At 40.1% G+C, this 51374-nt stretch overlaps 1 protein-coding gene across 1 annotated transcript; it reads left to right on the top strand.

Moving 5' to 3' along the window:
* The first annotated feature begins 4905 nt into the window (after window positions 1–4905).
* Window positions 4906–50612, top strand: PTAR1 (protein prenyltransferase alpha subunit repeat containing 1). Its single transcript, XM_074811634.1, has 7 exons — window positions 4906–5029; window positions 12167–12336; window positions 22454–22520; window positions 30092–30196; window positions 33885–34098; window positions 40607–40923; window positions 41430–50612. Exons 1-7 carry the CDS (start codon window positions 4944–4946, stop codon window positions 41776–41778), a joined length of 1308 nt encoding a protein of 435 aa, XP_074667735.1. The 5' UTR covers window positions 4906–4943; the 3' UTR covers window positions 41779–50612.
* Window positions 50613–51374: the final 762 nt, after the last annotated feature.

Genomic DNA, 51374 nt, shown 5'->3' with positions numbered 1-51374 from the left:
GTTAACTCAGTCAGAGTGGGTGCACCAGTCTCAAACAGACAGTGATAATCTTTCTATTTGCTACCCTGAAAAACAAATCTATGCAGAACTACTAAGTATAAAACTATATATGCACACACCATATTTTTGATATTAAAGAAACATCACTGAAAAATCTGAAGACTGATGCTTTCTGCTTTATGAAAAAATATGCTGTGCCTTCCTGCATTTGTACCACAGCTGTCAAATTGCCAAACAATCTTTGTAATAAATAGCAAAGCAAGGATAGTGGTGATGCAATTCTCTTCCTGTTGGCCACGCATTGTGGCCTGTTTAGAAAAATCTTAGGCAATGGAAAATCACTAAGATTGATGTGGCCATTTTTCCGTGCACTTGTTTCCACCCTCCCAAAGCAGAGGACAATTAGTATCAACGGTAAGGGGTTTTCATGTAAAATATGCTACTTAAATCAATAGCATTAAAGTCAATCAGACTTGTCTATAAAGCTGTAACAAATTACAATAGTTGAAGGGCACAGAAACAAACCAAGATCATCACGCATATTTTGCAAAGGTAGCTATGAAGACATTAACAATTGCATTTCACACCTGGTGAATTGGATCTAAATTGAAAGATTCTACCCTTTTAGCTATTTATTAAGGCAAGCTTAATGTAATAGAAGTTTGTTATATTACTTTAGACAGCTACAAGGATATATTATTCTGTACTCATCACAGAGGAACTACCTCAGTCAAATTGTTTCCAAGATTTTTAGTACCTCCCCAGATTTCATAGGACTGGATTACCCAGGGAAATTTCTTTTCTGTGGGTAACAGATATATAATTCTTATATTATTTAATTATGGTGTATTTTCTACAGTTTATTCTTATGCCTTATGTAAAATTTAACATCTTTATTGATGATCTTGATAAGGACATAGAGTATATCATCAGTAAGTTCACAGATGACACCAAGTTAAGCGGGAGTGTCGATCTGCATGAGGATAGGGAGGCTCTGCAGAGAGACTTGGATAGATTGGATCGGTGGGCCAACGTTAACGGGATGAGCTTCAACAAGGCCAAGTGCCAGGTCCTGCCCTTGGGCCACAACAACCCCCTGCATGGCTACAGGCTTGGGGAGGTGTGGCTGGAGCTGTCTGGAAGAGAAGGATCTGGGGGTTCTAATTGACAAGCAGCTGAACATGAGCCAGCAGTGTGCCCGGGTGGCCAAGAAAGGCAACGGCATCCTGGCTTGTATCAGCAATGGTGCGACCAGCAGAAGTAGGGAGGTGACAGTCCCCCTGTACTCTGCACTGGTGAGGCCACACCTGGAGTATTGTGTCCAGTTTTGGGCACCTCAATACAAGAGAGATATCGAGGTGCTGGAGTGAGTGCAGAGGAGGGCAACGAAGCTGGTGAAGGGCCTGGAGAACAGATCCTATGAGGAGTGATTGAAGGAGCTGGGACTGTTTAGCTTGAGGAGGAGAAGGCTGAGGGGAGACCTCGTCACGCTCTACAACTACCTGAAAGGACATTGTAGAGAGGTTGGTGCTGGTCTCTTCTCACAGGTAATTAGTGACAGAACAAGAGGGAACGGCTTTAAACTGCAACAGGGGAGGTTCAGACTGGACATTAGGAAAAAATTTTTCACAGACAGAGTGGTCAGACAGTGGAATAGGCTGCCCAGGGAGGGGGTGGAGTCACCTTCCCCGGATGTGTTTAAGGGTCGTTTAGATGAGATGCTGGGGGATATGGTGTAGGGGAGAACTTTGTAGAGTAGGGCTGATGGTTGGACTCGATGATCCCAAGGGTCTTTTCCAACCTGAATGATTCTGTGATTCAACAAAAGAATATTTTCTGAAATAATTTATTATAATTACCCCCAAATTATAGCAAGTAAGCTTGACTGACAACTCAGTAATCACTCCCAAAAGCTACTGTACACTATCATGTGCAGTATTAATACCAATGTCTGCCTTATAAGCTTTGACAATGTGTGTCAGTTCCTAAGGTATACAATTTAAATACATTTCATTATGTTATTTAAGTAAGAATAGCAATTTATTACTCAGTCCTCTTCAAAAGGCATGCATGAAGTTATACACAGTATATTGTCAGTTAATTGCACTATTCTAAATAACTACTTTTGCAACTTGTAAGTACATTATTAGTTTTGTAACAATTTTCAGTACTTTCAGAACAGCACTTCGCATTGTTATGACTGATTTTCACTTGTACCCAATACTAAAATAAAAAAAAAAACCAAACAACAAAAAACAAACCAAAAATTAGACTTTTAATCCACTGAGTAATTTGGCATGATTAATGGTTTTAAAGGTGTTCCTTTTAGGTCTAACTTGCTCAAGCCTCTTTACGGAATTCTAACTTCATATGTGGCTGGAAATATTTCATTCAAATCTGAAACAAACCTGTACTGTGAATAAATTGCACAGGACAAAGTGAGAAGGCAGTGAGCCTGAAAAGGTATGCTGTCAACTGCATAAAGCTGGCTTATCTCTTTTGAGCAAGGCAAATAAGCATAAATTAAAATTTCTGGGTTATGCTGAACATAACAATCAAAGTTATTTTGAAAAAACAATTTGAATTTTTCAGCTAAAAATATCTTCCGGTGTCCACCAAGAGTTGTAATACCTTTCCTCATATTTATATTTTTGCTTATTTGACATCCAGAATGCATCAGCTTGCTTCAATAATTTCAGACACCTTAGATCATAAAACAGCATCTATACAGTCTATAAGGTGGATGAAAACCTGTGACAGCACAGCCATGTAACCCAGTTACTCAAAACGTGCATTATTTAGTCTAAATTTTTCCACTGAATATATGGGCTGTTAAGAAGGCCCCATAAAGTCTCCATATCTAATTTGTTTTCTAATTTAGAGTTCAACACACTGAACCTTCAGATAAATCTGTGGAGGCCTAGATTTGTGAAAGACTACAATCTTTTAATATAACAATCATATTTCAAGTGCCATATGACTATAGACTCTTGTTGTCTCCTTATTTATACAAAAAAATTTACTGAGTTGAAGTCCAAACCAGAATTAAAGCATCATTCATTTTCTCAACACATACAGTAGAGCAGACCAATTCTTCAGTACTGTGAAGATGGTATTTTAGACCTATCTTATGCTATTACATACTCTTTTTTTCTGGGCATGGAGTAAAAAGAACTGCTGAAAGGAAAAAAAAACCCTACATGAATTCAACATTTATGTAGTTATTGTAACAAATGACTTTCCCAGGTTCATAAAAAAGTCTGGGGAAGCACGCTGCCCTGAAGCTGCTAACACAATGTACGCTGCATATCTTTTGCTTGCAAAGGTATTCAGTTCAGAATTCTGCAATGATGGTGGCTTGCCATCTGACAGTGCCAAGAGATACTCACTGAGGCTACTTACATAAATTAGTCTTACAAAAAAGTAGCCAGTCTACAGTTCATTAGGTAATATTATAGTGGTGAAAAAAAGAAAGTCACAGGAATTGGGAATGCAGGAAATCCTGGATTCTAGTTACAGGGTATGTGCTCTACATAACCTCTGATCAGAGCAATATGATTCTAAGCTTGCATTTCTAGTAAGTGAAAACAAAAATAAAGAGTGCATATAGAAAAATATAGCAGCAAGATTAACACCTAAAAATATTATTTCAGGGAATATATGGAAAACAACTTAAAAAGCAAGAAGTTATCTTTTAGCATTTGCTGCTGAAAAGGTTTTTGACGCAGCCTCTTCAGCTTTTAACACCAAGCTTCCATCAGCATCTTGTTTCACTTGGGATTCCTTGCAGGCATCACCTTCATGTTTCTATTTGTCATATCTAAACAAGTACAAAATTTAACTACCAAAAAGGGAAAAGCCAACATGAAACACACCTCTGCTTTAAGGTTAGTTTGCTTATAAATCCAGCAAAAAAATGGGTAAGGGACACCCACCTTTCTATCTGTTCTTTTATATATATCTTCGCCTGAGCCCTTCTTCCCTCCAGACTTTCTCCTCCTATTTTTTGTCTGAAGGAGAATATACAGGGGGTCCACCAGGCCTTCTCGGTGGTGGTGAAGGTAAGAATGAAGCAGATGATGATGACAATGACATCACAAGCTTTAAAATGAGAGACAATTATGCATAGTTAATGCTTTGTAAAATAATGTGTTTTGAAATAATACATTAATTTCTAAATGACAACCAAATACAGCAGTTATGGTTCAGAATTATAATTGTCTCTTCACATTCAGCCTGCAGATAAGCCTACCTAGCTCTCTTCAAGGTCAGGGGAAGCCTAACACGCATATTCATCTCTTAAAGCTATGTGGTTTAACATCTAATGTGAATATTAAAATAGTAAAGGTATAAACTACCAGTTTTCCATATAAATTAACTATTACTGCTGCTTTTGCTTGTTTCCCTGTCAAATAAATGAAAGGCGGACAGAATAGAAGTGCAACTTGAGTGTGAGAACACCCAACGCAGGGGGTGCTCGCCCTCAGCCGGCTTTAACTGTGTTGGCGGCACTTCGGGCCCTCCCAGCCCCGCCCCGGTCCCCCTGAACTGCACCCGGAGGCGACCCGCCCGGACAGGCGGGACCCCGAAGGAGACTCGGCCCCAGCTGGCGAGGAGGCGGTGCAGGGGCTGCGCGCTCCTCCGTGCGGCTGCCGGCCCTCAGCTCCCGCCGGCCGCGCTTCAGAACGGGTTGCACCCCCGGGAGGGAAACCCCTCCACTTGGGGAAGCGGCCGGGGCCATTTTACAACGGCCGGCCACTCTCCCGGGGCCTGGCCGTACCCCTTCCGAGGGAGACAGCGGGTCAGTGGGAGGGGGCTGAGGCCGGGCCGCGCCCGCCCCGCCGCCCGCGCGTTACCCGCGGCTCCCCGCGGGCTGCTGACCCGGAAGCGCTCTGCCCGCCCGGCGCCGCGCGGCGCGGCAGGGCCGGCTGCGGAGGGGGAAGATGGCCGAGTCGCCGGAGGAGGTGGCGGTGCTGGTGCAGCGGGTGGTGAAGGACATCCGCAACGCCTTCCAGAGGAACCCCCACATGTGAGTGGGGCGCGGGCCGGCCGGGGCCGGGCCGGGAGCGCTGCCCGCCCTCGGCCCCGTGCGTGCTCCTCGGCCGCCGGCGGCGCCGCTCCCTCGCCGGCGGGAGGGGCTGTGGGCTCCCCGGTGGGGCTGTGGGCTCCCTGGCGGGGGCGCGGTGGGCCGCCCGCCGCGCAGCGGTGCCTGTCGAGGCCGGGGGCCGGGCCCAAGGTCACGCCGTGAGGGGCCGCGGGTGTCGGCCGGGCTTCCCCACCCGGTGCAGGGGCTTCGGCGCGGCACCTCCCCGGGGCGTGCCAGCCTGCGAGCCGGGGGGCGGCGGGGGGCGGCTTCCCCGGCACCTGCGCTTCATCGGGGCGGGTGGCTGGTGCCACACGTCTTCTGTGCTCTCCTGCTGCCTCGTCGTCTTCTGGATAAGGCCAGGTCCCTGCTCCGGAAGTTGGGGTCACTCCTGGGGACCCGTGTGGGCCACCGGGCGCAGGCTGCGGCAGCACCCCCGCCGCTGCGGAGCCGCTTCGTCAGCCCGACGACAAACACGGCCTCGTCAGTAAAAAGCACTGAGTTACGGAAAGGGGCAAGGGCTCTGAAATCCGGAAGCGATGAGTACCTTTTTGAAGACGAGTTCTTAAGCGAACTCTACTTGAATTTGAGGCTTGGGAATGTTAAACGCATATAGTAGTCGAGATGGGCTTGGCCTTTGCCTGCGGGGGGTCAGGCGTGCCCAGCCCTGCTGAGAGTGAGGCAGAACGTGAGCACTGGTGGAAGCCAGTCTCGGGACTGAAGCCTGCTGAATTGCACCCTTGCACAAACAGTGCAGTTTGATGAATGCCACCTTCAAACCTGGCTTGGTTAATAGAGATGCCAGTGCTTTTCATGGTGTGTTGTTTTGAAGAAGACAAACAGAATGACTGTCTAAATACAAACTACAGTTATTGCTATCTTGTGTGAATCAGGTTTATCTAACAATCTGGGGGTCAGATGGTCTGCGTTTTATTTTCAGTTCCACTGATGACCAGCTCTGAGACCTTGATTTAGGAACCTCCTGTACTTCTGTTTCCTTCCCCATCTTTGATGTTTTAAGACACAAACCATTTAGGGAAGCATCATCCTATCTATTTATGGAAACTCCATTATTGGTTATGGCAGATGAGGTAGCACATAATGGATAAGAACTTCATAATGTAAGTACGATGTATTTGTGTTGGTTGGAAAAGCTGCTGTCTCTGAGGTGGTGGCCTATTAATCTGTTCCAGAAAATGGTATGCTGAGCAACTACATAGGAAAATTTTACAGGCACTTAATTTATCCCTTTGCTGAGAAGATTAGAGCAAATACCCTCATGTTTCTATAAATGTAGTAAGCAGCTTGGGTGGGTGGCCAGGTTTTAAAATGCAGCATATGGATGCTGTCTAAAAAAGAACTGCATTTTGCCATGAAGCTTCGTTTTTAGGTTGTGAGGCATAATGTGCTGTAAACAGTCGTTATTTATGAATGAATGTTCTGATCTTCTTAGTTCCTACTCCTTCACCAGAATTGTTTATCATTAGCAAACTTTGAGCTTGTGTTTTTGAAGAGTATGCTGCTGTTGCCATTTTCTTATCTCAGAGATGAAAGTCGGCTGCAAGAGTGGTGTGTTCTGAGACTGCTACATTGTGTCGTGCATTGAGTGAGGAAGCATGAGCTACTGCTGGTTTATCCCTACAGTAGAAAAAGCAGCAATTCTGTCTGCTAGGTTTCTGAACTGCAGTACTTGAAATGGGACTATGCATGGCCAGTGTAGACTGCAGGCCCTTTGCTACGATGCCTCTCTCCCTCTAGAGCACCAGGTTATAACCATGCTGGCCAGATGTTTTCATGTATCTTGAAGACATCTTGTCTTCCTGCTGGTGTCCCAGACAGTTGCAGCCAGCTGCAGTCCCTGACAGATGTTACCCTCTTGAATTGAGTGACCTGTTTATGTTACATATCTAGGTTTGAATTATTTTACATGGCATCTGCCTGGCTCCACTGAACATAAGGGATCTGCCACATGCATGGTGTTCTTATTCACATCTCATACTTTTATTCCCTACTCATCTCTCTTCCAGCATTTGTTGTCCCTTGTCTTTGACTGTTCAGTTGCCCCCTTTGCATCTGTCAGAATAGTTGTTTTGTTCTTGCAGGTTGATGGTTTTGTAGGTTTTAAAGGGGGTGTTGTCTCTGGTCATCCCTAAAAAGCATGTAAAAATACAGTTTTAGACTAAGTAGAACGTTGGATTGTTGTTTCTCTCTTTTTTTTTTTTCTTTAAATTTCCAGCAAGACCGTGCATCTTTTTAAGATGAGCTTACTTCTAACTAAATAGACAACACAAATTCCTTTTGCCTTGTCTCTCTGATAGCTCCATTTTCTTCAGTCAGATAACTGTGTCAGCATGCTAGTTTTCAATTCTATAAGGCTATGAAATTTACTGGAAGATATTTTTACCCAGTCCTACAAGCACTGGTGCTGATAAAGACATATATGTGAGCTATCCCATTGGAACTGAATGGATCACCAGCGGTGAGCAGATCAAGGTATACTTTCTTTTTGAACTTTGCTGTTCTTTTGCACATGAAGTTGAACAGAAATAGACTCACTTGTCAAAAAATAATTTGGTGGGCATAATTGGAAAGATGAACTCTTAGATGGTAGCCCAGCGTTTGTGTACAAAATATATTATGGTTTGCTAAGGATCATTTATGTCACTGTAGCTCAGATAATTTTTTCTGTCTCAATTAATCATGTGCTTAATGTAGTAAAAATACCACACTTCATTTTGCTAGATTTGAAACTCTGAATCAAGATTTCTCCTGGTGTGATTGCAAATTTCTCTGCAGGGAATTCAGAAAGAAACATACTTCCTTAAGTCTTTGCTGTAGCTGAGCATGAAATTTGTCTTGCCAGTGTTCTTTTCATTTAATATCTTTGTGCAGCATTGATACTTCCAAATATACCAATAGTAAGTAAAAATAATTTGCCTGTAATACTTAGTGACAGGGGTCATCAGTGCAGAACTTTGTTATAGCAGCAGAAGTTTCCAGTCAGTGGAGCTGAATGGGAGAACAAACAAAGAAAGGAAACTCCTAGAGAGTGAAAGTGTCATATTAATAGCTTTTTTTAGAAGCAAATACTGGCTAGAAGTACTTTGAATTTCAGTAATATATTACTGTTCTTTCATTTATGAAAGATTTTGATTGTACCACTAAGATAATGACTAATATTATTATTTGAAATTCTAAGAGAATCGTGTATATGATGCACTGCACAATAAAGAAGAAAAAAGTTTCAACTCTTGGATTTAGGTCCTTTCTTCCCTACCTTTCAAATGTTGTAAAGTCATTAGCCATATAGTCATTTCATGAGACTTATTTTAGTGTAAAAATATAGATCTTTCAAGTGTCCATGCTCTGGATTGTCTTCCAGTATTAAATGCTTCTTATAATTGCAGAAATATTCAACCACTTAGGTCTAGTCTTTATTGTCAGTAGAATCGTAGTTGCAGCATATCCACTGATTGTATCTCACTCAGGTCTCCCAGCCGTTCTTTAATAGCCTTTGCCTAATTCTGTAAGCAGAGGTTGGGTTATTTTAAAGATCGTCTTCCAGAAAAAAATCAGAGAAGGTTCCTTCACAGGGGGTACTTAAAGCTGAAGACCCGTCTTGGTAGCATCACAAGAAATGCCTTCTTCCCTAGCAGTACTGTGGTATTGCAGCTTTGTGAAATTTTTTGTATCATCATGGTTTTGAAAGTTTAAAGTAGGTTGGCTAGGGTTTATTTTGGGGAGGGCCATTGAATGGCTGAGTCAACAGACTGGAGCTCTTGAAGGAGGTCTTGCAACGGCTTGTCAGTAGTGTTCTGCTGCGGCTGAGGTTTGCACTATGGACCAGGTCTGGATTGTGCAGCTTCACGGTCTCCTGGGTCTTCTCATCTTGCACATCTTCTCTGGTCTCAGCACAGGTTGAAGAAACTCTGTTATGGCTGCAGACTTCGTGACAACCTATCTAAAATCTTCCACGAAGTCCTGGCTGTTTCCATGGTGTATTTTTGGAATGTGAACTAGCGTGGTATCCTGTAAATACAGAGATAATTCATGCAGTTTTTGAAATGTGACTGTGGTGCTTGCTTTGAGGAAAATAAATGTAAAAAAATTCAAGAGACAATATCAGAAAACTGGGAAATCCAGGGAGAGGAATTAAATCTTAGTTTCATGGTGGCTGGTGCTTCTAATAGTACACAGTACTGACAGGCAGCAGCCCTCAAGTGGTGCGTCCTTTGGTGTTGTCAGCAGCTTGTGCCTGTCACTTGACCTAAATACAGGCATCCTCCATCCAGCAGTGAGTTTGGGCGATCCTGTCATATGAACAGGCATGTCTTGTGTCGCACGGCCAGGGGCAGTTTGTGCAAGATGAAGCTACTTCGGTCAGTTCAGTTTGCAGGCACTAATACAGTGGTGCCTTCATGCAAGTCCTGCTGCAGATATTTACTTCAGGTACATGATGTAGCTGAGGCTGCAGGTGTTCTCAAGTAGTGTCTCCTAGGCTGACAGACCTGTCCTGTTACTTGCTCCTTCTGCAGATCTGAGGGACCTTCAGGAGCAGAAATAGGTGGTGGTTTGAATTGTTTTGGCCATGAGATAGGCACCCCACCTTAGATAAATCTGCCCTCCTGATATTTTGCATCGTGAATTCTGTTCCTTCTCAGGAACTGGATGCAACATAGATTTCTGAACCACATGGATCACCAAAAAGAATACCAAGGTGTTGGGGACAACATTTCTACCAAATGACAAGTCCCAGTTTACATCTTAGCAAAAACTGAGTAGTTACCACATAAACCATTTTTTGTGTTGCACTGTATCTTGGTGAATTGCATTATGCAGTGGTCTAGTCCTTTGCTGATTTTGGCTAGCTAAGTGCATTCTGGAGTTGGAGTGTTTCAGGCTGACTTACTTGTCAGCTCTGTGCAAACCCTACCTGTCTGTCATTTTGGCATGTTTAAAGCAGTGTTGTGAAACTTAGCTCACCTGAGTCAGACTTGTTGTTTTTGGTAAGAAGTGAAAGTGTGGATTTGTGGGTTTTGTTGTGGTTTTTTTTTTTTCCCTCTCCTTGCTCTTTACCTTTAGTGTACTGTTTGTAAGCAACAGCTGGTAAATTCTTGTGTTAATTCATGGAGTTAATTAGCAAAGGTATGAGTGACTGCATCTTCATTGCAGGTGGGGACCTGCATGCAAGGCCCCTGTACGCAAGGCCAGACAAAGTTTGGCCAAGGGCTGGGTTTAACATTCATAAAAGAAAGGAGCCAGCAGTAAGTACACACTTCAGGCTGTAAGGTACCATGTTGAAAGAAGCAGACTGGCATATCATTTTTGGTCTAATCTGACTAGTTTCCTGAAGAGGTTAATTTGTGCTGAGTGGAGCAGCAGAGATGAGGATCTTGTTTTGATGCCCCACCAATTGCAAGCAATGGGTAGGAGAATGCTGGTTTTCCTCTCTCTGTTCTCAGATGGCCAGGGGAGATGGGTAAGGGACCCAGGTGTGTGTTTGGAGACAGAGCCAACTGATTTACAAATATCTTACCTTGAGTTACTTGTGCTCTTTGTGGCTTGTGGTGTATTTTTTGATGTATGGAAGATTAAATCTGTTTTCTGAATAAGCAAATATATTCTTAAACAAGCACGTGGTATCTCTTTTGATTACTTTAGTAATAATCCGGTGAGGCCACAGAACTAAATTGGACATTCAGATTGTACAGTTACAAAATTAGTTTGATAATTGAGTTGAGGTTGTGGGGTTGACACTTGGAGTGTATCTGTAGACATTGTATTGAGAAGATTTAAGGTGGAGAATGTGCTTTCTGTCTGAGATCACAAGAGATTATTTTTTTTTCCTGCCTGAGATCTGAGGATCTCCTTCCTTAGCAATGAAATTTTCCACTAAACAGGAGTTGGTGGAGAAATCATGCATAATGGAAAGTATAAAATAATACTGCTTTCTGTCCAAATGAGTCTGAATTCTTGACAACCTGTGTTTGTTTTCAAGAAGCTGTTAAAGCTGCTCTTCCAGCATCCCCACACGCTAGAGAAAGCTGAGGAAAAAGCAAAATATGGTATTGAAACTAAACAGCTGAGTCTCTTCTGCTTTGTTTGCTCATATGAATTTTTGAAGCCATCACTATTTTTTTTTAAAGGTTTGAGTAAAGCCTGTCATACAAAGTTGCTGTTTAATCAGACTGGTCTCCATGTCTCAAATCTTTCTACTGTTCAGTGGGCTGCCTCACACAGCAGAAGGAAAAATGGGACCTATGGAAGTGTACATGTGGACACCTGCACATTGCTGTCTGTGATTTTCTTTTGCATGATCTTTGGTTTCAGAGCACGTGGTCACACTGCTGCAGGGCACATGTGGGTAGCATTGGGTCAGTCGGGTGCCTGTAGTGGTTAATGTGTTTTGTTTCCCTTGCAGTAGCAGTTATTACAGCTCCATCACAAAGCCAGGGGTACTTGTGTTAATTCAGCTGCTTAGGTGATAATCTAAAAATACAAAAAAAGGGACCTTCCTCAGTTAGGGTCTTTGGGAAAATCTAATAAACCTTTTCTGATTATTTTAAGGTGAGAAGAGCCAGAGTCACCGAAAGGAATCTTCCTAGAGAACATTTAAAGGATTTTTAATTCTGACTCATCTAATCATGGCTATTACTTCCAGAGTCTTCAGCAATTTTAAAAATATTTCTGGTTTTCTATCACTACAGCATTGGGGAATTAATGCAAAATTTTTGTAGTGGCTTTTATATTGTGTCTGAATGAATTGTACAGAGGTAAAATACACTTCCTTTTTTTGCTCAACTTAAATTTTTATTCATGCCTTAAAACACGTTTGAATCATTTATTTGCCAAGTTAATATACTGCATGAGTTTTGCAGAGGCTGACTTTCTGAAAATGCATTTTATCATACCTGCAGTCTGGCAAGAATCAAGAAGGTGAATTGATGAATACATTTTTCAGTAAAAACAAGGAAAAAGATGATGAACTGATTGTGTGGGAAGCATTGCCAGTCTACTCTATTGAGAAAAATAATTGGTATCTACTGGAAATAAGTTTAATTTTATTTCTTTCTGTTTTTTAAGAGATGAAATTGGATTAATACCCTGCCCTGAAGCCAGGTATAACCGGAGCCCTATTGTCCTGATAGAAAACAAGCTTGGTGTGGAGAGCTGGTGTGTCAAGTTTCTTTTGCCATATGTCCACAATAAACTTCTCCTCTACAGACAAAGAAAACAGTGGCTGAACAAAGATGGTAAGTTACGCAGTTAGAGAATAGTATCTTATGTGATTCTTAATGCACATTTTTTATTTATCATAGAATCATTTAGGTTGGTAAAGACCTTTAAGATCATGGAGTCCAATCATAAACCTAACACGGCCAAGTCCACCACTAAACGATGTCCCTAAGTGCCATGTCTACATATCTCTTAACCGTCTCCAGGGATAGTGACTCAACCACTGCCCAGGGCAGCTGATTTCAATGCTTGACAAAAACAAAAAGAATCTTTTTGGTGAAGAAATTTTTGGTAATATCCAATCTAAACCTGCCCTGGTGCAGCTTGAGGCCATTTCCTCTTGTCCTATCACTTGTTACTTGGGAGAAGAGACTGACATCGATCTCTACAACCACCTTCTGGGTAGTTGTAGAGAGCAGTAAGGTCTCCCCTGAGCTTCCTTTCCTCCAGACTAAACAACCCCAGTTCCCTCAGCTGCTCCACATAAGACTTGTGCTCTAGACCCTTCACCAGCTTTGTTGTCCTTTGATGCGCTACAGCACCTCAGTGTCTTTCTTGTAGTGAGGGGCCCAAAACTGAACACAGTAATCGAGGTGCGGCCTCACCAGTGCCGAGTACAGGGGCAAGATCACTTCCCTGTCCCTGCTGGCCACACTATTTCTCATACAAGCCAGGATACCATTGGCCTTCTTGGCCACACTGCTGGCTCATATCCAGCTGGCTGTTGACCAACACCCCCAGGTCCTTTTCCGCTGGGCAACTTTTCAATCAGTTCCGCAAGCCTGTAGTGTTGCCTGGGGTTGTTGTGACCCAGGTGCAGCACCCGACAGTCAGCCTTGTTGAAAATTTAAATCCTTTCTCTCTTGCCCAAGCTGGAAGAGTTAGAGGGAGATGAGTTATTTCAGTGAGTGATTTAGGGAAGTGATGTTAATTTTTACAGAACGAATTTTACCCTGCTTTTCCTGAGTCAGAAGGAGAACTGTGGAGATGTAAGAAACAAGTGCAGCGTTTTTCAGATGTAGGGGTACCACAAATCCTTACTCCATACCGTAATTGTAAAGCATTACTTTCTTTTTCATCTTTTTGTTTTGGATTCTAGTTTGTTTTACTTGCATGAAAAATGCTGTAGTATATGTTGTCTATTTTGAATTATTTTGAAGAATTATAAACAGGTGTGACATGGGAGATATTTGACTGCTTACAAAGTGACCTGCTCTGAGTAAGAATGGAAAAGGGTAGCTGTAGTTTAAGAAACTTAATTTTTTTTGTTCGTGATTTCAGGTCTCTTCTAAATTGCAGTCAGCATAGAGAATGTTCTTACTCTAGACTTATTGCAGTGTCTTATTTCTGGTGCTTATTCATATTCTTTTTGAGGCTTCTTTTTAGTATCTTCTGCCTGCTATGGCATTTTTCACATTTTTGTGTCCCAGAAAGAGGGATATCTCTTCTGTTGAACACCCCATGACCACTTAAAGAATTCAGATCTTTATCTCATACGCACCTGGGTTTCAGTTTGTGACTGTTACGATGTTTTAATTTTTTTCTGTTTGCATGAAACTAGCCTAATCCATAAACTACTGACTGTGTCCATTGTGCTTTAAAATTACTGTCTAGGACTATCTTCCCCTCCTGGAACATACCCAGTAGCCACCATCCATTGGGTTGTGTTGGTTGCAGCTGTAGCAAAGGCAGTCTCCCTGGTTGCTTGATGAGCTACTGAGTTAAATAACTGTTTTAAATAGTGGGATGCTAGTAGATATCTGATGCAGACTCTAGCATCTAGTCATCATATATATAGTATATGCATATATACAGTATGCTGTACTGTCTTGAACAGATAGGTTTTGAGAGTAGGTCTTGCAGATTAGGAAAAGAGGTCAGGTTAGTAACATCTCTTTCTCAATATAATTGCCATTTGCTTTTCTCTTCTTTAATTTTTTATTACTATAGCCTGTTTCACTTTAAGTAGTTGAAGCCAGCTGTGCATTTACCCTCATTAAAGTATAGAATAGGAGATGGTAGATGGTGTTAGTCAAGTCTGTAAATGTGTATTTGAGCTTCTTTTACATTCAGGGATGATATGGAGAAATAAGATTGGGGTCTTTACTGAATTTTGGCAAGGGGACATTCTTGTTGCCTACTTTTGTTTGCCTGAGGGTGGGATCTAGAGTTATTAACCAGACTTTAATTCCTTATTACAAATGTGGATATATAACACAAGCATTTTGAAAAGAGTAGCATTAAATGGCAGAAAAGGTTCATAATGTGAGCATGAATGTGCTTGCCTTCTAGTGGATGGGGAGAGGTCATACATAGAAACTTTTTCCCCTCTTTGCAGGCCAGATCATGATAAAGAGGAGCCCATTCCACTGGCAATATACAGTCTTGCAGTGCTGGCTGTGTACCTTGAGTGGTGTTAGAGTAACAGAGCACTGGATTGATACTTGGAGTCAATTCCCCATTCAAAAGAGTAATTTAAGAAAGTTGAAGTGCTTTAATGTATTGTTGGATATGACTGACCTGTTGATTGTCTGTATTTTATTTCTGTCTAACAGATTTCTGTGTGTGTTCCCTTCCCACCATCAACAGAGGGTTGATGTCGTATCATTATGTGATTATCTAGGAGAAGTGGCTTGTGGACTTTATAAATCTTGCATTGCCCTTTATTTTTTTTTATTTTCACGTCATTTATTTTCTTGAATATTCTTTCTCATTACAGACATCTTTAAAAGACTTTTATTCCTAGGCGATATGTATTTCTAACCTAAGTAACTTCCATTTCTTTCTGTGTGGTTTATAGTTGGACTTAGTAAGAACTGGATCTTTTGATAGCTGCCACCAAGCTTCTGCTGATGCATTCAGTTCTGATAGAAACCAATGATTGTGATCTGATTGCAAATTCAGAATTTATAATGCAGATGATTATAAAATTCAATAAAAAGAGCTTTCACATAAGGAATATAAATAATGTTGACTCTGACATGTAGCCAGAAACAAGTTTTAGCATTTAAAGAGATGAACCTGCTAGCACAGGCAGCCTTAGTAAGACTAATGGTTCTCATTGCAGTGCTTTTTGCAGGTCTGAGGATTTTGTAACGTGTATTTTGGTTAGGCTGCAGATCTTCAGAAGACAGACTTTTCTTTTCATCTCAGTCCCAAGTGTTGCACAAAAGTCCTCCCCTTGAAATTGCCATGCAGACAAAAACTTGTTTCAAGCAAAAATACAAACCACTGAGATGTGTCACTCTTGCATTGGGAGGCTGGAGACCACTGATAGCTGTTACCTAAAGGACAATTGGGTACTGATGTGCTGGCACCCTGCTCCATCCACACTGGTCCAGGTGCCTTGTTGTGGTGGCACTGTGGCATGTGCCTATTCCGCCAGGATGGTACATTGTGCTAACCGCTTGGCATGTCTCTGCTTCCCTCCCAGATGAAGCCTTGTAGAACCATTCCTCTCAAAATGCAGATCATAAAACTGTGTCAGTAAATACTGCAGTGGCATGAAGTTAGATTACTGCCTGTTTGTTGAGACTTGTTTGGTTTTCTTCTTTTGAAAACCAAACTCCATTCTCCTTTGTTTCTTCAATTACAAAAGTTAGTTTAAAATGTGTAAGAAGAGGTGATCTACAGTGTTTTCATGTCTGTTGAGGTTTTGTCACTACTGTAAAATGTGATCAGGACTTCCATCCATGTTAATAACCTGTTTGTAAAGCAAAGTACAGCTTACAGAGTTTAGTATATTTTAACATAATTGAGTTTCACATTTTATATGAGATTTTAGCAGAAACTGGTTTGCAGTGGTGGAGGGAATGAAGGTGGTAGTCTTTCCCAGGTGGACTTCCAGAATTGTCTCTAATGGGGTGTAAGTAGGCATACTCTAAGAGACATTACGTTTTCTGTACATTTAAAATACACTCAAGGATTTTCCGCCAAAGTTCTTTTTGTAGATAAAAGTACATGCTTAAAATTTGTCAAGGTAGTTGTTTTCTTCTGAATGTAGTGAAGGGATAGATTTGTTTATTACTGCTGCAAAACTCAATTACATTTTCTATTGATGCTTGTGATAAGCGGTGATTGCAAATGTAGTCTCTCATTACCTCTTGTGTTGTTCGAATTACTGTAAGCCATTTAAAATAGAGAAGAAAAACAGGGTGCTGATTCAAGTGTCTGGTTTCAGATGTGGTGGCTGATATTTTTCTGGCAGGATCCTGGAAAAAGGAAGTGCTTTATAGTCAGTCATTGACAGCTGACTGTAACAGATGTTTAATTTAGTTCTCTTCTTGCTATTGTTCCAGTTTAGAAATCCTAATTTTACCATATGTTTTTATCCTTTCTCCAATATTTTTTAAATTTATGCATGCATATTATTTGTATTATCACAAGATGGTTTTCTGAAATTGCTATACACTTCTCTTTTTATGCAAAGTATTGTGCATCCTCCCAGAATATCCTTACTTCCCATAAATCTCTGTTTCCACTTTTACAACACTCTTCTGGAAAGCACATCTTAGTGTGATACACTTCCAAAAATAAAAACCTGGATATGGCCTTATTGTCCTGGTTTGAGTGAGTGGCAGGGGTTTTTGGTGGCAGGGAGGGGGCTACAGCAGTGATCCCTGGGAGAAGCTTCTCAGAGCTCCTCCGGCTCCAAGTTGGACCCACCTCTGGCCAAGGCCGAGCCAATTAGTGATGGTGGCTGCACCTCTGTGATAACTTATTTAAGAAGGGGAACCTGGGAGGAGTGGTGGGAGTTGCAAGGAGAACATCTGTGTGAACACCGAGGTCAGTGGAAGAACGGAGGAGAAGGGGGGGAGGTGCGCCAGAGCAGAGACTCCCCTGTATCCCGTGGTGAGATGCCAGGGCCGCCCCTCTGCCACCCATGGGGGTCTGTGGTGGAGCAGATGCTGATTTGCAGCCTGTGAGGAGCCTCACACCAGGACAGGTGACTGCACCCGAAGAAGGCCGGGACCCTGTGGGAAGAAGCCCCTGCTGTTGTAGTTCAGTGCTGGGAGGATTGCAACACGTGGGGGTGACCCACACGCCCGTGGGAGTGACTCATGTTGGAGTTGGTTTGTGGAGGACTGTCTCCTGTGAGGGGGGGACTGCGCTGGAACAGGGAAGGAATGCCAGGAGTTCCCCCTGCTGAGGTGGAAGAAGCGGCAGGACTGACTGCACTCCCCATTCCCTGCCCTCTGTGCTGCTGGTGGGGAGGAGGTAGAAATATGGGGAGAAAAGCTGAGCCCGGGAAGAAGGGAAGGATGGGGGAAGGTGTTTTCAAGATGTGGTAATGCTTCTCATGGTCCTACTCTGTTAAGTGGTGCTGATGTTAGTGTCTGTATTAAATTTTATGATTTGTTTTTTTTTTCTTCCCCTAATGAGTCTGTCTTTTGCCTGTGCCATAATGGATGAGGTCATCCTTCTCTGTCTTTACCTCAAGTTCCTGGGTCTTTTGCCTCCCTCCTTCTCAGTGCTGCGGGGAGGAATGGGGGAGTGAGCAGCTGCGTGGTGCTCAGTTGCCCTCAACTTAAAGCAGGACACATACTTAAAAAGAAAATTAGCTAAAAGTATATTGTCATATTTGTCCTTTTGCAGGTACAGAGGCTTGGGTGTACAAAAGGACACGTACGTTGTGAGCACCTATAATGTGATAGTTTGCTTAAGTTGTATCCAGCAGACAGTACTTTTAAATTGTAAATGAAAGACATTAGTTTTTGTTACTGACACACAGGGAACTAGCTGGCAACTACTGTCATTGTGTGCCAGATCTGTCATAAGACTTTCTATTGAGAAGTAGCTCAGAAGTTACTAAAATTGTGCCATTTGACATGTCTGACTCAGAAGCCACACTTCATGAAATCTTCATCTGTTATTTGTTGCACAAAGCATCAAAGAACATGAGAGAATTGGTTACTGCTTTGAGATTTTTCTTTTGTCTGCTGCTTTCTTTTGATAATAATGTTCAGGTTACAGTGAACCGCTGTAAAGGGAAAATGGACAAAATGGTAGACAAGCTTCTGTTTAAGTTGGGCTCAATTTGGTGCTGTTCCAGACTTTTGACATTACCAGAATAGTCATGTTAACTGGAAATCATGATTTAGAACAATGGCGTTTGTTTATCCTACTAAGTGGAGTCATGTTGACTATGAAAACTGTTTCTAAAAAGTAGTCAGAGGACTGAACTAGGCACTAATAACCTTTTGCTTAACATGTCTTGTTGACCACAGCATATATAGTGGTAGTACCTAATAATTACTAAAACCATTATTATATTTAGAAAATCCAACACTCAAGATTTCGGAATTTTTTATGACTTAATTCAGAACTGCCTTTAATCCTGTTCTTTGTTGAAGCACTTTGCTGAATCTCTACTTTTCCTCTTGTGCTGCACTGCACAGTTTCATTTATCTTTCCCTTCTGTAGCAAACACCTTTCCCTCCTGTAACAAACGAAAAAGTCCTGCAGACATCTCCTTTATTGCACACTCCTGTTGCATCGATACTTACCATTTTTGAGCATTGGAGCCTTTGGGGGTAGCCCACTGACTTCCTGACAAAGTGATAAGCGGCTGAAAATAAAGTTCACCAAGGGAAGTGTCAATCAACCTAGATTTGGTGCACTGAACTCTTCATAATATGTTTCAAAAATTACACTAAGTCAGCAATTAGCTGCCAGTCTAGATTAAATATAATTTAAAGCAAGTCTAGAGAAGAAGCTAGTATTAAAGTTTTTTGTGTTTGGTTTTTTTTGGGGTTTGTTGGGTTTCTTTGTTGTTTGCTTTTTTTTTGTTTTTGTAAATAATCACCAGTTGGAGAGAAAGTTGTCTGGGTTGGGTAAAAATGCAGTTAAGCAAATAAAGGTATTTAGCCTTGCTTTGGGTTAGCAACAGAGCTTGTAATCTCAGATTTTTTTTTTCTAATTTTTATTTTTTCCCGTGAAGAAACTCAGTTGCTAGGTAGTAGGTACTGTGAATTTGATGTACATAAATCTTATGTTACCTTGGAAGAGTTATTATTAGCTCTTGACCTATTGCATTCTGAAAGGCAATTTGTGTGTATTGTTTATGACACAAGGTACTAATAGCAGAATAAGTAGAGCATTTAATTAAGTATAATTGTAACATGTAAAATGGAGATATTTTAAAAATAACTACTAATATTTTGAGAAGATAAAATGGAAGATCTACATGAAACAGTGACAGCTCACACTTTTAACTATGGATCCTTATAAAACTGGGCTTTTGTTAAATGTTGCCAGTGAAGTTTTTGAATGTAAAATTGAAACAATAGCCAGCAAAACGCTTAGTAGGTGTTTAATTTTACATATGTGAGTAATCCTGAATATTTCAATTGGGCAATTCATCTGTCTAAAATTAAATAGGTGTTGAAGTACTGTGCTAGTTCAGGGATTGGGTAAGTCAAAGAAAAAGCTTTTTACATTTATGTAGCAAATTGGGAAGAAGCTCTGCACATATGACAAATATTAATTCCCTGGCAACAAAGAGGTGTTTAAAAGGAAATCTTTCATTAAAGGGAAAAACCAACCCAGCCTTAACTAAAACTCCTGAAAATAGAAAGTTAAGTTACTTCCTTGAGGTAATTGCTTAATGAAAAATCGACAGAGTGGACTAAAGAATTTTTTTTCCCCCTGCATTATATGATGGCATAAGATGTTCCATAAGCTGGAACATCATGGGAAACACAAAATTACTTTGTTGGACATAAATGAACAAGCAGTCATACAGTAATATACAAAGGTATTCCACTTTTTGACCCACTTAAATCTTAATTTCTCTCAAAGTCTTGGTTCAAAGATAAATGAAGTCATGGTCCTTTGCATTTTAAACTAATATGCTCCATTATTGGTGCATTTCATAAGTGACTTCTTAAAATTGAATTTTACAGTCATATTAACCACACTAACTAATGATCTAGTCCCATGAGATACCATCTTTTTCCTTTTTTTCCTTAAAAAGTAATAAAGTGCCTCTTACTTGCTGGAAATTACCTGGAGTACAACCTATTTAGTTTGTTAAATGCAGAGTTATTAGGAGAGAGTGTAGCCAAACTTTCTTGGCAGTTACGTTCAGTTTTGATGCAAGATTATTCTTCTTACTCAGTTGTAAAATTACCATGTAAATTTAAGAATTGTAATTGCAGGACAGGTTGACTGATCCAATGCTGTGTCTCCTGAGAGCAGAGGTTAAGGGAGCCACACTCCTTAGTATCTCAAGTTTAAGTGGAGATGCCTCATGAATCCCCACTGTTACCCTGGTGGGTCTCAAAACTGCCCAAGTGGTGCAGTGGAGTGTAAAGGGAAAAGGAAAGGCTAGGTTACAATGAAATTACTCTTCCATTCTTCTATCTTGGTTTTATGACATTGTTAAAAATGTGTAATACGTAAATCTGCAGTCTGTGCAGTGCTTAAACACAGGGATGAAAACAAATGTTCTGTTTGTTCTTTTTTCAGTGAATCAGTCTTGAAACCTCAGTCTGAAACAAGGCTGGCTGTGCTAGGTTTGTGTGGCGGGGGGGGAGTGTGGTAGGGGGGAAGTGGGCTACAGCGGTGGCCCCTGGGAGAACCTGCTGAAAGCTCCCCTGGCTCCAAGTTCGACCTGCCTCTGCCAAGGCTGGGCCAATTAGTGATGGTGACTGCACCTCTGTGATAACGTATTTAAGAAGGGGAACTGGGAGGAGGAGTTGGAGTTGTGAGGAGGGGTTGTGAACACCAAAGTCAGTGGAAGAACAGAGGAGGAGGAAGTGGGGGAGGTGTGCCAGAGCGGAGAACCCCCTTGTATTTCATGGTGAGACAGCAGGGCCATGCCACGCCACCCATGGAGGTCACCAGTGGAACAGAGTCGCCTGCGGCTTGTGGAGGACCCCGGAACTTTATGGGAAGAAGCAGCCACCACTGTTGTAGTTTGGTGCTGAGAGGACTGCAACATGTGGGGGTGATCCACACCAGAGCATATTGAGAAGAATGCACCCTGTGGGGAGGACTCACAACAGACAAAGTTTGTGGAGGACTGTCTCTCATGAGAAGAGGGACACCACGTGGAGCAGGGGGAAGAATGCAGGAGAGTGCTTGTCCCCCACTCCTTGCAGAAGAAGCATCGGACTGACTGCACCTCTATCCCTTGCCCCCTGCACCACTGAGCAGAGTAGGTAGAGATATCAGGAACAAAACTGAGCCCAGGAAAAAGGGAAGGGTGGGGGAGGTGTTTTTTTAGCATATGGTAACACTCCTCACTGGCCTATCTTGTCTGTTAAGTGGTGATGGTGTTAGTGTTTTGAGTTAGTGATGTTCTTTTTTCTTCCCCTAATGAGCTTGTCTTTTGCCTATGACCATAATGGGTGAGCCAACCACTCCCTGTCCTTATGTGGACTCCTGAGCCTTTTGTTTAATTTTTTTGTCCTTCCCAGCGCTGAGTGGGGAAGGGGTGAGTGAACCGCTGTGTGGTGCTCAGTTGCCCTCTGGGCTCAAACCATGACAACATATTTAAAATGTTTTCTGTTCAGTTAGATTGTGGCATTATTTTGTGATCCTAATTCATGGTTATGGTGTTTCATTTTCCTAGCTACAGGTTTTTTTATAGTATGAGTATTTTTTGTAACGGTATGGTATATGGCAGCCACCTGCAGCTCAGACTTGTACTGAAGTAGTAGGGTATATTTTTGGTACTATCTTATTTAAAAATTGTTGGATTTTCTTTGAAGAATTCTCTGTTCATGATGTATACAGTGTGTCTGCAATTTAAATCACTGAATACTCCAGGATTTTATGTAATGGCTGTCCCTTGCTGAGGGCATGCTGTATGTTTGATTATAGCAGTACAAACAGAGGTCAGAAATTTCCAGGTGCAGACTTCTTAGATGTGAGTTGTTAGCAAGACAGAAATCCATTATTTTAAATAATGAAAAGAGAGGATATGACAGATTTTGCTCCTTCGTAAATTAAGCTAGCATTTCTTCTGGAATGAGACGAAGTAGTGTTTTGCAGAGGTGGGCATCCATAGCTACAGCACCCTGCGGAGGAGAAACTTTGAGGAAGGACAAGGGAGTAAGGGAGTGCAGAGAGAGAACACTGCTGTGTGAATTGTTACTAATCTTTGTGTCTCTTATTCACTTGTTTTAGAACTGATAGATATCACATGTACCCTGCTGCTGCTGAATCCTGACTTCACCACTGCTTGGAATGTGAGGTATGTTGCACTCAACGAATGACATCAGAAAGGCCTGACCATATGTGTGAGTCAGCTGTAAGCATTGTTTTAAGTAGTAATTAATGACACAGCAAGAGCTTTTCAGCTCAGGATTGCTGAAGGAATGTTAAAAATCTCTTCTATCCTGTATGCCTTGCAGATAGTTCCAGACTGCCTTTTTTTTCTTTATGTTTTTTTTGTAGTGCAGGCTAAAGGTTACACTGCTGCATGCGAAGGCACATGTTTGGCTCACATTTTGGGAGAATATAAGTCTCATTGAACTGCCATTCGTCTTTCCATCTGTCAGTTAAGGAAGGCCATTTTTACCTTTAGACGGGCATATCCTTTTCACTGAATCACATAATGCCCAACTGATGTCTGCTGTTTGTCTTCACTGTTTTCATTTCACCCCTCTTTGAATATTATACTCAAGTTCTTTCGAGATAAGTTCAATTTGCTGTTATTACCAGTGCAGCTCATCAAAGCTAGATAGTCCTCAATAGGTAACACTGCAAGAGGAGGGGCAGGCAGCTGTTGTTTAGTCCAGACACATTCTCCCACACCCTTCTACTTTTGTACCTGCTGGGACTAGTCTAACTTCACTGTTGGTCATGCTGCAGCGCCTGTCCAGGAGTCTTTATGGGGGAGGAGCCGGAATTTACCTCCTTGGCTCTTAATGGAGCCCAGAAGCAACAGTTCTTTACAACCCTGTAATCTGCAATTTTTGTGTAAATCTTAGAGGTGAGGGAATACTCTCTGCTGCCTATGCAAGACTCAAGACAGGTTTAAAGGAATAGTTTTAGAAGGGCTGGAGGGCTGACAGAAAATTATATCTTAGTGTCTAGGAGGTCTCATTAAAAGTAGGACTTAGGTAGTTAAGATGCATTATTGCAATAGGAAAAATTAACAAAGTGACCTGGAAAGATGATGTCTGCGGGTAGCTGTCAGCACTAGATATGGCAAATTCAGGTTGTTTGTTTTTGGTTTTTTTTCTCCTTTCACTGCTGAGGTAGTTCTGAAGGATTCTGCTGTGATCTGTATCATTCTAGCATCTCAGGTCTAAGAAGGGTGAATGAAAGTGAAAGTGAAGGCTTACTGTCATGCAAATATATAGCTTGAGTAGCTTTCAAGTGATAAAATGGAATTAGGAGCATTTAAAAGTACTAGAGCTACTACAATAATGTAATCTTGTGGTACTTAAAACTGGATTCAGGTTTTTGGTTTGGGTTTTGTAGAAATTTTTTTAGTGCAAGTGCATCCATCCTTATCAGTCTGGCTTTTTTTCTGCCTGGCAGCTGAGAGAGTTTGCTCTTATGTAAATGAGATGAGTAGTTCAACGTTGTAAATGGAGTTAAAAATGTTAAGCAATATGGATGAGGATTGCTTTCTTTTTTAAGATGTTTATGGTTTACCCAAGTATACAAATTACTACAGAAGGTGGCCTTGCTCCACAGATTCTTGTCAGTCTGTCTTTGGAGCTCCGTTTAGCATTCAGAGAGAAGCTGTTATATGAGCCAGACAGTAGCTGTGGAGTTTACCACTGAGCCTGCTCTAGCCAAGGGACTGCTTTGCTGAATCTGACCCTACACTATTTTAGGCTGCTGCTGAGAGTTTGCCGTTTTGAAGAGTCAGCACTTAATTGGCACAATTAAGCTTCTCTTCTTTTCAGTAAGTTACAGGTCAAAGCTAGCCAGATGTGTGGCATATAGTCGCAGAGTAGAGGACAGACTGTGTTCTGCACAGATGTTGGAGGTAAATCCTTATTCTGAGCTAGTATAAACTGAGAACTATTTGTGTGGCTTGCACTCTGCTTGCAGAGCATGATGGATCTGCCGTGGGATGATTGTTTTCATTTTGCTCAGAAGATGTTTGTCATGCCAGATTCATTTATGTTCTCCACACACGAAGTCACTGCTTTCTCTTAAGGCAAAAAAACATCATAGACTCTAAATAGCCTAAAAAATAAAAAGTGTAATAGTTATTTACTGAATAGCAGCCCTGCACATAGTGTTTCCTGTAGAATTTAATGACTCTTTCATTTTAGGCTGGAATAGTCCCTTTTTCCTATGCTGAATTCTCTGCTGAGAGCTTCAAAGATGTTAGTTGAGTCAATAGCACTGAATTTGAAGATAGAGGAAGAGGGTTTTTTGAGAGTGGGAAAAGGAAAGCTCTTCCTTGGAAGGGAGACAGGACTTGGCAGAACAGGAAGACTGGAGTGGCAGTGTGGAAGACTAATGACCATTTCAGCCCAGCTGACAATTGCTGTACCTTGATTACTGTGTTCACTTTTGGGCCCCTCACTGCAAAAAGGACATTGAATTACTCGAGCGTGTCCAGAGAAGGGCAACAAAGCTGGTGAAGGGTCTGGAGCACAGGTCGTACGAGGAGCGGCTGAGGGAATTGGGGTTGTTTAGTCTGGAGAAGAGGAGGCTGAGGGGAGACCTCATCACCCTCTACAACTACCTGAAAGGAGGTTGCAGAGAGCTGGGGATGAGTCTCTTTAACCAAGTAATAAGCGATAGGGCAAGAGGGAATGGCCTCAAGTTGTGCCAGGGAAGGTTTAGACTAGATGTCAGGAAGTATTTCTTTACAGAACGGGTTATTAGGCATTGGAATGGATTGCCCAGGGCGGTGGTGGAGTCCCCATCCCTGGAGGTGTTTAAGAGTAGGGTCGACATAGCGCTGAGAGATATGGTGTAGATGGGAACTGTCAGTGTTAGGTTAATGGTTGGACTAGATGATCTTCAAGGTCCTTTCCAACCTAGATGATTCTGTGATAGAAGGGTCTATCTGGTTAATGAAATGCAGGAGAACATAAAACGTCAAATGTGTTACCCGCTAGGAAGAGATGAATAATCTTATCTTGGCTTTGGAGCTATTCTAAACAATTTTAATATGCCTGCATAGGTTTGTCTTTTATTTATTTAAATTAGAAGTGACTGGGAAGATACAGAAGGATAGGGACTATAACCTAAACCATAAGAATTGAGCAAGAGCTAATTGTATGGTGTGTAGGAAGGCATGCTAAAGAATAGGAGATGTGGTGTTTCTTAGAACTCAGAGGAAAATTCCTGTTATACTGAATGGGCAACAAGACATCTCCAGATAGTAATCATAATTTCAGTTATCCTGTGTTTTTAGAAGTTGAAAAATCTTCCTAGTTGAAATGACCAAAATCTTTATGTATGTGATTGTAAAGGAATTGTCATAGGTGGTTTTGTTCTTGCTGATATACTTGCTGGCATGTACAATTGATTGAAAGTCAAAAGACATTGGGTAACAAGATACTCTGAAAAGTCAATTTCCTATCAGATATCAATTACTTCAAAGGTGTCAACAAAAACATAAGGCAAGTCAAAATCATTTCAGATTGTCTTTTATGGGAGCTAGAATTCTGAAGCCTGAAAAATTGTGTATGGTCTACATGGCAAAAAAGTGAGCTAGAAATTATATATCCTAAGTTGGATGTTTGCTGAAAGAGCTTGAAAGGAATTTATTTGGAAGTATATGAGACTTTAGTCATACTTGTGGTTGAAGTCCCTTACTTGTGAATGGGAGGATGTCTCATTTGGAAGTCTGTGAAGCTAAAAACTGCTTTTCTACCACAGCAGTGAAAGTAGATGTTGTCTGTAATGTTCCTCAACTTTGCAAGAGTAAATTTACTTTAAGAGTAAATATGTGTGAGCCTACTTGTTTACAATTAATGCTTTAATACAGAAAGAGCAATTTCTTCACCAAGTGTTTAGGTTTGTGAGGTAGGTGGCTTGGTAATCTAATCTTTGTTAAAATATGTTGACATTCCCTGAATCTTTCTCTTGGCTGCTTTGCAAAAGTCAACACACTGGCACCGAACAGTCTGGTCAGTCTGCTGCTCCTGGCTGGCATACATGGATTTCCTATTGAGCGCCTAGTAAAAACATCCAATCTGAAGCATGCTGGGACTTGATTTGGATAAAAACAAATGTCCCAGTAGCTATGTTTCTGATCTCTGCAAACAGTTCTCTTCTGACTTAAAGAGCTGGGCGCTCTTTAAGAAGGAAGTGTTTATGGCTCAGGAGCAGGCAGTCCCCAGGTGCTCTAAGAGGAGCAGGCGGCAGAGAAGACCACCCTGGCTGAACAGGGAGCTTTGGCTGGAACTCCGGGAGAAAAGGAGAGTTTACAGCCTTTGGAGGAAGGGGCTAGCCACTCACAGTGATTACAAAGAGGCTGTGAGGATATGCAGGGCAGAAATCAGGAGGTCCAAAGCCCAGCTGGAAACTAATCTGGCTTCAGCAATCAAGGACAACAAGAAATGTTTCTATAAGTATGTGAGCAGCAAAAGAAAGACCAGGGAGAGTCTCCATCCGCTGCTAGATGCTGAAGGAAACTTGGTAGCAAGTGATGAGGGGAAGGCTGAGGTACTTAATGCCTTCTTTGCTTCAGCCTTTAATAACAAGACTAGTTGTATTGAGGGAATCCAACCCCCTCAGCCAGATGATAGAGACAGGGAGAACGACCCCCCGGCATTCCAGGAGAGAGTCAGTGACCTGCTACATCACATAGACACACACAAGTCTATGGGACTGGATGGGATACACCCGAGGGTGCTGAAGGAGCTGGCTGGGGTGCTCACCAAGCCACTTTCCATCATTTACCAGCAGTCCTGGCTGACTGGGGAGGTCCCGACAGATTGGAAATTGGCCAATGTGACGCCCACCTATAAGAAGGGTCGGGAGGATGATCCAGGAAATTACAGGCCTGTCAGCTTGACGTCGGTGCCCGGGAAGCTGATGGAGCAGCTCATCCTGAGTAACCATCACACAACACATGCGGGACAACCAGATGATCAGGCCCAGTCAGCATGGGTTTATGAAAGGCAGGTCCTGCTTGACAAACCTGATCTCCTTCTACAACAGGGCAACCTGCTTATTGGATGAGGGAAAGGCTGTGGATGTAGTTTACCTTGACTTCAGTAAGACCTTTGACACCGTTTCCCACAGCATTCTTCTGGCGAAACTGGCTGCTCGCGGCTTGGATGGGCACACGCTTTGCTGGGTAGAAAACTGGCTGGATGGCCGGGCCCAAAGAGTTGTGGTGAATGGAGTTAAATCCAGTTGGCGGCCGGTCACGAGTGGTGTCCCCCGGGGCTCGGTTTTGGGGCCACTCTTGTTTAACATCTTTATTGATGATCTAGGCGAGGGGATCGAGTGCACCCTCAGTAAGTTTGCAGATGACACCAAGTTGGGTGGGAGTGTTGATCTGCTCGAGGGTAGGGAGGCTCTGCAGAGAGACCTGGACAGGCTGGAGCGATGGGCTAAGGTCAGCTGTAGGAGTTTCAATAAGGCCAAATGCCGGGTGCTGCACTTGGGCCACAACAACCCCCAGCAGCGCTACAGGCTTGGGGAGGAGTGGCTGGAGAGCTGCCAGTCAGAGAGGGACCTGGGGGTGTTGATTGACAGCCGGCTGAACAGGAGCCAGCAGTGTGCCCAGGTGGCCAAGAAGGCCAATGGTATCCTGGCTTGTATCAGCAATAGCGTGGCCAGCAGGGACAGGGAAGTGATCTTGCCCCTGTACTTGGCACTGGTGAGGCTGCACCTCGATGACTGTGTTCAGTTTTGGGCCCCTCACTCCAAAAAGGACATTGAATGACTCGAGCGTGTCCGGAGAAGGGCAACGAAGCTGGTGAAGGGTCTGGAGCACAGGTCGTACGAGGAGCAGCTGAGGGAACTTGGGTTGTTCAGTCTGGAGAGGAGGAGGCTGAGGGGAGACCTCATCGCCCTTTACAGCTACCTGAAAGGAGGTTGCAGAGAGCTGGGGATGAGTCTCTTGAACCAAGTAATAAGCGATAGGACAAGAGGGAATGGCCTCAAGTTGTGCCAGGGAAGGTTTAGACTAGATGTCAGGAAGTATTTCTTTACAGAACGGGTTATTAGGCAGTGGAATGGGCTGCCCAGGGAGGTGGTGGAGTCCCCATCCCTGGAGGTGTTTAAGAGTCGGGCTGACGTAGCACTGAGAGATACGGTGTAGTTGGGAACTGTCAGTGTTAGGTTAATGGTTGGACTGGATGATCTTCAAGGTCCTTTCCAACCTAGATGATTCTGTGATTCTGTGACTTCACTAGATATCAGAGGCAAAACTTCCTTAAAGATTTGTTCAGCTGTTGGTTCAGTAGCAGAAGAAGTGTCTAGACTAGTGCCTAGATATATGTCTTGCCATTTTTCTTGAATTTTAAATAATATGTTGCTTGATGTTAGTGTTGCCACAAGTAGCCTCTGACTGTGCATATACAGTTCAATTAAAGCAGCACAAAGCCAATGTACCAAGTAGAGTCAATTTCCTACTGAAAACTTCCAAAACAGGCAGAAAATGACAGTAAGTGCTCACGCTAAAGGATATATCAATTTGTTTGTGAGACTTGGGCCAGAGCTTTAAAACAATATTATGTGTTCTGTGTCAAACTGCAGAGAATTTTTACCTTCTTTCTGGATAGCAGCTTTTTTCAGAGTGTATTTCTTCCCTGTCCCCTTCATTTCCGCCCCGCCCCCCCCCCCCCCCCCCTTTTTTTTTGGCAGAAAATTGATCAACTGTTTTTCACCTACTAGTGCTCCTCTTGTTGAATCTAGTGCCATGTGTATCATTATGATGAATGATAAACTATTTAAAAAAACCCCAAAACCAAGTAAAAACACCCCCCCACCCCCAACACAAAACATTAAACCCATGCCAAAATTGCTCGTACTTTTTGCACTCTGTTTTTTATTATGACTTCTGGAGGTTCTAGGAAATGCAAGTTTCCTGTCTGCAAATGATAACTTCGGAACTTAGCCTATCTTTACTTCAAAGCCACTATCTACTAGATTGGAGAATAGGATGTGAAGACTGATGTCCTGGGAGTAACTGGTGATGGGGTGATGTCTACAAATGTGCTTAGGACAGGTAGTAAGAGTTATAAAGCTAGAAAAAAGAATAGGGTGTGGGGCAGGTAATTCTGTGCAAAGAAGGGAAGAAAGATAAATACGGGCTTTCACTTTGCTCTGTGTTGGAGGTACTCTGGGAAGGGTTACATTGGATGAACATTAAGGTTTGTTAGGGCAAGTTCTTTTTTTTTCAACCAAAAGTTGGTTTACACATAAATAAATGCAGTGATTTCAGCGTTCTTGTAAGTTTGAAAAACATCTACGCAAACAGAGTATTTCCCACTTCATTCTAAATTTAAGGATCCTTGATACTCTATCTTGAGCCATCTTTAAAAACTAAAAGTAAGGGGTGGGAGAGGCTGTGTGGAAGAGTATTTTCAGATATGCAGAAAGATCTAAAGGCTTAATTTCAAGAAGGAATGTGTAGTCATATATGTAACCCTATTGGCAGCCCTTGTATCAAAGGATGTGTATATATACAAACCCTTGAACAGGGTGTGCATACATATAGCAGAGTGGAATGGGTTAATCACCAAAGACTTTCTAAACTCATGTAGTTTGACAGTGAAGTTCTGTTATGGTACAGAGGAAATGCTGTGCTATTTGTTATTGGGATTTGTGTTCTGTTTGCAGGTTACTACTTTTATTCATACAAATTTATTTTATCTTTTGTAGGAAAGAATTAATACTGTCTGGCACTTTAAATCCACTTAAAGATTTGCATCTTGGAAAACTGGCGTTAACCAAGTTTCCAAAGAGTCCAGAAACATGGATTCATAGGTTTGTTTCCCTTCCCTTCTGTTGCCTCCCCAAACTTAAATCTTTTTCCTAGGGTTTTTTTCACCTGTGCTTGGGTTAAGGAAAGCCATAGATGAAAGAGGACATCTGAAAATATAGCAGATTCTTTGAACCAGTCATTGTAAAGTACTGTGCTTTTGGCTTTCGAAGATACCTGCCTATATTTTACACTTAGAACTAAATACACATCTTTTTTGCTGCATATTTTTTTAATAAACTTTGGAGGTGAGATAACTTTTCGTAAAAGTTTATCATGTCTTGCAGCACCTAAAATTCTCAGCCTGAGAATTCTCATTCCATCAGTAGTAAGTATTTGAGCATTGTGGGTTTCTCCCTCTTTTCCTCCTCCAACTTACTGTTATATTGCTTGTCTACAGGCATTTCGGAAAGACAAGGATCTGTAAAAGCTAATGTTTATAACCAAAGCTGGATTCTTTTCTATTCCAATGCTGGTCTTCCTGGTTTGGTGAATTTATTTTTATAATTTCTAACTTAAGTAATGTCATTTAGTCACTGCTACTAAATATTAAAATAACAGAGTGCATTTTTGGAAAAGATAACTTCAGAATTACTCAAATGCACAAAGCTAAACTTCTCAGTCATGCCTGAGTGTACATAAAATGTCTGTAGCACAGCCAAGTGAAGTATAGATCCATTGCTCAACTTTCTTTAAAAAAAACAAAACAAACTTTGGTATGTGTATGATTGTTTTCACGATGTATTTTTCACAGGATAGCTCATCCTTTTATATAAAGAGATTTGAATATAATGCATTAGAAAGCAGCTCACAGTGTTTGCATTTCACATGGCCAGCATTAGGACAACTGTAAAGTTGATACCCCCTTAGGGGATTCATACTCTATGAAAAACATAAATAACGCATCAGTTGTATTGATAATATGAAATTTTGGAAGAGGGAGTTGTTGTTCTTTGTTTTTAAACTCATGCACTCTTCTTTGAGTGCATGAGCTTAAAATTCTCGAAGTTAACCTGGAGTGTAATACATGGAATATTCCTAGGTGTTTGTTAACTTATAATCATCTCTATAATTTCTGTTAAGTTCTTTTTTAGTAGCACTGATAGAGCAAAAACAATGATGAATTTCTGCAATGTTGGTTTTGAATTTGTTGTTCTTAAACTCCTTTTCATTGTCTCCGTGCTACTGACTTATGCTGCTTGATTGTTTGAAGCAAAAGGAGTGTTTACAAACAACGGGAAAAAATCTTGCAGTTTGTTGTGGTTTAGCCTTTCCTATGTGGTAACTAACACTGGAAGACTATTTTTTGCATGTAACTAGTGCTGAACCTGGTGCCATACGTATCATTATGATGATCAATACATTTTTATGAAATTAGTCAGAATGGTAGGTTCTTAATATTTATGTACATCTTAGAAATAATAAAAAATTCTGTCTATAACTTCTATGCAATCTTAAGTTACAAGTATTTTAGTGGTGGTGTTACTTGTCAGGTTTTTTTTCATATTTGCTTAAAACAGAAAAGTATACTTGAGGCTGACTGTACAAATGTTTGGCTTGGATTTGGATGTGCTGACTGTGATTGATACGTGTCAGAAATAAGATGTGCAAAAATTTTCTTTCTGCATCAGCATAGTGGTTAATTTTGTGCTTTCTGTTCCCCCATGATACCAAATTTCAGACAGAAGTGCAAAAAAGTAGAGTGGAGCAATTATAAAAATCAGTAAAACATATCCAATTTTTTTTTTTTCTTACACATGGCAAGTACACTCACTAAAGATACCAAAATACCTAAAAAAAATAGAGCTATTGAAATTTTGCCATATGGCTTTTTTGCTGTACATTTTGGGGGGTTTCAGGTAGATCTTGTGCATATACAGTCAGTGTATCTTTTGATTGTGCAATTGTCACTGAATAACTCTCTGTTCATTTGCGCTGATTCCAGGAACTGCAGTAGTAATAGCAATAGGAACGTGCATACAGTGACAGAAGAAATCAGATTTTTTTTTTTCCTCCAAATTTATTGGAGAAAATGTTCCTGTAAAAACCTCCAAAATAATACCATGATATTCAATGAGTACCAAAAATACATCTTAAATCTCTAAGGTTGTGCTTGTCTTTCTTCCTCCCATGCAAAAAGTCTAGAATGTATCTCAGACTTCAATTTATAGATATTTTTTCTTTTGTTGTAGCTACAGAGACTATAAAGTCTGTATTTTTTCCACACATTTCTGTATATATAATTTACCCAAATTCATTATTTTATTAAAAAAAATCATTTTAAGTAACTGAAATAGACAAATTATTTTGATCCTAAAATTACGGTTTTACTCAGAAGACAATGTTAATGAGGTAATATTTATCTTTTGTTAAAGGAATGACTCATTTAGCTTTTGTGTCTAGACATTTTTAGAATTTCCCATTTCTTGCAAATCTGCTGATTGAAGTGAAAAAATACTAGATGGTGATGTTGGGATCAAACACATTTTTAAAAAGCAAAAATTAAGTCTTCAAAATTACCACATTTCATAAAATAAAGTTACACAACAAAGAGCATGGTTTGTTTGGCTGTACATCCTTAGTTAAATGTTATACAGAAAGCTAGTGTATGAACACTGGCTTCAATCTACTGCTTGTGATTTCTGCTGAGAAACGCAGTCAGTTTAAAAATTACATTCTTATAAATTATCTTTAATATTGTCTTCCAGTAGTTTAAATCTTTTTTTAAAATACCTAAGAGAAAAAGGCAGTGTAAATGAGAAAAACAATAAACAAGAATATTATATATGTTTTCAAATGAGAGAAAAAACAAATGGGTTATCAAATATTTTTGTTAATAGTGGTTGGCTTATCTATTTTTTTTATTTATATGTGAATTGCAAAATAGCATTCTCTTTTTAAAGAAAATTAATTTATGTATTGATTTCTTTTAACCAGGAGTGACACCTTTCTGCAAGTAGCAATTAATTGGTTTTGGAACTGATGTGAGCCAGTACAAAACAGAAAAACCTGTGTCGCAGACTGGAGGATGTCTAGCTTTCCAGAGCATTCCACATGGACCCATTGCAGTTCTCTTGACACATGCCACTGTGTGGAAATCTACATATCTGTGATCCCTTTTTGTAGGATCCTTTTGTGTAGGGTCTGCAGATGCATGTTTTCTGCAGCATTGAGAACACCTCTCAAAATACTCATCTGAAAATACTACAAAAATGCTACTAAAAGTCAGTCCAAAGCAAGATTAAAAAGCCATGTAGGAATCTGTGCTTATCTCAGTCACTTCAAAACAAATATTTATAGTTTAGCAGTAAAAACAGTTGTTTTGGTTATACTTAACAGCTCTTGAATCTGTAAGTCTTTTGCACTTTCTGCTGGTGATGTGCAGAAACTAATTTGGCTTGCTGTGTGCAGTACTGACAAATGTAAAAAGCTATGTAGCTATGACCACTTACAGTGAGTGAACAAATACAGCTAGAGCCAAGTTATTTTGGATTGTGATCATAAAGTCATAGCTTTCAGTATGGAAGGAGTTCAGATGGTTATGTTTACTACTTATTCATCATCTAGTTACAGTGTAATTGAGATAATTGAAATATCAGAAAGGTTTGATTTATTTATATAAATGAAAAAACTTTTTTTTGCTGTTAAAATTGCTCTCTCACCATTAACACTGTATGTACATCATTTAACCAGACGATGGGTGCTGCAACAACTAATTCAGGAAAACTCCTTGCCCAGTCTTGTGACTAAAGGAAACTTGGGAGCAGCACCTCTGGAGAGAATTCACCGACTAGTGCAGGAGGAAATGAATGTCTGCTCTGAAGCTGCTGGAAGATATCCAAGCAACTACAATGCCTGGTCCCACCGCATCTGGGTTTTACAGCGTTTGGGAAAGCTGACTGTCAAGGTATCATAAAATAGTGAATAAAGTCTTAAATTTCCTTATCTAAAAAAAAATACTGGTTTGTCAAGCAGGTCCTATGACATGGATGGAGAGTATCACATTAAGTTAGCACAGGTACCTAAGAATGTTTTAAAAAAACAGGCAAAATATTGCAATGAGTATGTTTTGCATTTTTCTTGCCCATGCAGGTTCCGCTCAGCCAGAAAGAACAGATTTTTCTTGCCTGTGTACAAAGTTCTGTTTGTTGGTACTTGGTGTTAATGAACTTGTGGCAGGAGCATAGGTGGGACTGTGTGAGCTGAAATAAAGGTGAAGATAATTCTTCTAGCACTAATCTTGAAATTCCTAATAGAGAAAAAGATAATACATGACGGATATTCTTTTGGTAATATAATGTGATGTCTTGTTTTGATACCCTTATTCAGCTTATCTGTGGTTTCAGGGTATTGAAGGACTAAGACAGCAGGAATTTCAGAGAAAGCATAGCAGTGCTTGTAACTAGTGTCTTCAGCTCCAACAATATCTTATTGACAGCATTTAAACTGAGAGCTGATGAAGCTGTTTCAGCTCCAGCAGGGTCATCTTAAGTGGTGGTGAATATTTTCAGATCACATGGTAGTATCTAAAACATTGAGACCTGCAGCAAATTGAATTAGTTAATGAGACATGGTCTAAAATTACATATACCGTTTTATAATACTGTGGTTCCTAAGCTGTTAGAATTTCTTGTGAATATTAGGCTGATACAGTGACACATCACTCACACTTAATGGCAGCTGCTGCATTTTGCCATCCTGCAAATACATAGGGGAGTGAGGGAGGAATTTATTGGAGGTTGTTGAGTCAGCATAGACTTTTATTTTTATTTCTTATGGGCCAGCTGCTGCTAGCATGGATTTTTTTTAGCTGATGTTTCCTGTTAATTGTCACCTGAGAAAGTTTAAAAATAGGTGTATCAGGTTGGTAGTAAATAGCAAGTATATTCCAGACTCTGAGGGAGACAGCCCACAATTTGGGCTCATCTGCCTAGCAAGTTTGTACAAAAAGGTAGTTATGGAAAACCCAGAGAATTACAGGATTGGGATAGATTGGAGGTTAGAAGTTAGGATTAGACATCTATATTAATAGGAAACAGGGAATTTCACATAAGTCTTTAGCTTTATTAAAAAGAGGGAGAAGAAATTAGCACTGTTAATTAAAACTCGAGTAATTTTATGCTTTAATTAACAGTAGTTTCAAGATCAGGATAACACCCTGGGTGCTTCTTGTACTTGCTATTCTTTACTAGTGTAAATAAACAGAAAGAATTCCACTGTGATAGAAATAGCTCTTCTCAGAGCTGGAGTTATTCTGTTGAGTTTATTCACTGACAGTTGTCAATGCTTTGTGTGACAAGTCACAAGCATGCCTGTGAAGGAAGTGTTCTTAAATTTGTTCAATCACTCCCGAGTCCATTCTCCTTGCCTGCCATCCCAGTTCCCCTACTGGTCGTCTTTTTCTGCTGGTTACTAAGGAAGTGATAGTTTTTTCTAGTTTTGTCCAGCTGGCTTTTACCTCTGGCAAAATTTCACTGGTGCTGCTGTTCCTCGAGCAGTGTGTTCAACCTATTGGGAATCTCCATGTTGACTCAAGGTTTTTTTCATTACACCACCAATACATCTCTTCCGATGGTCTAGCAGAAGGTGCTTGGGATGCAGGAAAATTAGGAAGAAGTGTGAAACATAAAAGATACCAAGAATCTTCACATAAAATTGTGTCTGGGTAACTTTAAAAGGCAGAATTAGAAAGTGATTATTTGCAAGATGTGATGTGAGGAAAAAAGCAAATAGGAAGGAGAGCAGGGAAAAAGCAGACATTACACATTTTCACAAAAATATACTGGTTGCTTTCTTGCTTGATATCTCATCTTATACCCTCAGCCATTTGAAAAGAAAGGTAAATTTCACTGAGATGTAAGGCTGGAACTGTGTTGAAAAATTAGCAGATAAAACAGTCACTGTGTTTCTAGCCATTTAGTTCTTGCAAGGTTGCCTCAAATTAGAGTACCCTGTATTATTTAAGGCTACATTTCTGCTATAATACAAACTTTCCCTGTAATTTGAAGTAGTTTTTATTATGGTGAACAAGGAAACAGGGTCCCAGAAACATATATTATCATTGAAATTAGACTTCTCTAAACAGGTTTATCATTTATGAAACCTTTGGCCTGCTTTGGAGGATTTGAGGGAATAGTTTGGTAGGGTTTGGGGTTTTTTTCCTTTCATTTGGTAGTCCTAATGCTTCAGCAGACTGAATCTCAGTTCAAACCCTGGAAAAAAGATATAAAATACTAGAGGAGAAAGTTTTGGTCCTGTAGGAAGATTTTCTGACAGAATATAGATGTTCTTACACTAGACAGTAAAAAACATGATCTTGTTTGAATGTAGAAACCTCAGTTTGTTTTTCCTGTGGAATTTGAACCACATTAGCAAGTTTACTTAGTGTTTTGAATAGTGTTCCTTAATATCAGTTAAGGATTTGTCAAGAACAGATTATTCCACACCAATCTAATCTTTCTAGTATTGGAGTACTTGCCTCAGAAAAGGACAAGAAAGCTTGACTTTGACTTTCTTACATGACAGTATAGTTAGCTAATGGGGGAAAAACATAGGCTCCAGACACCTAGTAATAGGTGGGTGCATAAATAGAGAACCAGAGTAAGAGAGTAATATTGGTATAGTCTGTTAAAATTTATACCCATCATGATACTTCAGAGAATTCATGCAGGTAGAAAACTACAATATAGTTCAGGAAGGATGGACAAACTTTTTTGTTTTCTCTGGAAAGGAATACTCAACTTTATGATTACAGAATGGAGAGTGACTCATCAGGCCTACAGTAAAAACACAAGCATAGAAATAAGTGGTGGGGTGATTGTCATGAGGCAACAACCTCTCCTTGTGTGATGCCCAAAAGACAAAGTATGTTCATAAGACAAAGTAAACTTTCCTGTAGACATTCTGAGTAAGGCTTTGGCTTTTTCTTAGATAACCGCACCTTCACAGAATCACAGAATCATCTAGGTTGGAAAGGACCTCGAAGGTCATCTAGTCCAACTGTTAACCTAGCACTGACAGTTCCCAACTACACCATATCCCTCAGCGCTATGTCAACCCGCCTCTTGAACACCTCCAGGGATGGGGACTCCACCACCGCTCTGGGCAGCCCATTCCAACACCTAACGACCCGTTCTGTAAAGAAATGCTTCCTAATATCCAGTCTAAACCTTCCCTGGTGCAACTTGAGGCCATTCCCTCTTGTCCTATCGCTTATTACTTGGTTAAAGAGATTCATCCCCAGCTCTCTGCAACCTCCTTTCAGGTAGTTGTAGAGGGCGATGAGGTCTCCCCTCAGTCTCCTCTTCTCCAGACTGAACAACCCAAGTTCCCTCAGCCTCTCCTCGTATGACCTGTGCTCCAGACCCTTCACCAGCTTCGTTGCCCTTCTCTGGACACGCTCGAGTCATTCAATGTCCTTTTTGTAGTGAGGGGCCCAAAACTGAACATGGTCATCGAGGTGCGGCCTCACCAGTGCCAAGTACAGGGGTAAGATCACTTCCCTGTCCCTGCTGGCCACGCTATTGCTGATGCAAGCCAGGATGTCATTGGCCTTGTTTGCCACCTGGGCACACTGCTGGCTCCTGTTCAGCCGGCTGTCAATCAACACCCCCAGGTCCCTCTCTGACTGGCAGCTCTTGAGCCACTCCTCCCCGAGCCTCTAGCGCTGCTGGGAGTTGTTGTGGCCCAAGTGCAGCACCCGGCATTTGGCCTTATTGAAACTCCTACAGTTGGCCTTAGCCCATCGCTCCAGCCTGTCCAGGTCTCTCTGCAGAGCCTCCCTACCCTCGAGCAGATCAACACTCCCACCCAACTTGGTGTCATCTGCAAACTTACTGAGGGTGCACTCGATCCCCTCGTCTAGATCATCAATAAAGATGTTAAACAGGAGTGGCCCCAAAACCGAGCCCTGGGGGACACCACTCGTGACCGGCCGCCAACTGGATTTAACTCCATTCACCACAACTCTTTGGGCCCGGCCATCCAGCCAGTTTTCTACCCAGCAAAGCGTGTGCCCATCCAAGCCTCGAGCAGCCAGTTTTGCCAGGAGAATGCTGTGGGAAACGGTGTCAAAGGCCTTGCTAAAGTCAAGGTAGACAACATCCACAGCCTTTCCTTCATCCAATAAGCAGGTTGCCCTGTTGTAGAAGGAGATCAGGTTTGTCAAGCAGGACCTGCCTTTCATAAACCCATGCTGACTGGGCCTGATCATCTGGTTGTCCCAATTTCCAATCTGTCGGGACCTCCCGTCTTTTGTGTGAGTGGACGTTGCCATATTTATCTGGTTACCCTTAAAAGGTTTTTTTCCCCAGATACATTTCATTTTCATTTCCCTAGTATCCCAGACCAGGGAGGAAGTTTTGGGCTGCAGTTTAAAAAAGCAAGCACAGGATCAGGGAGGCTGTAAGAGGGAGTGCAGATCCAGAGGCTGAGGCAGAGGTCACTGAGTGCATATGTCCTATTCTGGAGCAGGATGCTAGTTCCATGGTACTCAGCTCACCACTGAAGGTAGAAGGTGGCCCTTTGTGAGAGGTTATCAAGAGGTGGGGGGGGAGCATTTTCATATAATTTCCTCTTTGCTTCACAGAAGAATGGCGAAGGGATTGTGCTGTTTGGTGTGGAAATGGAGAAAACTGGCTTGGTGAGAAAGAGCCTCTGTTGGAATTCAAAAGTTAGCTGGCTTTTTGTTTTACCTCCAATTGTTTGAAGCATCTTCCCACTGTTACTCTGAGGTTGCTAGAGGAGAGGCTTTGGTTTTTGTAGATCTCAAAAGGTTTAATGGCAATCTCCTGTCTTCCTTTTCTCAAAGGTTTTCTAGTTCAGGTAAGGCGTGATGCTGGGAATCATTCTGTTTGCTTTGTGCAAGAAGTTAAAATGCATAGTTACAATGTTCCCCTGTAACTTTGTATCTTATAAACATACTAGGTAAATGAGTCAGACTATTCTGAGGTCAGTAAATTGGACATAATCTGCATAGTATCAGTTTCAGTTGAATTAAGACTGGTCTGATTTTTCTGGTATCACTGTTGACCCTTATGTTGTTTTTAATACGCTTTTAAATTTCAGTGTTCAGAAATTTAAAATAGTAAGCTCAGCTCTGCCAAGAAGAGATAAGCTGATCTTGTGCTTTAAAGTGCAGAACTGGAGATGAGGAGTTTTGGCTCCCTTAACAATCCTGTGTGGGGGCTGTTATTTAATAGTGCCCTTCAGTTTGCTGATCTGTAAAAGGAAGATGATGCTGGTATCTCTTGTCAAGACCTAAAAAGGTGTGCTGAGTATCTCAGGTAGAAGACACTATTTACATTGTTTGTATTTGCTCTAATATCTTTTAGAACAGACGCACCACAAAAAAGGCGAATAACTAGCCTTGTGCATTTCCATGGTTTTCTTTGTGGAAGGATCTGCCTCTTGTGCTGCAGGAGGAAAAAGAAAGACTTGTGTCTTGAAAGTTACTTTGCATCAGCCAGTCCTGTTACGTGACATAGGTAGCTTAGAACAAGAGATTGAAAGCAAGAATATGCCAGTAACGTTATATCCAAAGTCTTTAGAAGTTTAATGAAAAGGTAGTTTTGATTTGCTTGAAGAGTTTAAACTCCAGAGGAGGACCAATGTGAGGGAAGAGGTTAAAGCCTTTACAGAAACACCACCATTAGTTTTAATAGACAAAGTAAAGTAAAAGAAGATTTGCCCAGTAGCCAAACTCACCCATCTTCCTCGAATTAAATTTTGAAGGTCTAAAACATTCAGAATTAAGAGAAAAGTTGTAGGTGCCAGCAGGGTTACAAATATAGCTGCAGTCACCAGTGTATTTACCACAGTTACTGTGAAAGACTTTCTTGGAAGTTCAACAATTACCAAGTCAAGCAACTTAATTATGGACAAATAGTTTTGTATTCCACAGGCTCTAGGACTTGGAACATAATGTTAGTGGTTGATAATCTTTCCTGCAAAATGGAAACATAAATTATTTTAAATCTTTTTTTTTTAAGCCACTCACCTACCCTCTGACACCAGTAATGCACTAGGCAAAAATTAAAATACTTCTAAATAATATCTGTGTAGTTTGGTGTACATAGTCTTTATTAATAACCATTTGGAGATTCTTAAACCACTGTTTTTTTTCTCATCATAAGTGGTTTGGGTTTTTTTTTTTTTCCCTCACCCTGTGGAAAGGTTTGAGACACCCTACCTGTCAAAGTTTGGAAGAAGTATCATTTCTTTTGTGCAGGGATGCCAAGATACTTGTCAGCACACAGTGGAAAAGTCTCAGTGATTATTTCACTCTTCTGTGTGTGTTCTTAAACCATTACCACAGTGGCTGAAATCCCCAGAGGAGAGGTTACCTTAATACAGAAACAGTGGTGGTAAATTCCTCCTTTATACTGGTTGATAACTGTTGCTACTTTTTGTTTCAGGTTCTCCTTGATGAACTTGCATCCACTAAATATTGGGTATCCATGCATGTCTCAGATCATAGTGGATTTCATTACCGCCAGTTCTTACTCAAGTCCTTGATAGGTAGAACTGTGACTGACAATAATGTACTGGTACAAAATCAAATGGTAAATGAGCAAAACCCTAGCCTTCAAATGGAGAAGGAGAGTGCAGGGGCAGAAGCTGCCTGTGCAGAGGAGCAGAGCCTGGATCTCCCCCACCGTTTAGAGGAAGAGTTGGAGCTCTGTACTGAACTGATTGATACTTACCCAGGGCATGAAACCTTGTGGTGTCATAGGTAAGAGGACTTGGTCAAAAGAGTGTCCTGATTTGTGGATTATTCTTTGCCTGATGTTTCCAGACAAATTATTATTGTGATGTTAAAAGGCACCACTCAATAAAAGATTTCTAAGCTACCATGTCTTAAGCCTTTGGAAACATTAAGAGCATAATCAGAGCTATTGAATGAAAAGTTTGATTGGACTTAAGTATCTTGTTGATGTAAGCTCACTTGTCCCTGTAGTTTTTGCAAGAGACACAAGATACTGTTAATCAGACTCATCACACTTAAAATATTTAAAAGCTGGCAAAGCACAGGTTTCTGCAGCTGGGTGTATGCCTGACTAGGTAACAGCAGATTTGCCAAAGTGACACTGGGCCCTTTTTTGTAGAGTGTGAGCAGTGATGGCAGATTTTGTGTCTGTGGGGGAATCTGATGGGATGGCAAATGAACTGGAGCAGTTCAGTATCAACAGCAGATTATTTTCAATGTATGACTTTTTTTTTTTTTTTTTTCCTCTGAAGGAGGCGTGTGTTCTACCTTCAGCACCACCTAAGCAACAAACTTCCTCTTCTGAGTACAGTGGTATCATCTGTGGACAGCAGCGATGAAACTCTGAATAATTCCCACCACAGTCCTGCGACAAGTCACATGGCACAAGCTATGGATGTTGATGGTTTGAATGAATCCAGCAGCAAACAAGGTTATACCCAAGAAACAAAACGCCTGAAGCGTGCTCCTATGCAGGACTCTCTTGGTCCAGAAATGGAATACCGGTTCATTGATAAAGTATTATCAACTTGCAGGGATGCGGACCAAGCCAGGTTTGCTACTGCTTATAGAAAATGGTTAGTTACTTTTTTAGGTCAGTGAAGGAAGGGTTTAAAGCCTTCAGGATTCTTCTTCTAGTGCAATATTATCTTTTCAGACACAAATGCATGTCTTGGTTGCAAGTGTTAGCTAACCATGTGTTTCTCACTCTTTTAATGGTCTGTCCTAAAGTTCAGAGTAGAAGTTTGTCACTTTATTTATTAAAGAACTGGCATACCCTTTTATTAATCAAATGCAGTTTGTTCTTCAATCTTTTTAAGAAATCACTCTGTGTCAGCTTCCTGCCATGTCATTTTCTTAACTTCTGCATTAAGGTGGACTCTGAATCGTTTGACTTCGGAGAAAAAAAAAAAAAAATCTGAAATGCTTTTGAAACAGTGTCTGGAAAAAAATAGGAGGATCTGTCAGTATCAGCTAAACCTGTTTCTAGGTTGTTGTTCTTTATTATAGTGGTATCTTGCTAATACCTTATTGAATTCGGACTATATTTGGTGAGTGCTGTTACTTTTGTATTGGCAACCTTTGATAGAACACCAGACTGCAGTGTTTCTTTCTCAAGGCTCCAGTAACAGTGTGGGAGCCATGCCTTTTACTGTTGTAACTGGGGTTTTGTTTGATTATTAGTTGTCACATGAGTTTGATAGGAAAGTCTATGAAGTCGTAATCCTGAAAAGCAGATACAGGAAAATAGTTCAAACACACGTTCACACTCACAATCAGAGCTATATTTGGAAACACTTTTCTTGGACTACTTTACCTTAATTTCCTACCTGGTATTTATTTATTTATTTTATTTCAACAATCCAGAATTAATGACACTTGATACACATTTCTGAATGTATTATGTACACTACAGAATCTCAGCCTGCTAAATCATACACTGGTAACTTTACTTAACCAAGACAATGCAAGTCCCATAGATGATGGAGTAAAAAGTAATTCTTCTGAGTGGTCATTGAGACTATACAATTCAAAAAAAGACAGCAGGAGGGAGCTATCTCTTTGCTTTTGTTCTTTTGAAGAGCTTCAGTCTTTGTTGGTTTTTTTCTTTTGACTCTTCCTTAAGAGCACTTTTCCAACCATACATCTCTGTTTACATAACTGTAAAATTTAAGGGAATTTGAAACACGTTTCTATTTCATTTCCAGTGAAATTAAACATGAATAGTTTATATTGTAATTTCCTTAGAACTTGTCTATATAAGGGATTTTTTTACACTAATGGAATTGTGCTGGTCCAAAGATCCAGGGGAGATACATTGTAAAACTGCAGAAGTTTGTACAATGGCAACATCACCTCTTTTGCAAACAGACTATTCACTGAGGGGATTAGATTTCAAGCTAGAGTCTTTGCCAAAATTGCTGTATATTTCTCTTGCCCAAAGTGCCTCCTAACTATGATAAGTTTCAAGCTGCTGTTTCTGTTGGGCAGAGAAAGCAACGAGGGAGAAAAAAGCCCAGGTAGCCACCTCAAAAGGTGTTATTTGGAAAGAAAAAAGGCACTCAAAAGATGTGGAATTTCAACAGTTTGAATAATTTGATGGATGGGGATTACTCTTGCATTTCAAAGTGAAAATAGACCATCTCTAGTCTAAGAGATATGTTCGTAATTCATTTCAGGCACAGAGTAGCTAATGGAGACATTTCTAAAAGTACTCTCTTCTGTTTACAGTACCTAGATGAGACTGACCTATGCTTGAGCATCTCCATGGCAAAGCTTTGTCTCAGTGGGCATCCACACCTGCCTCTCTATAGCTAGGGACATACTACATGGCCGTTTGTTTTGAGGTGCTCTGGGATGCTGTCTTGGTTGATAGTTTTAGTTGCAGAAGAATATAATCAATGTGTGAAGGAGGTGTGAGAAGGACTTGAGAGGATAATTTCATCAGAAGATGTCTCTGTGGCCACTGATAGATGGGTAGGTTCAGGTACAAACCAGAGTCTAAACTTAATTTGAGCAAGAACTTTTACCCATCCCAGAGGACCTGATGGTTTTTGAGTATGAAAGATATATTAAAGCATATGTGGTAGCCTGGGTCAGCTTGATTAGCAGTATCTCATTAATGGCTAATATGAACCTGGAAAGCATGAAGTCAGCTGGCAATGTATTTAAGGATCATGTTCCTGGTCCTAGATTACTTAGTAACGTAGTTGTGTGTTCTCTTTACCTTGGCAAAAATTACCTGTTCAGAAAAAAAAATTAGTGGCAGGATAAGACTGAGAAGTAGGAGCATGATAAGAAATACTTCTTGAACTGTGGGAAGGAAGTGATGCTCTCTTCTTGCACTGGAGTGACTGAGTTTTTTAGATAAAAAGATTTATATTAGAATCTGACTTGAAACCCACTATATATTTCTTCCAGAAAATATAGGAGGAAATATATTTTTTTCTTCCAAAAAAATCTGGAGTCTTAGTTGGCTTTCTTAAAGCTATGTCATGGAAGTACTGTGCTATTAAATTTGACAATCTACCCATCATAAACACTGAAGATCAAACAGCTGCCCTCATATACATGTGTGCAGTTCCTATTCATGTCAGCACAAGTTACGTATGCTTGTAGGAAGACAAGATTTGGTCCCGTGTAACTGAACAGAGTTGCATTGTATTTTCATACTTTGAAAATGTTCTGAGATTTCTGATTAGAGATGGTGCTGATATTTTTATTACTCTTACAAAACACTGATGGCTGAAGTATGACTCTTAAGTGTGAGTTTTTAAAATCTACACCTGACGGAAATACTTCCCCACTCAGTTTTTTTTTTTTAAATCCAGTGAGAATAGTTGCATTTAGAAACGTTTGCAGACCAGACTACCACACAGAAAAAGAAACAATAAAAGTGAAATTGAAACAAGTCATATCTTCCCCTTTGAAAGAAATGCAAACCATAAGCTGTCAAAATTGAGCTTTAATTTTTTCACATTAACAATATAAATCATATGGAAGAAGAAAATATGTAACTAAATGACTTCAAGCTGTCAGTGTCCTGAAACCTCTTACAAAAAATGATCGAAGACATACTTCCAACAAATTGCATCAAGCTCACAACTGTGTGATGTTCTGGAACTATGATCTTTGGAACATATTTGTTGAATCATTCAGTATTACTGCACAGTCCCGTTTGGGCATTGCTTGAAAAAAGGTGGCTTCAGGCCATTGGTAGTTAACATGCATAAAGGTTACTGAGTACAGCTACTTTAAGTAATGTATGCTAGTTATTTTGTGTTTCAGAGGTCAGAGGATTATAATATAGTCAGTGAACATTCTTGCAGATAAAATGTTGAACAGAAGCTGCAGAATTCAAGGCTCCCACTCCCTGATGTTCCTTCAGATATAAAATCAAACTTTGTACATCTGTAAACATCTTCATATAAAGTTCAGCATCTTTACTGATTTTGTCTTCTGCTCTAGTATGTGTGATTTGAATTGATACAAATTCTTTTTGTTCACTGGATTAGTCTTTGTAGAAGTTTGTGCTAGGAACAAATGTAATTTGAAGCTACAGAAATTAGAAGGAATCACACTTAAGGGGTTGAATTCTCTGCTGCTAAATACATTAACTGTTATTTCATTGGCATTTCATTTATCTTGTGTGTACAGTCACTGGAGCAACACATGCAGCATTAAAGATAGCTACAATTACAAACTTGTATAAAGTTGTTATTGGAATGCATTGCTATAGCTGCTCTGATTAATATTTGTAAGTCTACTCATGTCTGCATATTAGTGTTTTGTTGACTACTTACGTATTCTTTATACCAGAAAATCCTTGTGTCATTTAAAAGTAAATTGTTGGTTTATACTGTTTGATTAATTACCTTATATAGAACTTGTTTTAAGACAAATAAGCAAAGTGGTAATATAATGAGAAAGCTTAGATGCTGTCTTACAATCAAAATTCCTGGTATTTCCAGTTTTGGTTTAGTGCTACTTAATTAGACTGTGTAGCTAGTATTTATGGACAGGAGTGAGTTTTTTCCTAAGTAGATAACTGATGAATTTTTAAAACAATACTGTATAATATTGATGAGCAGAAATTAAGGGTTTTGGAAAGGCTTCTCCGCATAGCCAGACTCAACAAACATACTTTTTAAGAATAACATATAATACAATGAACAAAACGTGACTACCAGAGAATAATTTTAGTGGTGAGCCTTCAGAGACTTGATGATTGAACTTTTGGACAAGGTTGTTTGCTTAGTTTTGTTTTGCCTTCTGGAAGGGAAGAATGTTCCTTAGTTTTTCAGTAGGAAGTGAACCACTGCACTTACAGTGTGGGGAAAAAAAATGCAACTCCTTCGTTGTGTCTTCTAGAGTAATTTTGGAAGAAGAAGCAGCAGTGAAGTGAAATGTAGATGTGGCTTTTAAATGCATGTTTGTCCTGTACTCATTTGGTGATGAGAGATCTTTACACTTTACTGTTTTGTTCATGTCCGATACAAAGGAAAGAGGGTAACTCACCTTTTCTCAAATGCACTTAACATTCAGGTTAGTTTAAAGGAAGTTCAGTGTCCCTGTCTTAAGATAATTTTCCTTCTTTTTTTTTTCTGCATGTGCTCAGAGGTGTGTTTCCTTCCCAACATCTTCACTGTTCTTCCAACCAGCAAAGAAAAATGTAGCAAAGTGTTGATGAGGTGGCCTCATTTCATGTTTAGATAACCCTGACTACCTCCCAAAAAGTGCTCTGATTGATGTCCTTAAGTGGAGTTCATCAGGCTGTTTTTTCGGAACCTTGTGCTAGGCCTACATCCTCTTTGAGAGGTGGAAAGCAAGAGCTTTATCTATGAAGCCATCTAGTTTCCCCGGGTGAATTTAAAGGAGAAAATAAAAAAAATTAAATCTTGTAGTTAAAGTTGGGAAAACTAGAATTAGCATTAACTTTATTTAGTCTTTTCCTCAGAAGAAGCAATGTGCTGCTGAAAAATGGAGAAAATATGTGCTTTCAAGAAATTCCTTGTAGACAGTTTATGCTTTTAAATTATAGACCTGATACTTTCTAGTGGCTTTTACTTAGGGTGTAATGTTACTTCTCAGGGCATAATCTATTGTAGTGAATTAGCATACATATTTACAGTTTATAATTATTGATTAAAAAAAATCCACCATAAATGCTAAACATGTAATAACTGGCTTCTACATTTTTTTTTGTCTAGAATAGTGTTTTATATCTACCCACAAGCTAATACTGTACCTAATGATTCACACTAGACCTTACTATCTCATCTGCATCATACTGTTACTCTGTATCTTAAATTTCTATTGTGGTCTTGCAAGAAGCTCCTGACAGTTGCTGGGTTTCTTCTCTGAGTTCCTTAGTACTATTCAGTAGGATATTTAGTATCTCAAAGACATATGTTGTAATGACAGGGAAGCTTTTTACAGTATCTGTGTTGATGCGCTATATATCTTAGATTTTTCTTTTTTAAAAACCTAACTTTTGTGAGGAGTCTGAATATGAGAATTGCAAAAGCTTTTAGTTGTTGATAGCTGACAGACACTTATGTACAGTACAACTATTCTGAAGAGTAGAACTCTTAACTGAAGTCTGGTTTATTAGGCGTATTTATCTGCACCATCTGGAACCTGCTGTTAATCCTACTGTATAGATGGAGGTGGAGAGAAACCACAGTGAGTTGCGTGTTTTATTCACAGGACACTCTCTGAACAGAATATAGTTATGGTGAACAAAGAGCTTTTCTTGGATGAGGTATTCCTGTACGTTCATTGTGAATAAAGTGGTATGTCATTAATTACAGTAAGATTTCCTGAATGGCTGTGTAGGATGGGTAGATAAATATGTTTTTTTAAGAGTATTACCTGTTATTGAAAAGTCACGTAGATGATACAAGGTACCAGAACTTGTCTTTACAAGACACAATATATTTATACCTACTGTGTTCATTCCCGTTTGTTCCAGTTTTTCTTATTTAGAACTGGGTAGTCATCTTGAAGAGTGTGCTTGGAAATGTCATCTTTAGTTTAATATAATAGAAATAGTAGATGTCTTAAATGGTTTTAAGTAGCATCAAGATCCAAGTAGTGACAGCACTATACTATTCGTGAGTCATGAAACACTAATTTTGTAACACAGTCACGTCCATCGAAGTACTACTATTCTATGTAGGGCAGAATGTTTATTTTATCAAGATATGTGAAAAAATATTTCATTCTCACAGCTTTCATATTAGGGGGAAATACAGTTGGTTTTAAACATAATATTTTGCAATGTTTTTTCTGTGAGAAATTCTCCGACAGTTGTGACCATTGTAAATTTTATGTAGATTTCCAATGCAGATAAATGGTAAATTTTGTAGCAGAAAGACTAAAATGGTGACAGGACAGTGAGACACTGGAAAGTAATCTGATACATGACCAGTGTTGTACAGGATTGTGAATGTAAAGCATTGTTTGCTTTTCACTGGTCTTTTTACTGGTCTAGGATGAATTCCTTTCAGAGGGGGATTGTCTTTTTTTTTTTTTGTCATCAGTAGAGATATTATCAGTGAATAAATTACCTATATTTATTCTCCCACAGTAAGTGCATGTATGCGTGGGTGGATGGATGGATGGATGGTGGAATTGTATTTATGTAATGTCCTGTGTAAAAGGCAAAAATCTCCCATGCGTGGCTATTTTTATATGACACTGGTGATCTGTGAACAGAACTCTTCCATGGAAGACCTGTTCTAAATCTGAATCTAGCAGGATCATTGCCAATGTCAAAAGTTTTTGCTGAAAGCAGTGAGATCTCTTGCTTCCCCTTTCTGGCTTTGTCTGCCTTACTTTCATGATACTTGGGCAAATGTGTGCACACTCAAACCAAATTATTAGCAGTGGTGTTTATTTCAAGTGCTTGTAGGGAGTATTTGTGACAGTGAAAGAGTTTGTAAGGTCTTGCAAGCTGGGAGAACTGGGAATTGCTCTACCAGCATCGTACCTGGGGGATACCTTTCAGGAGTCATCCAGGAAAGAACAGACATGTGCATATTGGATGAAGTCCTTTAGCATCACAGGAGACTGGGAAAAGTATGTCAGACAAAAACTAGCAACTGAAATTGGTATTTGAATACAACAACAAGTAGTCTTTTTGGTACTTTATTTTCAATATTTCTCTCATGTTATTTCTCTAAAAATGAGTCACATTAAAAAAATATTTTCAAAGTTACTCATAATTTTGAATGCCTTCTGATTTTGAATTTTCTGATTTGAGAGCTCTCCTTAAAGGGCTCAATTTTATCGGAAAATGCTAGCACCTTTCCTCTCTCTTCCTAGACAATGTGATTCATTTCAGATGTTCTAAAAATGTTCTTAAATGAGCACCTAAAATCACAGGACATTACTGAAAATATTGTCCATAATTTTAAATGCAAAACTTAAAAAAGCAAGGACATTTTCTGCTCATACAGGGTGGTTTTTTTTTTTCACTTTCTCTTCCTAGCTGCTAGGACAGAAGGTAGAAAGAATATGTAAGGAAACCCTGAGTTGATATGTACAATCTTGATTTACTTAATTTGGGGGTTCATTAAATCAGAAGGTTTAGTATGATCAAGTAATAAACCTTTCAGGGTCTTTGTACAGAAGTAATTTGCAGGATCTGGTCATTAGTTTGTTTCCAATCTGCGTGCTTGGTTTTTACATCTGTTAATGAGTGACAAAATTCCCACTGACTTCACTGATGTAGGATCAGGCCATGCTGCGGAGAGGATATCAGCTGCTACATGGTAGCTTCGACATACTTAGTGTGATGGATTGTAAGTGACTTTGTCTTTCGTAAATGGTCATATTTATGGCTTCGAGGAAAAAGTAGTTAGGGTAGTGTATCTTCATTAGCACTGTGGTTGAGGAGAAACTCAGGTTGTGGAATATTACAGGTGTGAAAGGGCATCTAGAGAGAAATATGGGTACCATGGGCTATCAATAGGTAAGAAAGCTTCCTTCCCCCCCCCCCCCTTTTTTTTCACCCTCTCATCTCCCCCTCTTTTCTTCTTTTGTAGTGGAAAAAAAATTCATACAATATACCTGTGTGCAACCAGGGTAACACATTAGTTTGGGATGTATTGCATAACAATAGCATATAGGTCAATGACTGAGTTTTATGCAAGATATTTAGGGAGGAATGATAAGCTTTTAAGTGCCATGTCATAATTGATGCAATACTGAAGGGAGAGAGTCTTAAATGGTGAATGGCTTAAGTGTGGCTGTTCTCCAAGCGTGCTATGTACATTTATGGTGCAACAATAACCTGCACGTTTGTCACCCTGTCATCTCACGAATGCTTATAACTAGGTAACAGCTAATTTCCTTTTTAAAAAGCATCTACCTAATGTTGATTTGTGATGTTTTACAATTATTTGTTCTTATCTAGTACTAGATAATTTTCTCCACACTTTTAATACATCTTCAGTGGAACCTAGCCAAGTATAGATATTCATGGTTATAAAATCTAGTTTTGCTGTGAAGGGAAGTTGAAATTCCATCATGTAAAACATTGTTTTCTGATGTCTAGTTAGAAACACAGGAGGGCATCCTAGCACTGCTTTCCAGTTGTGCACACTGAGTTTATCTCAATTGTTTTGTATTGCATGTTAATTAAGTTTTTACATATCCTAGTAGCACAAAAAAAAAAGGCACCCCTACAGTCCTAACTATTCTATGCAGATGTCTTCCAAAATTTACAGGTACAATTTTAGTGGTGGTGGTTGGTAAATAGATTTTTTTTCACTTATTTATCAGCAGACCTGTTTTTATATGTATTAGTGACAGAATGGACTAAGCACACCTGTAACTTATTGTATTTCTGTAGAAAATGGAAAATAGTGTAAAATTGTTTTTGTTAAATGTTGGCAGTTTTTAAATAAACTTTTCATCACCTAAAAAAACCTGTTTTCTGTGACAACGTATTTACCCTGGACTCCACTTTCATTGTTTACCAAGAGATAGCCTTCCTAATTATTGCTAATCTCTTTTCGGTGGTAAGCTTCTTTTAATAGGAACTGCGTCTTCTTTTGCGAATTTAGTGATGGTAGCAGACTTATTTTTGGTCTATTTAAACATCAACAGTTAAGACTTTTTCAAATGCATTCCACATCTTTTGTTCTAACTTAGTTTATGAAAGCATGGAGGTGAACAACAGTTCTTCCATGTTAAATTTCTTTCAGGCAACAGACAGCTGGCTGTAGTGTCTAGAGTTGCAGAACTTGGACAGCTGCATGATGCTTATGTTTCTGTAACTTCTTTAAGTTACAGCATGTTGTTCAGTGACATGCTTGCCTTTTTTAAAATCTGAAATAGCTAGAATAGCTTATGCCAGCCTTTCTAGGGTCCATACAATTTCTGTGCTGTTATAATTGAAGGGAAAACATTTCACAGATCTTAAAAGCAGGTGACTGCCCTCTTATGTTCAAAAAGTATACTTTGTTTGATTCATATTAAAGAGAGATATAATATAGAAGCATGGTACTTTGATCCCAGTTGGTTGCCTTCAGACCATAAATTTTGCTATATAAATGTTATGAGACTACCTGAAGAAGAATCCTCAGGTGACCTGTAATCCAAACTGGATACAAAGATGCTTGAGGTATGCTCATTGTTTTCATAAACTTTCTGATTATGCAAATACATATACATAAACACCTGGATCC

Source organism: Strix aluco, chromosome Z, assembly GCF_031877795.1.
Source record: "Strix aluco isolate bStrAlu1 chromosome Z, bStrAlu1.hap1, whole genome shotgun sequence".
In the NCBI taxonomy this organism is placed as follows: Eukaryota; Metazoa; Chordata; class Aves; order Strigiformes; family Strigidae; genus Strix; species Strix aluco.
Note: the sequence above shows the minus strand (reverse complement) of the source record. Positions and strands in the feature narration are given on the sequence as shown.

Coding starts and splice junctions, on each gene's coding strand:
- PTAR1 (XM_074811634.1), top strand. CDS start 4,944: ATGGCCGAGTCGCCGGAGGAGGTGGCGGTGCTGGTGCAGCGGGTGGTG. Junction 12,337..22,453: donor ACAGTGGCTGAACAAAGATG/GTAAGTTACGCA, acceptor CACTTGTTTTAG/AACTGATAGATATCACATGT. Junction 22,521..30,091: donor ACCACTGCTTGGAATGTGAG/GTATGTTGCACT, acceptor TATCTTTTGTAG/GAAAGAATTAATACTGTCTG.